This window comes from Triticum aestivum, chromosome 3A (genome assembly GCF_018294505.1).
Source record: "Triticum aestivum cultivar Chinese Spring chromosome 3A, IWGSC CS RefSeq v2.1, whole genome shotgun sequence".
In the NCBI taxonomy this organism is placed as follows: Eukaryota; Viridiplantae; Streptophyta; class Magnoliopsida; order Poales; family Poaceae; genus Triticum; species Triticum aestivum.
In genome coordinates this window covers 432,133,390-432,205,478 of record NC_057800.1, presented here as the reverse complement: position 1 = coordinate 432,205,478, position 72,089 = coordinate 432,133,390, and the positions used below count along the sequence as shown (strand labels likewise).

The 72,089-nt window shown below is 43.3% G+C and overlaps 1 protein-coding gene across 10 annotated transcripts; it reads left to right on the top strand.

Annotated features, from left to right (window-relative positions):
* Positions 1–41,419: 41,419 nt before the first annotated feature.
* On the top strand, positions 41,420–43,270 carry LOC123061523 (uncharacterized). Of its 10 annotated transcripts, none has more exons than XM_044484651.1 (5): positions 41,420–42,034; positions 42,215–42,256; positions 42,342–42,560; positions 42,640–42,692; positions 42,879–43,270. In XM_044484651.1, exons 1-5 carry the CDS (start codon positions 42,012–42,014, stop codon positions 42,887–42,889), a joined length of 348 nt encoding a protein of 115 aa, XP_044340586.1. In that variant the 5' UTR covers positions 41,420–42,011; the 3' UTR covers positions 42,890–43,270. The 10 variants fall into 10 exon arrangements, 3 of the variants coding, with proteins under 3 accessions (XP_044340586.1, XP_044340587.1, XP_044340588.1); XM_044484653.1 differs by lacking the exon at positions 42,640–42,692 and having other exon boundaries at positions 41,423–41,834; positions 41,906–42,034; positions 42,342–42,419; XR_006429101.1 differs by adding an exon at positions 42,035–42,119 and having other exon boundaries at positions 41,420–41,834; positions 42,342–43,270.
* The last annotated feature ends 28,819 nt before the right edge of the window (positions 43,271–72,089 follow it).

Here is a 72,089-nt window from a genome sequence, read left to right as displayed (position 1 = left end):
CGAATAAAACGGCAAGGGGAAAAAGAGGAGGGCGAATAAAACGGCAAGGGTGAAGTGGGGGAGAGGAAAACGAGAGGCAAATGGCAAATAATGTAATGCGAGAGATAGAGATTGTGATGGGTACTTGGTATGTTGACTTTTGCGTAGGCTTCCCCGGCAACGGCGCCAGAAATGGCTCATTGACGGGAGAGTAAATCTTGACTTGACTTGGCGTAGGCCTCCCCGGCAATGGCGCCAAAAATGGCTCATTGACGGGAGAGTAAATCTTGACTTGACTTGGCGTAGGCCTCCCCGGCAACGGCGCCAGAAATCCTTCTTGCTACGTCTCGAGCTAGCGTTGGTTTTCCCCGAAGAGGAGGGGGTGATGCAGCACAGTAGCGTAAGTATTTCCCTCAGTTTTTGAGAACCAAGGTATCAATCCAGTAGGAGGTCACGCGCAAGTCCCTTGTACCTGCACAAAACGGTAGCAACTCGCAACCAACGCTTAGGGGTTGTCAATCCCTTCACGGTCACTTACGAGAGTGAGATCTGATAGAGATAATATTTTTGGTATTTTTGGTATAAAGATGCAAAGTGAAAAGTAAAAGAAAAACAAGTAAAATAAAGTAATGGAGATTGATATGATGAGAATAGACCCGGGGGCCATAGGTTTCACTAGTGGCTTCTCTCAAGAGCATAGATATTCTACGGTGGGTGAACAAATTACTGTTGAGCAATTGATAGAATTTAGCATAGTTATGAGGTTATCTAGCTATGATCATGTATATAGGCATCACGTCCATGACAAGTAGACCGACTCCTGCCTGCATCTACTACTATTACTCCACTCATCGACCGCTATCCAGCATGCATCTAGAGTATTAAGTTAAAAACAGAGTAACGCCTTAAGCAAGATGACATGATGTAGAGGAATAAATTCATGCAATATGATAAATACCCCATCTTGTTACCCTCGATGGCAACAATACAATACGTGCCTTGCAACTCTTTCTGTCACTGAGTAAGGACACCGCAAGATTGAACCCAAAGCTAAGCACTTCTCCCATTGCAAGAACTACCAATCTAGTTGGCCAAACCAAACGGATAATTTGAAGAGACTTGCAAAGATAACTCAATCATACATAAAAGAATTCAGAGAAGATTCAAATATTATTCATAGATAAGTTGGATCATAAACCCACAATTCATCGGTCTCAACAAACACACCGCAAAAAGAAGATTACATCGAATAGATCTCCACGAGAGAGGGGGAGAACATTGTATTGAGATCCAAAAAGAGAGAAGAAGCCATCTAGCTACTAGCTATGGACCCGAAGGTCTGAAGTAAACTATTCACACTTCATCGGAAGGGCTATGGTGTTGATGTAGAAGCCCTCCATGATGGATGCCCTCTTTGGCGGAGCTCTGGAACAGGCCCCAAGATGGGATCTCATGGATACAGGAAGTTGCAGCGGTGGAATTAGGTTTTTGGCTCCGTCTTTGGTCTATTGGGGGTACGTAGGTATATATAGGAGGAAGGAGCACATCGGTGGAGCTCCGAGGGGCCCACGAGGCAGGGGGCGCGCCCAGGGGGGCGCGCCCTCCACCCTCGTGACCTCCCCGGAAACTTCTTGGAGTAGGGTCCAAGTCTCCTGGATCACGTTCGGTGAGAAGATCACATTCCTGAAGGTTTCATTCTGTTTGGACTCCGTTTGATATTCTGTTTCCTCAAAATACTGAAAAGGCAAAAAAACAGCAATTCTGGGCTGGGCCTCCGGTTAATAGGTTAGTCCCAAAAATAATATAAAAGTGGAAAATAAAGCCCAATATAGTCCAAAATAGTAGATAAAGTAGCATGGAGCAATCAAAAATTATAGATACGTTGGAGACGTATCAGGTAAGCATGCCCTAAAGTGCATGTCCGGACTGCGATAAGAAACGCAGAAAAAGCATCTGGGGGCAGATATGGACAATAAATAAAAATCATATTTTGTTCACCGACCGAATATTCTCTTAAGAACGCTAGCTTTCAGCTTCACCCAGTCTGAGGTACACATCCGGTTGACCCAGCAGTAACAATCGCAGAGGTGCTCCCCTTATGCCCTAGACGAATTAACGGGAACGTAGGGCATAAATACAAGAGCCAGGCAACCCAGCTTGGCCAAAACTTAAGTCATATCGATGCATATAATGGTGAAAAAAGTTACATGCGGAAGTAGAACACAATATTTGGGCATGAAGCCCGGATAAATAATTTAAGCTTTTGTGAAGGAAGCCCCCAGGTATAAAGAGTGCGGCTAGCGCATCTGTAGTGTGCAAACAGGGCACAAGGTGACCCGTGAAGGCCTAGAGAAATAAGAAAAGAAAGAAAGGAAGGAAAACAAGACAGATAATGTATTTTTGAAAAAATGGACAAAGGGAGGTGACTAACATAGAGTCCGGTGCTAGGCGTAGAATCTTCGGAGCCTGGCCGCGTTCCATGGGTTCGACTCGAGTCGACTAGTCGATGCATCACACAGTCGGTACGCTCCACCGGTCAGAACTTGGTCAATAATGAAGGGACCTTCCCATTTGGGCTCGAGCTTATTCTTTTTCTTATACGGCAGGCGTAGAACTAGTTCGCCAACGTTATAAGTTTTGGCCCGTACTTCTCTACTTTGGTATCTGCGAGCCTGTTGCTGGTAAAATGTGGAATGGGCTTTGGCTATGTCGCGCTTCTCCTCCAAGGTGTCTAGACTGTCCTGCCGATCGAGCTCGGCTTCTCTTTCTTCGTACATGCGCACTCTAGGTGAGTCATGAATTATGTCACAGGGCAAGACTGCCTCTGCGCCGTACACCATAAAGAAGGGTGTATATCCGGTACTACGATTCGGCGTGGTTCGCGGCCCCCAGAGTACGGAGTCGAGCTCCTCTACCCAGTGCGTGCTAGACTCCATTAAGGAATGCACTAATCTAGGTTTAATGCCGCTCATTATAAGACCGTTTGCTCGCTCGACTTGACCGTTGGTTTGTGGGTGATAGACTGAGGCATAATCGAGCTTGATGCCCATTTTGCTGCACCAGAGTTTTACCTCGTCGGCCGTGAAGTTCGTGCCATTATCAGTGATGATGTTATGGGGGACGCCATAACGGTGTACAACCCCGGATATGAAATCTATCACCGGTCTGGATTCAGCTGTTTTAACCGGTTTGGCCTCTATCCATTTGGTGAATTTATCCACCATGACCAATAAGTATTTTTTCTTGTGGGTTCCCCCTTTAAGGGGTCCAACCATGTCAAGCCCCCAGACTGCAAAGGGCCATGTAATGGGGATTGTTTGGAGGGCGGTGGGTGGCATGTGGCTTTGATTTGCAAAAAGCTGGCAACCGGCGCAACGTTGGACCAAGTCATGTGCATCTGCCCGGGCCGTTGGCCAATAGAATCCTGTACGGAAGGCCTTGCTTACAAGAGCCCGGGCTGCGGCCTGATGACCGCCGAGTCCGGTGTGAATTTCTGCCAAAAGATTCCGCCCTTCCTCTTCGGAGATGCACCTTTGAAGGACTCCGGTAGTGCTTTTCTTGTACAATTCTCCCTCATGGACCCTGTAGGCCTTGGATCGCCGCACTATGCAGCGTGCCTCATTTTGGTCCTCCGGAAGTTCTTGTCTAGTTAGGTAGGCCAGGAATGGTTCTGTCCACGGGGCAATAATGGCCATTATTTCGTGGGCTGAAGGTGTTATTTCGGTGACGGAGCCTCCGATTGTGTCAGAGAGTTCGATATCGGGTAGTTTGGCCGGGTCCGGACTGTTGTTACCGGTGTCCCCTTCCCATGCTAAGGATGGCTTGAAGAGCCTCTCCAAAAATATGTTGGGGGGACCGCGTCGCGTTTTGCGCCGATGCGGGCGAGGATATCCGCCGCCTGATTGTTTTCCCGAGCCACATGATGAAATTCGAGTCCCTCGAACCGAGCTGACATTTTTAGGACGACATTTCTATAGGCCGCCATTTTCGGATCCTTGGCGTCGAAATCTCCGTTTATTTGGGATATTGCAAGGTTTGAATCCCCACGCACCTCTAGGCATTGAATGCCCATGGAGACTGCCATCCGAAGACCATGCAACAGAGCTTCATATTCGGCTGCATTGTTGGAATTTGTATACAATATTTGCAGTATGTACCGAATGGTATATCCGGTTGGGGACGTCAGGACGACGCCAGCCCCTAGACCGGCCAGCATTTTAGAACCGTCGAAGTGCATGGTCCAATTGGAGTATGCGTCATACTCTTTAGGGAGTTCGGCCTCCGTCCATTCGGCGACGAAGTCGGACAGTACTTGCGATTTAATGGCTCGACGAGGTTTGTATGTTATGTCGAATGGGAGGAGCTCAATGGCCCATTTGGCAATCCGGCCTGTAGCATCGCGGTTGTTGATAATATCATTAAGTGGCACTTCCGAGGCTACTATAATCGAACACTCTTGAAAGTAGTGTCGCGGTTTCCGCGATGCCATGAATACCGCATATGCTATTTTTTGGTAATGCGGGTACCGTGATTTGCATGGAGTGAGGACAGTGGATACATAGTATACCAGCTTTGAAGGGGGGATTTGTGTCCATCCGCTTCCCGTTCGACAACGAGCACCGCGCTTACAACTTGATGAGTTGCCGCAATGTACAACATCATTGGTTCACCGATGTTTGGTGCGACCAGGATCGGGTTGGTTGCCAGAATGGCCTTTATTTCTTCCAATTCGGCTGTGGCCGCGTCCGTCCACTCGAAGTGTTCGGTGCGCCGAAGGAGGCGATAAAGGGGTAAAGCCTTTACTCCCAAGCGGGAGATAAAGCGGCTTAGAGCCGCCACGCATCCAGTTAGCTTCTGGATTTGTTTGAGGTATGTTGGGGTAGCCAACTGTGACAACGCTCGGATTTTGGTCGGATTAGCTTCAATACCTCTACTGGAGACAATGAACCCCAGGAGCTTTCCGGCTGGTACACCGAACACGCATTTTTCCAGATTGAGCTTGATGTCATATGTTCGGAGGTTGTCAAATGTGAGCCTCAAGTCGTCTATCAAAGAGTCGGTGTGTTTGGTTTTGACGACCACATCGTCTATGTATGCCTTTACTATTTTGCCGATTTGTTTCTCCAGACATGTCTGGATCATGCGCTGATATGTTGCGCCGGCGTTTTTGAGCCCAAAAGGCATTGTGTTAAAACAGAAGGGACCGTATGGTGTGATGAATGCTGTTGCGGCTTTGTCGGACTCCTCCATCTTGATTTGGTGGTAACCGTAGTATGCGTCGAGAAAACACAATGACTCGTGTCCTGCAGTAGCATCAATGATTTGATCGATGCATGGGAGGGGGAAGGGATCCTTTGGGCAAGCTTTATTGAGGTCTTTGAAGTCGACACAAAGGTGCCAGGATTTGTCCTTCTTTGGTACCATCACCAGGTCTGCTAGCCAGTCCGGGTATTTTATTTCTTTGATGAATCCGGCCTCCAATAACTTGGCTAGTTCCTCTCCCATGGTCTATCTCTTAGGTTCAGAGAAACGCCGAAGAGCTTGCTTGACCGGCTTGAATCCCTTTAGGATATTGAGGCTATGCTCGGCCAGCCTGCATGGGATTCCTGGCATGTCTGAGGGATGCCAGGCGAATATGTCCCAGTTCTCGCGCAGGAACTCTCGTAGTGCGGCGTCCACAGCGGGGCTTAGTTGTGCCCCGATGGAGGCTGTTTTTGCAGGGTCCGTTGGGTGGGCTTGGAATTTGACTATTTCATCTGCTGGTTTAAAAGAGGTGGACTTGGATCTCTTGTCGAGTATCACGTCGTCCCTGTCCACTGTGGAGCGTAGCGTAGTTAATTCCTCGGCCGAGAGGGCTTCAGATAGTGCCTCGAGGGCCAATGCGGCTGTTTTATTTTTGGCGCACAGTGTTGTGTCCGGATTGCTGGCGAGAGTGATGATCCGTTGGGCCCGGGCATTTTGAGCTTCATGTACCCGTAATGGGGTACGGCTTGGAAGATTGTGAATGCCTCCCGTCCTAAAAGAGCGTGATAACCACTGCTAAACGGGGCCACTTGGAATGTAATTTCTTCAGACCTGTAATTATCCGGCGTGCCGAATACCACATCTAGTGTGATTTTCCCAGCACAGCGTGTTTCCCGACTGGGGATAATTCCTCTAAAGGTTGTGCTACTTTGCTCGATGCGGTTCCAGTCTATTTCCATCTTTTGAAGGGTTTCCTCATAGATGAGGTTTAGTCCACTGCCGCCGTCCATGAGTACTTTGGTGAGTCGAAAGCCGTCCATGATTGGACTGAGGACCAGTGCGGCTGGTGCTCGGGCTGTTCAGAATTTGGGTTCATCACTAGCATTGAAGGTAATAGCCGTGTCACTCCATGGATTTGTTGCTGCTATGTGGCAGATTTCGGCCATGCTGCGGAGTGTTCGCTTGCGCCTGCTATTTGACGCAAAAGTCTCGAACACTGTTAACACCGTATTGTTATCCACTGGATGGTGCTCCGTGGTATGTGGGATAAGAAGATCCTCACCACCTTTGGCCACCTGCCGGAGTATCCAACATGCTCTAAGGCTGTGCGTTGGAATTGTATCCATTGTACTATGAATTTTGCAGGGTCCGTTGAGCCATCCTTCCAGTACAGTTCCATACTCTGTAGAGGGTTTTTGCTTTTTGGTAGTTGACCCGGGTGTATTGTGATAATGCACCCTTTTGTTTCGGACTAGGTTTGTATTCAGGGACGGATTATCCCAAAAGTTTACTTCGGTTTTCCAGGCACTTTCCATCGCACAGTACTTTCGTACTATGGACGCCAAGTTAGCGAAGCGTGTTATCTCACGGCGATTTATGGCGTTAAGGATTCCCTTGTCCGTGCAATTATTGCAGAAAAATAGGATTGCGTCTTCCTCGTGACAGTCCTTAACCTTGGTCAGAATCTGGCCCAATAGTGATGTACTATTTCCTGGGGCTCTTGCCTGATGTGGGAAAGATCGCTTATGTTTGGGTGGGTGGGTGGAATCGAATCCGAACCCTCACCCGATTTGGGATCCAGGGGCCGAGGAATTTCCAATTTTGAAAGTTTCGGTTCCGGGGTGTGATCCGATAATCCTGGCTTGCTGCCTGACTCTAAGTTCAGGGATTGGGTGTTGTCCTCCCGCGAACGGGCGTCGGGCTCGGAGAGCTCGGGAATCCGGATATATTTGGTCCTCAGGATAGAGGAAAGGTCGCGGCATTGTTCCTCCACCACTGCAATATGATGGGTGACCGGTGGAGAGTTAATCTCCCTTTGATCGGGTTTAAGCCCAATACGATCATAGTTCGTAGCGACTCCCAAGGCGGTGATGCAATCCAAGAGCACGTTTAAGGAGGAGAGCTACATTGGATCCATCTATTCGGCGAGTGCCGATATGACGTGGAGGCTGTTCTCGATGACCCGAGAATTCATCGTCGGCGCGGTGGCCGAACAGGCGGTCATGATGAACCCGCCTAGCCGGAGAGTTTGGTCGATAGCCAAAGCTCCCCCAACAGCAGTGTCGTCTTTAAAGACGAGACGAGACATCCTTCCTTCTGGCGACGGCACAGAGGAACTCTCAATGAAAGCACCAATGTCGGTGTCAAAGCCGGCGGATCTCGGATAGGGGGTCCCGAACTGTGCATCTAAGGCGGATGATAACATGAGGCAAGGAACACGATGTTTTACCCAGGTTCGGGCCCTCCTGATGGAGGTAAAACCCTACGTCCTGCTTGATTAATATTGATGATATGGATAGTGCAAGAGTAGATCTACCACGAGATCAGAGAGGCTAAACCCTAGAAGCTAGCCTATGGTATGATTGTATGTTGTCCTACGGACTAAAACCCTCTGGTTTATATAGACACCGGAGAGGGCTAGGGTTACACAAGGTCGGTTACAAAGGAGGAGATATACATATCCGTATTGCCTAGCTTGCCTTCCACGCCAAGTAGAGTCCCATCCGGACACGAGACGAAGTCTTCAATCTTGTATCTTCATAGTCCAACAGTCCGGCCAAAGGATATAATCCGGTTGTCCGGATACCTCCTAATCCAGGACTCCCTCAGTTACCATCGAGGATAACAAGATGGGGTTTATATCATATTGCATGAGTTTATCCCTCTACATCATGTCATCTTACTTAAAGCGTTACTCTGTTCTTTTGAACTTAATACTCTAGATGCATGCTGGATAGCGGTCGATGTGTGGATTAATAGTAGTAGATGCAGGCAGGAGTCGGTCTACTTGTCTCGGACATGATGCCTATATACATGATCATACCTAGATATTTTCATAACTATGCTCAATTCTGTCAATTGCTTAACAGTAATATGTTTACCCACCGTAATACTTATGCTCTCGAGAGAAGCCACTAGTGAAACCTATGGCCCCCGGGTCTATTTTCCATCATATTAATCTCCCATCAACAAGCTATTTCTGGTGCCGTTTTTATTTCGCTTTATTTACTTTGCATCTTTATCATAAAAATACCAAAAATATTATCTTATCGTATCTATCAGATCTCACTTTCGTAAGTGACCGTGAAGGGATTGACAACCCCTTTATTGCGTTGGTTGCGAGGATTTTATTTGTTTGTGTAGGTGCAAGGGACTCGTGTGTGGCCTCCTACTGGATTGACCTTGGTTCTCAAAAACTGAGGGAAATACTTACGCTACTTTGCTGCATCACCCTTTCCTCTTCAAGGGAAAACCAACGCAGTGCTCAAGAGTTAGCAAGAAGGATTTCTGGCGCCGTTGCCAGGTAGTCTACGCAGAAGTCAACATACCAAGTACCCATCACAAACCCTTATCTCCCGTGTTACATTATTTGCCATTTGCCTCTCATTTTCCTCTCCCCCACTTCACCCTTGCCGTTTTATTCGCCCTCTTTTTTCCGCTCCCCTCTTTTTCGCTTGCTTCTTGTTTGCTCGTGTGTTGGATTGCTTCCTTGTCATTATGGCTAGTCCACTATCTTCTCCGTTGTCTCCCGAAAATGAAGTTCTTAATTTTAAGCAAAGGGAAGGAGAAAATCTAAAAGACACTTGGTACAGAATTTGCAATGTTCAAAATAGATCTACCAGGAAGCAATCTACTTCTGTTCTTCTCCGCAATTTTTATGTAGGTGCTACTCCTTGGTATAGATATATCCTTGATACCATTACCGGAGGGAATTTCTTGGGTAGCCATACTTTTGATTCTTATAATGCTATGATAGATTTGTTTGGCTCACCCCCTCTTTTGGTTAATGGAACTATGTTAACTTTGGAGCATGTAATGCAAAGACTTGAAATTATTGAAAATAAAGTTGCTACCGTAGAGTTAATTGAAAATTTGGATAAAAATATCCACAACCAAATTACCCAATATGGATCTAAAGTAGGAGTCACTTTGAAAAATATTAAGGAGAAGGAACCCATAGTTAATGAAAGAATAAATCAGGATTCCACTAGAATCGATAAAATCGAGGGTATCATTGCCAACTTGGGAACCCCTTTTTCTTCCATAAAGAATACTCCAAGTCCTCCAACTAAAATTGCCAAGCTTATGTATGTTCCTAAAAATAAGGGTGAATCCTCTAGCAAAGAAACTGCGGATCTCAAATCTATAAGTATTCATCCCAATCTTTTTGCTATCACTAAGGAACCATTTGCTACAAATGAATTTTTAGATTTTGTGCCTAGAAGTTTGATAATTAATAAAAAGAAAGAAACTCCTAAGGGTGATAGATGTCTCATTAAAGAATTGCCAACTAAAGATGGCAATACCTAGATCTATCCTTCGCTTTTATGCCTAGCTAGGGGCGTTAAACGATAGTGCTTGTTGGGAGGCAACCCAATTTTATTTTTATTCCTTGCTTTTTGCTCCTGTTTAGTAATAAATAATTTATCTGGCCTCTGTTTTGTTTGTGTTTTTTGTGTTTAATTAGTTTTTGTGCCAAGTAGAACCATTGGGAAGACTTGGGGAAAGTCTTTTTGATCATGCTGTAAAAAACAGAAACTTTAGCGCTCACGATAATTGCTGCCATTTTTATTTGGATAGTGATATTTAGTTAATTATTTTTGCAGATGATTAATAGATAAATTCCTCACGTCCAGAAATTTATTATAGAATTTTTGGGGTTCCATAAGTTTGCGTTAGCTACAGATTACTACAGACTGTTCTGTTTTTGACAGATTCTATTTTTCGTGTGTTGTTTGCTTATTTTGATGAATCTATGGCCAGTAAAAGAGTTTATAAACCATAGAGAAGTTGGAATAAAGTAGGTTTAACACCAATATAAAAAATAATGAGTTCATTACAGTACCTTGAAGTGGTGTTTTGTTTTCTTTCGCTAACGGTGCTCACGAGATTTTCTGTTAAGTTTTGTGTTGTGAAGTTTTCAAGTTTTGGGTAAAAGATTTGATGGATTATGGAACAAGGAGTGGAAAGAGCCTAATATTGGGGATTCCCATGGCACCCCAATATAATCTAAGGACACCTAAAAGCCAAAGCTTGGGGATGCCCCGGAAGGCATCCCCTCTTTCGTCTACTTCCATCGGTAACTTTACTTGGAGCTATATTTTTATTCACCACATGATATGTGTTTTGCTTGGAGCGTCTTGTATTATTTGAGTCTTTATTTTTTAGTTTACCACAATAATATTTGCTGTACACACCTTTTGATAGAAACACACATGATTCGGAATTTATTAGAATACTCTATGCGCTTCACTTATATCTTTTGATCTATATAGTTTTTGCTCTAGTGCTTCACTTATATCTTTTAGAGCACGGTGGTGGATTTGTTTTATAGAAACTATTATTCTCTCATGCTTCACTTATATTATTTTGAGAGTCTTAAACAGCATGGTAATTTGCTTAAATTGGGAAATTAATCTTAATATGCTAAGTATTCGAGACTAGTAAAAAACTTTCTTATGAGTGTGTTGAATACTAAGAGAAGTTTGATGATTGATGATTGTTTTGAGATATGGAGGTAGTGATATTAAAGTTGTGCTAGTTGAGTAGTTGTGAAATTTAGAAATACTTGTGTTGAAATTTGCAAGTCCCGTAGCATGCACGTACGGTAAACGTTATGTAACAAATTTGAAACATGAGGTGCTCTTTGATTGTCTTACTTATGAGTGGCGGTCGGGGACGAGCGATGGTATTTTCCTACCAATCTATCCCCCTAGGAGCATGTGTGTAGTGCTTGGTTTTTGATGACTTGTAGATTTTTGCAATAAGTATATGAGTTCTTTATGACTAATGTTGAGTCCATGGATTATACGCACTCTTCCCCTTCCATCATTGCTAGCCTCTTCGGTACCGTGCATTGACCTTTCTCACATTGAGAGTTGGTGCAAAATTTGCCGGTGCATCCAAACCCCATGGTATGATACGCTCTTTCACACATAAACCTCCTTATATCTTCCTCAAAACAGCCACCATATCTACCTATTATGGCATTTCCATAGCCATTCCGAGATATATTGCCATGCAACTTTCCACCGTTCTGTTTATCATGACACGTTCATAATTGTCATATTGCTTTGCATAATCATGTAGTTGACATCGTATTTGTGGCAAAGCCACCGTTCATAATTTTTCATACATGTCACTCTTGATTCATTGCTATCTCGGTATACCATCGGAGGCATTCGTATAGAGTCATACTTTGTTCTAGTATCGAGTTGTAATCATTGAGTTGTAAATAAATAGAAGTGTGATGATCATCATTCATAGAGTATTGTCCCAAAAAAGACCAAAAAAAGGAAGGCCCAAAAAAAGGGACAATGCTACTATCCTTTTTTCCCACACTTGTGCTTCAAAGTAGCACCATGATTTTCATGATAGAGAGTCTCTTGTTTTGTCACTTTCATATACTAGTGGGAATTTTTCATTATATAACTTGGCTTGTATATTCCAACAATGGGCTTCCTCAAATGCCCTAGGTCTTCGTGAGCAAGCAAGTTGGATGCGCACCCACTTAGTTTCTTTTGTTGAGGTTTCATGGATTTATAGCTCTAGTGCATCCATTGCATGGCAATGCCTACTCATTACATTAACATCAATCGATGGGCATCTCCATAGCCCATTGATTAGCCGCGTTGATGTGAGACTTTCTCCTTTTTTGTCTTCTCCACATAACCCCCATCATTATATTCTATTCCACCCATAGTGCTATATCCATGGCTCGCGCTCATGTATTGCGTGAAGATTGAAAAAGTTTGAGATTACTAAAGTATGAAACAATTGCTTGGCTTGTCATCGGGGTTGTGCATGATGAGAGCATTCTTGTGTGACGAAAATGGAGCATGACTAAACTATATGATTTTGTAGGGATGAACTTTCTTTGGCCATGTTATTTTGAGAAGACATAATTGCTTATTAGTATGCTTGAAGTATTATAGCTTTTATGTCAATATTAAACTTTTATCTTGAATCTTTCGGATCTGAATATTCATACCACAATTAAGAGAGTTACATTAAAAAAATTATACCAAGTAGCATTCTGCATCAAAAATTCTGTTTTTATCATTTACCTACTCGAGAACGAGCATGAATTAAGCTTGGGGATGCTTGATGCATCTCCAACATATCTATAATTTTTGATTGCTTCATGCTATATTATATTCTGTTATGGATGATAAATGGGCTTTGTTATACACTTTTATATTATTTTTGGGACTAACCTATTAACCGGAGGCCCAGCCCAAAATTGTTGTTTTTTTGCCTATTTCAGTGTTTCGCAGAAAACAGTATCAAACGGAGTCCAAGCGGAATGAAACCTTCGGGAATGTGATTTTTGGAACGAACATGATCCAGAGGACTTGGACCTTACGTCAAGAAAGCTACTAGGAAGGCACGAGGTAGGGGGCGCGCCTACCCCCTCCAGGCGTGCCCTCCACCCTCATGGGGCCCATGTTGCTCCACCGACGTACTTTTTCCTCCTATATATACCTACGTACCCCCAAACTACCAGATACGGAGCCAAAAACCTAATTCCACCGACGCAACCTTCTGTACCCGTGAGATCCCATCTTGGGGCCTTTTCCGGAGCTCCGCCGGAGGGGGCATCGATCATGGAAGGCTTCTACATCAACACCATAGCCTCTCCGATGATGTGTGAGTAGTTTACCTCAGACCTTCGGGTCCATAGTTATTAGCTAGATGGCTTCTTCTCTCTTTTTGGATCTCAATACAAAGTTCTCCATGATTCTCGTGGAGATCTATTCGATGTAATCTTCTTTTAAGGTGTGTTTGCTGAGACCGATGAATTGTTGGTTTATGATCAAGTTTATCTATGAACAATATTTGAATCTTCTCTGAATTCTTTTATGTATGATTGGTTATCTTTGCAAGTCTCTTCGAATTATCAGTTTGGTTTGGCCTACTAGATTGATCTTTCTTGTAATGGGAGAAGTGCTTAGCTTCGGGTTCAATCTTGCGGTGTCCTTTCCCAGTGACAGTAGGGGCAGCAAGGCATATATTGTATTGTTTCCATCGAGGATAACAAGATGGGGTTTATATCATATTGCATGAGTTTATCCCTCTACATCATGTCATCTAACTTAAAGCGTTACTCTGTTCTTTTGAACTTAATACTCTAGATGCATGCTGGATAGCAGTCGGTGTGTGGAGTAATAGTAGTAGATGCAGGCAGGAGTCGGTCTACTTGTCTCGGACGTGATGCCTATATACATGATCATACTTAGATATTCTCATAACTATGCTCAATTCTGTCAATTGCTCAACAGTAATTTGTTTACCCACTGTAATACTTATGCTCTCGAGAGAAGCCACTAGTGAAACCTATGGCCCCCGGGTCTATTTTCCATCATATTAATCTCCCATCAACAAGCTATTTTTGGTGCTGTTTTTATTTCGCTTTATTTACTTTGCATCTTTATCATAAAAATACCAAAAAGTATTATCTTATCATATCTATCAGATCTCACTTTCGTAAGTGACCGTGAAGGGATTGACAACCCCTTTATTGCGTTGGTTGCGAGAATTTTATTTGTTTGTGTAGGTGCGAGGGACTCGTGCGTGGCCTCCTACTGGATTGCTACCTTGGTTCTCAAAAACTGAGGTAAATACTTACGCTACTTTGCTGCATGACCCTTTCCTCTTCAAGGGAAAACCAACGCAGTGCTCAAGAGGTAGCAACTAGCTACTTGCGTGATTATTTGTGAGCTAGCCCATCTCCGGGGTCGCATGGACGGCCATCACTTTGACCAACAACAAGAGAGAGGTTGTACGACCAAGGTGGATTTTCTTGGTCCATTTTACGATCCATCTTGGTGAGATATATGTCTCTCTGGCCCGCCGACTGAAAGTGTGTGTGTGGGGGGGGGGGTTGCTAATTCGCACTTTGCTAGGTGAACCTCGGTTGGGGGTCATGCATTCATAGCTTAGGATTCCCTTCGTGGCGACACGAGGGGGGTGGGGGCCGCTAGCTACTTCGCACTTTTCTAGGTGAACCTCGGTTGGGGGGAGGGGCATGCATTCATAGCTTAGGATTCCCTTCGTGCCGACACGAGGGGGCTGCTAGCTATTTCGCACTTTGCTAGGTGAACCTCGGCTGGGGGGCATGCCTTCATAGCTTAGGATTCCCTTCGTGCCGACACGAGGGAGGGGTGGCTGCTAGCTACTTCGCACTTTGCTAGGGTGAACCTCGGTTGGGGGGCATGCATTCATAGCTTAGGATTCCCTTCGTGCCGACACGAGGGAGGGGGGCTGCTAGCTGCTTCGCACTTTGCTAGGTGAACCTCGGTTGGGGGGCATGCATTCATAGCTTAGGAATCCCTTCGTGTCGACATGAGGGAGGGGGGCGGCTAGCTACTTCGCACTTTGCTAGGTGAACCTCGGTTGGGGGGGAATGCATTCATAGCTTAGGATTCCCTTCGTGCCGACACGAGGGAGGGGGGCTGCTAGCTACTTCACACTTTGCTAGTGTGAGCTTCGGTTGGGGGGCATGCGTTCATAGCTTAGGATTCCCTTCGTGCCGACACGAGGGAGGGAGGGCTACTAGCTACTTCGTACTTTGCTAGGGTGAACCTCGGTTGGGGGGCATGCATTCATAGCTTAGGATTCCCTTCGTGCCAACACGAGGGAGGGGGAGGGGGCTGCTAGCTACTTCGCACTTTGCTAGGTGAATGAACCTCGGTTGGGGGGATGCATTCATAGCTTAGTATTCCCTTCGTGCTGACACGAGGGAGGAGGGGGCTGCTAGCTACTTCGCACTTTGCTAGGTGAACCTCGGTTGGGGGGAGGGGGCATGCATTCATAGCTTAGGATTCCCTTTGCACCGACACAAGAGGGGGGTGGGGGCAAGCAATACAGTGCGCTTTGCGAGAGAGGTGCCACATCGAAGTTGCATTTGGTATTTGAAAATCAAACCACCCTTTTAATACATAAATTTGGTCCACATGTAAGTGTGTTCATGTTCTGACCCTCTCCCGCAACATTTTTCGCCAAATTTATGAACATTAGATAAGTCGGATGACGCAACAGACACAGTTCACTCAAACTAACCGTGTGCCACACCGGTGCACCATCACGCACACATCTGCACAGTACATTGTGCTCCACGAGGCTCCCCCTCTCAAAAATATCTCCCCGCCTCGAGGGTTTTTCTGTTTCATAACACACGGTTGTTATCTGCGGACCGTGTGCGATATTTCTTGTTCCCAATCCTGCCTGCATCCCAAGAAAATATCTGCCCACCTCGAGGATTTTTCTGTTTCATAACACACGGTTGTTATCTCCGGACCATGTGCGACGCACTATCATCAAAATTTTCAATAGCCCGGCATTTCAATCCCGCGTTTGACTCCCGCGTAATAAAATTTTCAGTACCAGCGTCATTTCCTCAACCCCCCCCCCTCCACACACACACCAAAACCTCCTCGGGCGTGCACGCGCACACACACACACACACCCTCCCTCGCTCAAAACCCTAGCAAGGTCCTCGCCACCGCTGCCGCCGTCGCAAGGCCTCCATTGTCAACATCTGCCGGTTTGCCCATGCAGCTTACCCACCGATCTCCATACCTAGACCACCCTGAGTTTCTTAGATGATGCCTGCCAAACACCCCCTTTTCCACAGATCCCCATCCCCCACTCTAGAGCGTCGCAGCCTAAGCCCGGTTACACTTCCCGTGGAGCTCGAGGAGCGACTGGCCCAAAAGAGGTGTATAGCGGTCTCTTCGCTCGACGTCGCCGAGGAAGCTGACGACCATTACTGGCGGCAGGCACTGAAGCAGCGGGCTAGAATATGCAGGCATATCTCATATGTCGGCTACGACATCGAGGTCATCGATAGCGATGGCCTGAGGCGAGCTATGTCACAGATTAAGTGGCCCACCCCAACCCCTCGGGTTCAACCGCCGGCGATCTCATCCATGGCCCCGCCGCTGATATCCTCTCGCTCATTGTCAATAATTTGCCATTCTACATCGCCACCGAGCCCCTTTTGTCATTTCTGAAGGACACGTTCTATGACGCTGGCTTGGGATCCACATCTTCAAAGTCAGACCTCATGGACGGCGACCACGAGGAGGGCACCCTCTCCGGCTCTTCCAAGGGAAAGAGCCCATCTACTCGTCAACGGGCAAAGCGCCCGTCTGCGAGAACCCTACAGTTGTGCTCTTCCAAGGGGAAGGAGCCCATCTGCGACAACATGGAGCGCATCCAGGGTCTGTGCTCTTCCCACGGGAACGAGCCCATCTGTGACAAGTGAGGAAACCCATGATTTGTTTTGTCGTGCCTCTTCACAGGGGGGGAACCCAAGATTTGTTTTGTCGAGTCTCTTTTTTAGTGTAGTGAGAATATGTCCAGTTTTAATTGCTATATCTGGTTGTTTGCAGTATGCCTTATTTATTTCAGTTGTTCACAATGTGATGCTCTATATGTGCAACTATTTACTATGCAGTACATTTCATCAATCTAGTTTTAAACATACCGATATGAATGCATACATTTGCTTGTGTTAAGCCTGTTATAGCTAGCATATGCCTCTTTTAAAGTTTTTTGATTGTTCGGTTGTTTGTAGTTAGCATATGTCCAGTTTCAAATGCTATCTTTTGTTGTTCGTACTATGCCTTGTTTATTCCAGTTATTCACAACGTGATGTTCTATATGTGCAAGTATGAACTGTTGTGCTTAACATGCTTCTCAATGTACCTACATAGGACAATTTTGGGAACGACTGTTGTTTTCCATTGAGGTTAGTTTCATCCCATGGCTTATATCTGCTCACTGTTCAGAATTCGGTAGCTGGTACCATATAGGTCGGCGGCTGATAAGGGACTAATCAATGAATCGAACTTTTAACTGAATATATTTGCAACCCATTTATCGTTAGGTTAACTAGGGCCATATGTAATATATCTGAGGCTACATAGCAACATGCACTGTACTTAATGTCTAAATATGCAATCCTAGGCTACATAGCAACAAGGAAGAGTGTTACATTAATGTTCTAATTATGTCTAGATATACGTAGAAGAGCAGCAGCAACAACAACAACACAACCCTTTTTGGATACTCAACTTAGCTAGAGGTTAGAGTTAGTTTCTAGCTCATTACTAACCCTGAACTAACTCCATCCAAAGAGTTGTTTGGATGGCAGGGTTAGACTGACAATAAATGCACTAGGAGAACTAGCTCCAATTAGCACCTCTTGGTTTGGATAGTTTTTTTGGGTGGGTTATAGATGCAACTAGATCAAACTAGCCCTCATGTTTAGATATACTTTAGGGCTATTAGCCCGAACTAGCTCAAACTAACTGTAACCCCTGGATACAGCAGCAGATAATCAGCCGATAATTTGTAAGAATGCAGTAAACTCCTTCCGGCCCATACTATAAGATGTTAATTCATCTAATATGTGAGTATATTGGATGTTGTAAGATACTCCCTCCATTCCTAAATAGTCTTTCTAGCGATTTCAAATGGACTACCACATACAGATGTATATAGACATATTATAAAAGAGTGTTGTGCTACATCATTGTGCAATTGTTGTTTAGCTTCTAATATTAACTTGGTGATTTTAGGTACATATGTCATTGGTAAAGATCCGCGCTTCCACCCTTTCTGCGTATGGGGCAATGAGATATCGATGAACCAGCATCAAGTGAGGAAGTTGATAAAGATTGTTAGTAAAATGGGTCCAAAGATGACAATTAAACTATTTTTTTACACTTTATCCAAGAAACAGCGAACTACATGATGGTAAGTAAGAACTTTGCAGCCTTCTTTTTACTGCCCATAATGAGTTGTGTTAGATGACAATGTCTGAATCTTTTTCCTTTGCAGTGGTTGCCAAAGTAGTTTACTCAAGATTACCTCTCAAACTACATGATTGGTGGGCATGCAAAGGTCAAAGTATTTCTACAAGAACATGATGATTATCTAGATGTTTTCATGAAGACCGTGAAGGATGGGCGGTCGGCCATCACAAGGGGTTGGACTAGAGTCGTGTGTGCCTTCTGCATGGAGGAGGGCACAATATGAGCATTCCGCTTCACCTTGTTCAGCAACCAGAATATATTTCGCCTCTTTCTTTACCGTCTTTAATAGTACAAGTATACAACTGTGGTTCATCATTATTTATTTGGTTCTTATGTAATTCTTGAACATATGTACCTATGAATCGAATAATGCATTGGTTGTTTGAACCTGATGGATATGAATAAAGTTGTAGCATACATTCAAATTCAAAATCAAAATCAAATCCAAATCCGGTACAATTTGGAAAAGCAGCAATTAAATTAGGGTGAAATTACGCTCTCCAGGTTGTTACGACACACACGGTCAGTAAAACACAAACGTTTGCGATATGAACCATAATCCGAGACGGTTCACAGAGAGGAAACGTGTGCAAGCATGCACACAGTTGCCTGCCGTTTGCAAACCGTGTGCGATGTTAGACAATATCACAAAACGGTGCAGGCAAACTAAACGTTTGTGTTAGTTGCCTTATCGTACATGATTCGCAACCATGAACTATTTCTGACAAAGTACGCATCGTAAATGTTGCACCACAGGATAGCGTGTGTGATAGTTGTCGTGTACGACGATGTTACGACGGTCCGACATTTTGTAATCATGTCTGACACTCATATGATGATTAGCTAATCTTCTTAATGGTGAACCGTTTGTGATGGGACGCGCATCATACATGTTCTATAATAGTGAACCATTTGTGATGGACCGTGCTTCGTAAACATAGCACCACAGAATACCGACTGCGATGGCAATGCGAGCAGAAACGAGTAGGAGTACTGTAGGGGCCCTATCCCCGACGGTTTCTTGGTAGTGTGGGAAGGACCCTCCCCCCTATCGCCCACACTCACTTGGCAACGGTTCCAAATGCCGTCGCAGAAAGGGGTTAAAAACTGTTTGTTTAGGACCGACGCGCACCGGTGTAGAACTTGTTGAAGTTCTTCACCATTAGGCTCAATTCCTCATTGAAGACTTGTTTCTCACTTGATGATGTAGGGGTATCACATGAGGCTTTGTAAGCACCACTTGACTTGTTGTGAAGCTCTTCTTTATCCTTGAGTGACATCTCATGAGCAACAATTCTTCCAATGACTTTGGTTGGCTTGAGATCTTTGTAACTGGGCATCATTTCGATCAATGTGCACACAGTATCATATTTTCCATCCAAGGATCTTCGAATCTTCTTGATGATGAATATGTCGGTCATCTCTTCACTTCCTAAGCCGGCAATATCATTAGTGATGAGAGCAAGCCTAGAGTACATTTCAGCGACACCTTCACCATCCTTCATTTTGAACTTGTTGAGCTGACTTTGAAGCACATCCAATTTGGATTCCTTGACGGAGTCGGTACCTTCGTGCATATCATTCAAAGTATCCCAAGTTTCCTTTGCATTCTCAAGACGGCTGATTTTGTTGAATTCTTCGGGGCACAATCTGTTGAAGAGGATATCGCAAGCTTGAGCAATGTATTGCAGCATCTTCAATTCTGCCGTGGTAGCTTCACGATTTGGTTCTTCCCATCGAAGAATTCACCTTGCAAGACTATACATACAATAGCCCAAACGGCGGGGCTATGTCCAAGAATATGCATTTTCATCTTATGCTTCCAACTAGCAAAATTGGTATCATCAAAGTAAGGACCTCTACGGTGGTAATTTCCCTCGTTGGACGCCATACTCTCCTAGGTTGTGAAACCAAGGCTATGATCACCAAAGCTATGGAAATTAAGACAAATGGTGACCAAAGCTCTGATACCACTTGTAGGATCGAAAGTATGTCTAGAGGGGGTGATTAGACTACTTGACCAAATAAAAATCTAGTCTTTCCCCAATTTTAAGTCTTGGCAGATTTAGCAACTTATCACAAGTCAAGCAATCAACCTACACATGCAATTCTAAGAATATAGCAGCGGAATGTAAATCATTGCATATGAAGGTAAAGAGGAGGAGTTTGGAGGGAGCAAACACAATGTAGACACGAAGATTTTTGGCGTGGTTCCGATAGGTGGTGCTATCGTACATCCACGTTGATGGAGACTTCAACCCACGAAGGGTAACGGCTGCCCGAGTCCACGGAGGGCTCCACCCACGAAGGGTCCACGAAGAAGCAACCTTGTCTATCCCACCATGGCCATCGCCCACGAAGGACTTGCCTCACTTGGGTAGATCTTCACGAAGTAGGCGATCTCCTTGCCCTTACAAACTCATTGGTTCAACTCCACAATCTTGACAGAGGCTCCCAAGTGACACCTAACCAATCTAGGAGACACCACTCTCTAAAAGGTAATAGATGGTGTGTTGATGATGAACTCCTTGCTCTTGTGCTTGAAATGATAGTCTCCCCAACACTCAACTCTCTCTCACACATATTTGGATATGGTGGAAAGAAGATTTGAGTGGAAAGCAACTTGGGGAAGGCTAGAGATCAAGATTCTTGTGGTTGGATTGGAATATCTTGGTCTCAACACATGAGTAGGTGGTTCTCTCTCAGAAAATGAATGCTGGAAGTGTAGGCACGTTCTGATGGCTCTCTCCATGAATGGAGGATGGGTGGAGGAGTATATATAGCCTCCACACAAAATCTAATTGTTACACATAATTCACCAAACTCGGTGGGACCGAATACTGAAACTCGGTCAGATCGATTTAGTTCAAAATGTGAACGTTAGGCTTTTCGGTGGGACCGACATGATCAACTCGGTGGGACTGATTGTGTTAGGGTTAGGGCATAACGTAATCTCGGTGAGAACGATCACATGAACTCGGTGAGACCGATTTATGTAATAGGCAAACAGAGAGTTGGTCAGGAAAACTCAGTGGGACCGATCGCTCATTTCGGTGAGACCAAAATGTTACGAAAAGGAAACAGAGAGTTTGCATTGCAAACTCGGTGGGACCGATCGATCATCTCGGTTAGACCGAAACGTTACAAAGTGAAACAGAGAGTTTGCAATCCCATCTCGGTGAGACCGAGATCCCTATCGGTGAGACCGAACTGATTAGGGTTTCTGGCTATGGCTATGTCAAATGAACCCGGTGGCACCGGATAGATCAAATCGGTGGGGCCGAGTTTGAGTTTTGCTTTGGGACATATGTGGATATGAGAAAGTGGTTGAGGGCTTTTGGAGCATATCACTAAGCATTTTGAGCAAGCAAGCCATAAAGCAACACCTCATCCCCTTTTAATAGTATTGGCTTTTCCTATGGACTCAATGTGATCTTGGATCACTAAAATGAAAATGTAGAGTCTTGAGCTTGTGCCAATATGTGTCCTTAGTATTTTTAGGGGTCCACATCTCTAGTCCATGCCATGCCAGTCATTGAACTTTCTGAAATGATTATCTTGAATGGATATTAGTTCAATGAGCTATATGTTGTTAATAATTACCAAAACCACCCAGGATTAGTTGCACTTTCTCCTCCTTAGCACTGATGACCCACAAGTGTAGGGGATCTATCGTAGTCCTTTCGGTAAGTAAGAGTGTCAAACCCAATGAGGATCAGAAGGAAATGATAAGCAGTTTTCAGTAAGCTATTCTTTGCACCGAGCGATCCGGGGACAAGCTCAGATGATTCGGGCCCTAGTCCGGATGATCTGGCTATGAAGAGAGTGAAGAGAAAAAGGTGGTAGGTTTTGGCTAAGGGGTTTTGCTAGGGATTTTGGTATTTTGTGAAAAACTACTTGTGAGGTATAATATGAGCAAGCCTTGAACCTACACCTCGGATCCCCTCTTAATAGTGCGGGATCCCTATTACTCAAGAAACATGATGCTTCGTCTTTGTTTGCTCCTTTCCTCATTGATTAATTGCTTGAGTAGTATCTCATATGATATGATCATGATGCACTATACAAAACCAGAGGACTGATGACTTGTGTATATACTTAGCAAACAAGGTTAGTCCCCTATATGTAAATTTGTCATCAAAATCAAAAATATTCTTAATAGCAAGATTGCACTTTCAATCTCCCCCTTTTTTGGTAGTTGATGACAAACTACATATAGCTCTCAACAAGTGAAATGTGATGTGAATATTTTTAGGAGAGTTGTCCGGTATGTGTTTTAGGAAGAGCTCCCCCTTAATGTATGCATAGGAATGTGTTAAACTACAAAATGATGCACATATGAAGTGGATACCCACATTCAGAATATAATGATAGACATACATCACTAAAAGCAACATACGCAACGAATGAAGATAACATACTTAAGCTCTTACAAGGTAGCATAACACATGACCAAAGGTTCCATAACAATAATAGTAATGAGTCCAATAACTAGATATCAATAAACATAGCTGACACACACTCATACTCCTAAGAATTACATCTGCCCCTTGGTAGCAAGTACCGAAAAGGGGAAAACAGCAAAGAAAGTAGGAGTCAGTCAGCATCCTGATACGTCTCCAACGTATCTATAATTTTTGATTGTTCCATGCTATTATATTATCTATTTTGGAAGTTAATGGGCCTTATTTTACACTTTTATATGATTTTTGGGACTAACCTATTAACCTAGAGCCCAGTGCCGGTTTCTGTTTTTTCGTTGTTTTTGAGTATCGTGGAAAAGGAAAACCAAACGGAGTCCAATTGACCTGAAACTTGACGGAGCTTATTTTTGGACCAGAAGAAGGCCAGGAAGTAAAAGAACTGGGCCAGAAGAGTCTCGGGCTGCCTCGTGGACAGCCCAGAGACCCCCCCTGGCTTGTTCCCGACTCCAACACCTCTTATATAACCCCAAACTTCCAAAAAGAAGCCTAGATCGGGAGTTCCACCGTCAGAAGCCTCCGTAGCCACCGAAAACCAATCTAGACCCGTTTCGGCACCATGCCGGAGGGGGTAATCCCTCTCCGGTGGCCATCTTCATCATCCCGGTGCTCTCCATGACGAGGAGGGAGTAGTTCACCCTCGGGGCTGGGGGTATGTACCAGTAGCTATGTGTTTGATCTCTCTCTCTCTCTCATGTTCTTGATTCGGAACGATCTTGATGTATCGCGAGCTTTGATATTATAGTTGGATCTTATGATGTTTCTCCCCCTCTACTCTCTTGTAATGGATTGAGTTTTCTCTTTGAAATTATCTTATCGGATTGAGTCTTTAAGGATTTAAGAACACTTGATGTATGTCTTGCATGTGCTTATCTGTGGTGACAATGGGATATCACGTGATCCACTTGATGTATGTTTCGGTGATCAACTTGCGAGTTCCGTGACCTTGTAAACTTATGCATAGAGGTTGGCACACATTTTCATCTTGACTCTCCGGTAGAAACTTTGGGGCACTCTTTGAAGTTCTTTGTGTTGGTTGAATAGATGAATCTGAGATTATGTGATGCATATTGTATAATCATACCCACGGATACTTGAGGTGACATTGGAGTATCTAGGTGACATTAGGGTTTTGGTTGATTTGTGTCTTAAGGTGTTATTCTAGTACGAACTCTTGAATAGATCGATCAGAAAGGATAACTTTGAGGTGGTTTCGTACCCTACAATAATCTCTTCATTTGTTCTCCGCTATTAGTGACTTTGGAGTGACTCTTTGTTGCATGTTGAGGGATGGTTATATGATCCAATTATGTTATTATTGTTGAGAGAACTTGCACTAGTGAAAGTATGAACCATAGGCCTTGTTTCCACGCATTGCAATACCGTTTTCGCTTACTTTTATCATCAATTACCTTGCTGTTTTTATATTTTCAGATTACAAAAACCTATATCTACTATCCATATTGCACTTGTATCACCATCTCTTCACTGAACTAGTGCGCCTATACAATTTACCATTGTATTGGGTGTGTTGGGGACACAAGAGACTCTTTGTTATTTGGTTGCAGGGTTGTTTGAGAGAGACCATCTTCATCCTACGCCTCCCACGGATTGATAAACCTTAGGTCATCCACTTGATCGAAATTTGCTACTGTCCTACAAACCTCTGCACTTGGAGGCCCAACAACATCTACACGAAGAAGGTTGTGTGGTAGACATCAAGCTCTTTTCTGGCGTCGTTGCCAGGGAGGTTAGCGCTTGAAGGTATATCTTTAGGTCTTGCAATTGAATCTTTGTGTTTCTTGTTTTATCACTAGTTTAGTTTATAAAAGAAAACTAAAAATGGAATTAAGGGTACCTCATATGCTTCATCTTTTTAATGTCTTTCATGAAAATAAGGATTCCGATAATTGTGCCAAAATGCTAGAAGAAGAATGCATTAGAATGTTTGGCACTAAATCTTTGAATGATGAGCATGATTGCAATGTTATTAGTATGAACTCTTTGAATATCCATAGTACTAATGATGATTGCACTAGTCATGATGAGAATGTCTTTTATAAGCATGTCAACTTTTGTGGAATACATAGAGCTTGCAAGCACACACCAAATAGGGAAGATAGATTTTGCAAGAGGCATAAGTATTTGGAAACTAAATGGTTGCAAGAAAGGCTAGATGATTGTGCTAAAAGATTCAATATTTATCGCCATCCTTGTGAACTTTGCAATGAACATGGTCATTTAAAGCTCCAATGCTATTTGTTTCATGATCAAATCATGTCCAAAAATTGTGATAACTTGATTACCCTTGAGCATCATAAAGAGCTTAGTCTTCTTTTGGGGTATGAAGAAATGAAACGTATAACTGAGGGTATTCCAAAATTTAATCATGATAGATTTCTTGATTTTGATATAGAAGAAATTTTTATGTATTGTGCGGTGAATTGCATTGAAAATCCTTATATTGACAATTACATAAAGACAAGAAAACAAATAGAAGATGAAGAGAATACTAATGAAAGGGAAGATACTTCCCAATATTCTCCTATTATTTCTTATGATGAATTAGGTAACGAGGAGGAGCCTCCTATTCAACCAATCTCGTTAATAAGGAGCTCTGAAAAGAGGATTAAACCCACAGATGATGTGAAGAAGAAAAAGAAAAGATGGAGGAGCAAAGGTGAAAAGGTATCCCTCCCAAATGATGTTGCTCCTATTACTCATTGTGAGGATGATAATTGCTATACTAATGGTGCTATCCATACTATTAATGATGAGAGTGATTATGCTTATGATATGAAAAGGCTCGAGCTTGGGGATGCTATGTTTGATGAGAATGACAAGTTTGAGAATATATTTGCTGCAATTAATTTTTGTCCCAAGCTTGGGGATGCTATGTTTAATGAAGATGATATTTTTAGTCTCCCAAGTTTTGATATGCAAATTTATTATGATGATAGCATGCCTCCTACTTATGATGATTATATTGATGAAAGTGGGTTTGGAAGAGTGTCAACTTTAGGAAGTAATGATCCCACTATTTTGGAGGGTGTTGAATGTTATTGTGACAATTATGAAAGTGGATTAGGAGAGGTCATGACTTTATTTAGTAATGATTCCACTATCTTGGAAGAGGTTTCAATTGATTATGATGAGAACAAAGTTGCTACTTATGATGATTATTGTGATGACACGTATGCTATAAAGTAGTGATGATTATATTAAAACTTGTCATGATTATGATTACCCTTTTTCTGAACATTACTCTTTTAATGTGGAAACAATTTATAGTATTCGAGTTTCTTATGATGCTCCCACTATTCTGAATGAGAAGAATTTTGCTTATGTGGAGAGTAGTAAATTTTCTATGCTTGTAGATCATGAAAAGAATGCTCTATGTGATGGTTATATTGTTGAATTCATTCATGATGCTACTGAAAATTATTATGAAGGAGGAATATATGCTTGTAGGAGTTGCAATAATATCAAGTTTCCTCTATGTGTTGAAAATTTTGAAGTTATCTTTGTTATACCTTCCTATGCAAGTTGATTCTTGTTCCCATAAGTTGTTTGCTCACAAAATCCCTATGCATAGGAAGTGGGTTATACTTAAATGTGCTAGCCATATTCTTCATGATGCTCTCTTTATGTTACAATTCTTATCTTTTATGTGAGCATCATTGAAATCATCATGCCTAGCTAGGGGCGTTAAATGATAGCGCTTGTTGGGAGGCAACCCAATTTTTATTTTTGTCCCTTGATTTTTGTTACTGTTTGGTAATAAACAATTCATTTAGCCTCTGTTTAGATGTGGTTTTATGCTTTTAATTAGTGTTTGTGCCAAGTAGAACCTTTGGGAAGACTTGGGTGAAGTCTTTGTGATCTTGCTTTAAAAAACAGAAACTTTAGCGCTCACGAGATTAGCTGCCATTTTTTACTAGAGAGTGAAATTAAGATGATTCCTTTTGAAGATGATTAATAGACAAATTCCTCACGTCCACCAATTTATTTCAGAATTTTATGAGTTCCATAAGTATACGTTTGATACAGATTACTACAGACTGTTCTGTTTTTGACAGATTCTGTTTTCTATGTGTTGTTTGCTTATTTTGATGAATCTATGAGTAGTATAGGAGGGTATGAACCATAGAGAAGTTGGAATACAGTAGATATTACACCAATATAAATAAATAATGAGTTCACAACAGTACCTAAGTGGTGATTTATTTTCTTATACTAACGGAGCTTACGAGTTTTCTGTTAAGTTTTGTGTTGTGAAGTTTTCAAGTTTGGGGTAAAGATTCGATGGACTACGGAATAAGGAGTGGAAAGAGACTAAGCTTGGGGATTACCAAGGTAATATTCAAGGACAACTAAGGGCCTAAGATTGGGGATGCCCCGGATGGCATCCCCTCTTTCGTCTTCGTTCATTGGTAACTTTACTTGGAGCTATATTTTTATTCACCACAGGATATGTGTTTTGCTTGGAGCGTCATTTTATTTTCTTTTGTTTTGCTTGCTGTTTGAATAAAATACCAAGATCTGAAATTATTAAATGTTAGAGAGTCTTCACATAGTTGCATAATTATTCGACTACTCATTGATCTTCACTTATATCTTTCGGAGTAGTTTGTCATTTGCTCTAGTGCTTCACTTATATCTTTTTAGAGCACGGCGGTGGTTTTATTTTGAAGAAATAGATGAACTCTCATACTTCACTTATATTATTTTGAGAGTCCTAAACAGGATGGTGATTTGCTTTGGTTATGAAACTAGTCCTAATATGATGGGCATCCAAGATGGGTATAATAAAAACTTTCATATAAAGTGCATTGAATACTATGAGAAGTTTGATACTTGATGATTGTTTTGAGATATGAAGATGGTGATATTAGACTCATGCTAGTTGAGTAGTTGTGAATTTCAGAGATACTTATGATAAAGTTTGTGATTCCCGTAGCATGCACGTATGGTGAACCGTTATGTGATCAAGTCGGAGCATGATTTATTTATTGATTGTCTTCCTTATGAGTGGTGCTCGGGTACGAGCGATGGTATTTTCTTACAAATCTATCGCCCTAGGAGCATGCGCGTAGTACTTTGTTTATATAACTAATAGATTTTTGCTATAAGTATGTGACTTCTTTATGACTAATGTTGAGTTCATGGAATATATGCACTCTCACCCTTCCACCATTGGTAGCCTCTCTAGTACCGCGCAACTTTCACCGGTACCATAAACCCACCATCACCTTCCTCAAAACAGCCACCATACCAACCTATTATGGCATTTCCATAGCCATTCTGAGATATATAGCCATGCAACTTTCCACCGTTCCATTTATTATGACACGCTACATCATTGTCATATTGCTTTGCATGATCATGTAGTTGACATCGTATTTGTGGCAAAGCCACCGTTCATAATTCTTTCATACATGTCAATCATGAGTCATTGCACATCCGGTACACCGCCGGAGGCATTCACATAGATTCATATTTTATTCTAAGTATCGAGTTGTAATTCTTGAGTTATAACTAAATAAAAGTGTGATGATCATCATTATTAGAGCATTGTCCCATGTGAGGTAAGGATGATGGAGAATATGATTCCCCCACAAGTCGGGATGAGACTCCGGACGAAAAAAGAGAAAAAAGAGGCCATAAAAAAAGAGAAGGCCCAAAAAACAAAAAAAACAAAAAAAATGAGAGAAAAAGAGAGAAGGGGCAATGCTACTATCCTTTTACCACACTTGTGCTTCAAAGTAGCACCATGATCTTCATCATAGAGAGTCTCCTATGTTGTCACTTTCATTTACTAGTGGGATTCTTTCATTATAGAACTTGACTTGTATATTCCAATGATGGGCTTCCTCAAAATGCCCTAGGTCTTCGTGAGCAAGCAAGTTGGATGCACACCCACTTAGTTTCTTTTTGAGCTTTCATACACTTATATCTCTAGTGCATCCGTTGCATGGCAATCCCTACTCACTCACATTGATATCCGTTGATGGGCATCTCCATAGCCTGTTGATACGCCTAGTTGATGTGAGACTATCTTCTCCTTTTTGTCTTCTCCACAACCACCATTCTATTCTACCTATAGTGCTATGTCCATGGCTCACGCTCATGTATTGCGTAAAGATTGAAAAAGTTTGAGAACATCAAAAGTATGAAACAATTGCTTGGCTTGTCATCGGGGTTGTGCATGATTTAAATATTTTGTGAGATGAAGATAGAGCATAGCCAAACTATATGATTTTGTAGGGATAAGCTTTCTTTGGCCATGTTATTTTGAGAAGACATAATTGCTTACTTAGTACGCTTGAAGTACTATTATTTTTATGTCAATATTAAACTTTCGTCTTGAATCTTATGGATCTGAATATTCTTGCCACAATAAAAAGAATTACATGGATAAATATGTTAGGTAGCATTCCACATCAAAAATTCTGTTTTTATCATTTACCTACTCGAGCACGAGCAGGAATTAAGGTTGGTGATGCTTGATATGTCTCCAACGTATCTACAATTTTTTTATTGTTCCATGATATTATATTATCTGTTTTGGATGTTAATGGGCTTTATTTTACACTTTTATATGATTTTTTGGACTGACCTATTAACCTAGAGCCCAGTGCCAGTTTCTGTTTTTTCGATGTTTTTGAGTATCGCAGAAAAGGAAAACCAAACGGAGTCCAATTGACCTGAAACTTGACGGAGCTTATTTTTTGACCAGAAGAAGGCCAGGAAGTAAAAGAACTGGGCCAGAAGAGATCGGGATGCCCACGAGGGTGGGGGCCGCGCCCACCCCCCTGACTTGTCCCGACTCCAACACCTCTTATATAACCCCAAACTTACAGAAAGAAACCTAGATCGGGAGTTCCGTCGCCGGAAGCCTCCATAGCCACCGAAAACCAATCTAGACCCGTTCCGGCACCCTGCTGGAGGGGGGAATCCCTCTCCGGTGGCCATCTTCATCATCCCGGCGCACTCCATGACGAGGAGGGAGTAGTTCACCCTCAGGGCTGAGGGTATGTACCAGTAGCTATGTGTTTGATCTCTCTCTCTCATGTTCTTGATTCAGAATGATCTTGATGTATCGCGAGCTTTGCTATTATAGTTGGATCTTATGATGTTTCTCCCCCTCTACTCTCTTGTAATGGATTGAGTTTTCCCTTTGAAGTTATCTTATCAGATTGAGTCTTTAAGGATTTGAGAACACTTGATGTATGTCTTGCATGTGCTTATCTGTGGTGACAATGGGATATCACGTGATCCACTTGATGTATGCTTTGTTGATCAACTTGCGAGTTCCGTGACCTTGTGAACTTATGCATAGGGGTTGGCACATGTTTTCGTCTTGACTCTCTAGTAGAAACTTTGGGGCACTCTTTGAAGTTCTTTGTGTTGTTTGAATAGATGAATCTGAGATTGTGTGATGCATATCGTATAATCATACCCACGGATACTTGAGATGACATTGGAGTATCTAGGTGACATTAGGGTTTTGGTTGATTTGTGTCTTAAGGTGTTATTCTAGTATGAACTCTTGAATAGATCGATCAGAAAGGATAATTTTGAGGTGGTTTCGTACCCTACAATAATCTCTTTATTTGTTCTCCGCTATTGGTGACTTTGGAGTGACTCTTTGTTGCATCTTGAGGGATGGTTATATGATCCAATTATGTTATTATTGTTGAGATAACTTGCACTAGTGAAAGTATGAACCCTAGGCCTTGTTTCCACGCATTGCAATACCATTTTTGCTCACTTTTATCATTAGTTACCTTGCTGTTTTTATATTTTCAGATTACAAAAACCTATATCTACTATCCATATTGCACTTGTATCACCATCTCTTCGCCGAACTAGTGCGCCTATACAATTTACCGTTGTATTGGGTGTGTGGGGACACACGAGACTCTATGTTATTTGGTTGCAGGGTTGTTTGAGAGAGACCATCTTCATCCTACGCCTCCCACGGATTGATAAACCTTAGGCCATCCACTTGAGGGAAATTTGCTACTGTCCTACAAACCTCTGCACTTGGAGGCCCAACAACGTCTATAAGAAGAAGGTTGTGTAGTAGACATCACATCCTCATCATCATCCCCATCACCATCACTCAAATCTGCAGGGTTAAGGAAGAACTCGGGGAAGTCAGCGGAAGAAGGAAAATCGACCTCTGGAAGAAGAAGACGGTCTGGAATAGGCTCATCTGGCTCGACGGGACTCCCAGGGCGCGCACGGAGGCGAGCCCGAAGTGCATTTGACTCAGAGATATGGCGAACCTCCTCGGTAGCAATGTAAGTAGAAGTGTAGCGGCAAGTGTCAAATATAGCCTTGTGGGACTTGCCAATGAAGCGAGCCAGGCGGTCAAAAGGCTTGATGAAAGGTTTAGTGTGGCGAGAGGAGCTCTCGGCACACGGAGGAGCAGGGGCCTTCTCTCTGGAAGACTCATCACGCGGAGTCCACATGGAGTGCGTGGATGTCTTGACAATGGAACACGGATAAACCGAGTCGATGACTCTCTGAATGAAGGGGCATGGGGAAGTGTACGAACCTTCAGACCACTAGCCATGTGAATCTCATGCCATAGGAAATCTGCCATGTTAATGGGACAATCGGGAGCCTTCCTCGAGTAGTACATCAAGTCAATGCTATAGGCCCGAACCATTCCATGATCCCCTTTCTTGGGATCAATGGAGTTGAGGATACACTGAAAAAGCCACCGATATTTGAGACGGAAGATGGAGATATCATTAAGCTCCTTGCTTTGCTGCATTGTGGATAACTAAGGGGTAGGCATGATGAGGCAACCACATGCACTGATGGGCATGGCCTCAAACTTGGGGTTCACCTCATGGATTCGGAAAAGAGAGGCCTCAGATCCGGGCATGCCCAAGGCAGCAGCAAATTCCTCAAAGGAGATGGTGAACTGAGAATGGTGAGTCATCCAAGTGATAGAGTGATCTGGATGGAAGAAACACATGGCATAGAATTGCCGAATGGCAGCCTCATTCCAATCACAGTGAAGAGACATAGCATGACGCAGCCCCATGCCATCAATCTTCTCCAACACACCTTCGAACTTGGTTGGATTTTTCTCAATGTAATCCAAGTTCACATAATGCTGTGGAGAAAAACCTAGATGAGCAATGACGGATTGATAGATGTCTTGTTGAACCAAGGTGCGAAAACGAGGATCAGTTGCATTGGCCGGGGAGGCAAATCGATTGACATCACTCCTTAAAGCAGCATATTCATAGGGGTCCATGGGCTAATAGTTGACAGCATGACGGCCACGGTTGGTGGGGTTGGCCATGGACAAGGCAAGGCCAGTAGGTGCCATAGACTGGGAGCTTGAGGCACTGGCTGCTTTCTTATTCTTGGACTTGGTCATGGAATGAACAGGCACGAGCTCCTCGTATCAGGGTCATCCTGCCCAGCATAGGACGGACAGGCACGACCCAGCGCCTTCTTGAGTGGACGAGCATCATCCTCAGAGTTTGTTGATGCTTGACGACACGCGTCTGCGTACACGCATAGGAGAGAGATCCAACTCGATGAATGACTAACCTAGATGGGTAAACGGAGTTAATTGAAGGGAGGAGCATATGGAGTACCACGAGAGGGACCCTTCAGCGTCGACTTGAAGCTCCGGCCACCGCCTCCACGTCCGACCACCATGGCGGATTTTGGGGACAGAGGGCGCGACATTGGGGATCTAATCGGCCCCGGGGGAAAACGACGCGAGGAGGGGTGGATCGAGGCGACGGCAGCGCGTGGCGGCGAGATCCAGTCAAATGGCCGGCAGGACTGGAGGGGCAGCGCACGAGCATCCGGCGGCAGCGGGGGTGAGTGGATGGGGTTGTGGGGGAGGAGAATGGAGGAATAACCCTCTGCTCCCACACGGCCCGATATTTTACTGCTTAGGGCGAGGACTCACTCGGATGTCCGGGCATAGCCCCGGATGATCTGGATAGGTACAGATGACCGGATAGGAGCCCGGATATCTGGGCATATAGGGAGAGCTACCCGGACGTCCGGATGGACATCCGGACGATCCAGCCATCCAGAGTGTTGATATTTGAAATGGTGACGATGTGTCCTGGACTTTGTTAATATAGTCGGATCATATGGTGTTTTCCCCTCTCTATCTTGTTGTGAATTGAGTTTTCCCTTTGAGATTTCATTTTATCGGATTGAGTACTTTTATGGATTTGAGAGCACTTGATATATGTCTTGCAAATGAATACTCGTGGTGACAATGGGGTATCATATTGATTCACTTGATGTATATTTTGGCACACAACTCCCGGATTCCCGAGGGGACATTGGGGTAATCTATGCATAGGGGTTGATGCACGTTCTTGTCTTTGTTTCTTCGGTAGAAATCTTGGGGCACTCTTAGAGGTTCTTTGTGTTGGATTGAGTATTATGAATCTGAAATTATTTGGTGTTATTTTAGTACGAACTCTTGGATAGATCGATCGGAAAGAATAGCTTCGAGGTGGTTTCATACCCTACAAACGATTTCTTCTTATGTTCTCCACTAGATAGAAACTTTGGAGTGATTCTTCATCGAACATTGAGGGATGGTTATATGATCCAATTATATTAGCATTGTTGAGAGATTGCACTAGCGAAAGTACGGACCAAGCATTGCAATACTGTTTTTGTGCCCGTTTACTATTTTCTACCTTGCTGTTTTTGTTTATTCAGATTATAAAAATATATTTCTACCATCCATATTACACTTGTATCACCATCTCTTCGCACACTAGTGCACCTATACAAATTACCATTATATTTGGTGTGTTGAGGACACAAGAGACTTTTTATTATTTGGTTGCAGGGTTGTTTGAGAGAGACCATCTTCATCCTACGCCTCCCATGGATTGATAAACCTTAGGTCATCCACTTGAGGGAAAATTGCTACTGTCCTACAAAACTCTGCGCTTGGAGGCCCAACACGTGTCTACAAGAATAAAGTTGCATAGTAGACATCACTGTGCCGCTCGATTGCATCAATACCAGTTTGAATATATTTGGTTCCAGTTATGCCTGGTGTAGTTAACACATGCCCTTTATTTCAGTTTTACATATTTATCTGGTGTGATGTTTAAGCATTATCTACGTTCAATTCATTTTCAACAATAGCAGTTTGAATTGCAATATTTGATGGTTGTTAAGCCTGTTGTAGGTAACATTGCCTTCCATTTTATATCTGCTTTAACAACATGCTGAAACCAACACATTCAAGCTATCATTTGGAGATGATGTTGTTTACCTTTGCTATACTTGTTTGATGTTAAGGTTGTTGTACTTATCATGCCTTTCCACTACTTATGTAGGACAACAACGGGAGTGGCCACCATTTTCCGCTGAGGTTAGTTTCATCCCTCGGCTTGTACTCCCCCGTCGTTCCATAATGTAGTGCATATAGATCCAGGATTGGACACTTGTTAGCTTCTAATATTGACTTGTTGCTTGTAGGTACATATGCCCTTGGCAAGGATCCACGCATCGACCCTTTTTACATATGGGGCAACGAGATATTCACGAACAAGCATCAAGTGAGGAAACTGATAAGGATTATTAGCAAAAATATATGAACGGTGGCAAGCAAATTATTTGTTTACGCTATATCCAACACAACAGTGAGTTGTAGGATGGTAACTACAAACTCTGCAGCCTTCTCTTTTTACTGCCCATAATGAGTTGTTAGACAACAATGTCTGAATCTTTTTCGTTCATAGTGCTTCTCAAAGAAGTTCACTCAAGATTACCTTGCAAAGTACATGATTGGTGGACACACAATGAAGGTTAGAGTATTTCATCCAGACTACAATGAGCATCGAGAAGTCCTAATGAAGACAATGAAGGATGGACGGCAACCATTATAAGGGGTTGGCCTAGAGTCACGTGCGCATTACGCATGGATGAGGGCACAATATGGGCATTTCGCTTCACCTTCTCCAGCAACCAAAATGTCTTTCGTCTCTCTCTTTACAGTCTTTAGTACAACGGTGGTTCATCATTCTTTATTTGGTGCTTCTGTAGTTCTAAAGTATATGTACTTGTGCATTGAATTATGCATTCGTGGTTGAACCTATAGTTGTAATAAACATGGTTCAATATGAAATAAGTGATTTCCTACTTTAAAATTCAAAATATGTGATTTTTAAATTTGGGATTAAATTTGGGATAAATTAGGAATTACACTACACATGGTTCGCGAAAGCAAAACGTCTGTGATAGACATGGAGATCAGACACGTTTCTCGGACCCACTACGTGTGCGACCAATCTCTACTGCACACACGATTAGCCAAGAACAAACGTGTGCGATTAACAACAACATCGCACACAGTTCCTTCTTATTAAATGTTTGCGAAAGTCAACTTATTACACACGCTTGACAATTATGGACTGTTTATGATGTTGTGCGCATCACAAACGATTGGTCATAGAAGAATGTGTGCGATAGGTCATCATCCGATGCGGGTACGACGATGAATCGTGTGGGATGTATTCAAACTTCACATACAGTTTTATAGGGACAACTGTATGCGCTCTTACATCGAACCGCATACAGTCGAGAAAAAGTAAATGTGTGTGATTGTCTGCTTCTATAATTGTCAACTATTTGTCATGGTCCGCGCATCATAAATGTAGCACCACAAAATACGGACTGCGATGGCAATACGGGCACAAATGAGTTGCAAGGATATCAGAAACAGTTTTATAGGGACAATTGTATGCATCAAGGCTCCCTATCCCCGACAGTTTCTGGATCGTGTAGGAAGGACCCCCCTATTGCACACACTCACTTGGCGACGGTTCAAAATGTCGTCGGGGTTAAAACCCGTTTATATAGCACCTCATTGTACCAGTGACATATCATTGCATAGTTATTAACGTATGATTCATATAGAACTTGAAGAATTGCAGAGTTATATTTTCATGATTTCATAAGGTACTTAATTCAAAATTTCGGCTTCTATTTGACGAGCAGATTGTCTTACAAAATCGACAGCTGAAGGTGATTGTTTCAATTCTTATAATCAGCAACTACAAATTTATTCATGCTCTACAATGAGGCAGCTAATGCAACTTATGCCATTAGTGCTATACTGGTTATCTTTCCTTGTTTATCAGCTCTATTGTGCTATACTTTGTTCTCCCATATATATAGTAGCAGATAGTATGATCAGCATCAAGAGAGTAAAATATTTTTGAATTATAGTGTGGGTCTTAAGAAAATCATATGAATGTAATAAAATTTGTATATACATGTACTGATGCAAGTTTTCCCATTTTAAATCTTCCCTTTCACATTTGTTAATCTAGGAAGGATATGTATAGATCTCTTCTATAGCATCGTTCGATCAATTGTCAAAGTTGAATGTGATTTAGAAGATAGCTCTTTATCTTACTATGTGATACTGATCTGATATCTAATGGTTCGGTACTTTAGTGTGCTTGACAATTGGCAGGTTTACCACCTTCTCATTGCTGATAGATGAATATGGTAATGTCACTTCATTTTTTGGTGATGATAGACACAACTTCAAACTTGCCACAAATATTTGCAAGTAGCATTTCCAGGTATGTACACAGGTCACAAAGATTTGATAAATGTTTGATGAACCCCACGTATTATTGTTGTAACTCAATCTTTGTTTTATTGGGAAGTTCTCTCTCAGTCACCAGACAATGGGATAGTGGTGATCACCTGACACTCCGGCTACCTATTAGCTTGAGGAAGTAGACTCTAAAAGCAATACGGTCTGCGATAATGATGATGGGTCGAGGAGATCGTCGTCATGGTGGTCTACTACGCCTCTAGAATCGCTGATGCGCTCGCCACCTTCCCTTGCGGGACACAGTGGTTGCCATGGCACCCTATTCTGGTCAGGCCGAGCGTCGGGCCATCACGCAGGCAGCTTAACCCGCCGGATTCAACTACAACACCAAGGAGTACGAGAAGACGATGTCTATCAACCAGTTCCAGGTAAAAAATCTCACCCCAGCTCCTTTTAGTTGTACAATTCTGATTCTCTCATGTATTACTTATGCTTTCACATGCCTAGATGATGGTTACGGTACATCTCAAAAACCCCATGAAATTTTAGCTGCTATCTTGAATAGATAGCTGCAGAATCTACTGCTAGTGAGGTAATTCCTCTGCACGTTAAGGATGTCTGATGGAAATCCAAACTTGGAGGTCTTGAAATGGAAGTGCATTTGGCAAACCATTTTTCCTATCAATTTAACAAACAGCTTGGTAATGGGGATGGTATCCATCAGTCTCTTCAAGCAGTGGCTAAGTTGAATAAACAAGACAAGCGCACCAAAGAAATTCTCAGCGCTAATACTGCTACTCCGGTCTCAGTTGAATCTCAACAAGCAGCTTGGTAATGGGGATGATATTTGTCAATCTCCTAAAGCCGTGGCTAAGTTGAAGAAGCAAGTCAGGTGAACCAAAGAAATTCTCAATTTTTCTGCTCTGATCTTAGTTAAGTCTCTATATCAGGATATCAATTTCAGGTGCAGCCTTCCATATATGCGTAATCTTTGGATGACCATTTATGAAACTTAAAGATGAACCATATTGTACAAACAGGCTAAACATGTCCTATCCATGTCCTCAATTGGATCGATTCTGAACACATGAACCTATCTCTTGCTTGTAAGCATACATAATCTGGAGTAGCATGGACCTGTTATTTCATATTTGTCACATGTTCTGACCTTTATTGATCAAGTTGATTTCTATTTCTCCTTTAAAGTACGTATATGCAATATCAGTTGAATAAAATTTGTTTTGGTACTGCTTTTGCATAGTTCCTACTACACTGAAGTTTTGCATCCATTTTCATTGCATATTCATGATTATGTAGAACTTGCAAGGTTATGATTCATATTAGCTTGTCATTGTTGGTATTTTCCTTGCGCCCATTTCTGTCCTGGTTCCTTGTTGCTTTGTTCTGTACTGGATGGTCTTTTTCCCCAACTTATGTTGTCAGCTTTCCCTTACTTTTTGTGAATATAAAGTGAACCTGTAATCTTAAATCATGATTGCGATTTTTTTCAATTTATTTTTTACTGTGCATTAATCTATTTTAGGTTGAAAGAAGTTGTAACTTGCAGCATCAGGTGTCAACATTTATGAAGCTCACTGTCTGTAAGTAATGCAAATCTAGATGATCGGCCTCGAGTATGCCTATCACTATTAGGGAAAAGGCTAGCAGCAGCGCGGGTTTTAGGTGTATCAGTAGCGCGGGGACCGGCGCTACTAATAAGGCGCTACAGCTAACACGTAGCAGTAGTGCATGCTCACCAGCGCTACTGCTACACAAGTGTAGCAGCGGCGGGCTTAATCGAAGCTCGCTACTGCTAATAGCTATAGCGTGCTTCTCCTGTGCGCGCTAATGCTACTACCGCGCTGCTGCTAACTTTTCTCCACTCGCTACTACTAATTTTAGTAGTTTTTTGTTTTTTCGGCATATTTGTTTTGTATTTGAATAGGCTTTATAGAAGAATCTTTAGCACATACAAATGTCATCATGATACACATACAAATGCCTGCGAGACCACAAATGTAATCATAGCATATACATACAAATGGTCTCATCATAATCATCATCCAACACAAAGTGGTATCTTGTCATCATCTCAAAAATAGCGATACAAGCAAGTCTCGAATACTTGCAACTACAACGTCATCCATCTAAACAAAGGTATACACGAGAAGAGCTATCACTATGAGTGAGAGCGGAACTATGCAGTACATGAGGTGGCGGTTACGAGTCCTCTCTCGCGCTAGCGTGAACCTCAAGTAACTAGCTTCTCCTTCTTGTCTACTTTTGAAGCCTTTATGGCTGGCGCCCGAGAACCCATTCACTTGCGCCTGACACTCATGCCACTCGTTGTACACCCTCGGAACCTTCCCTTTGTACACGACATAGCACTTTCATCTCACCATCAAGAAACTAGGTACCTGTTAGAGATGCATGTTCATGAAGAGGATGTACAATCATATATATGCAACAAAATATACTAGAGCAACACCGAAAAAGAAAGGGTTAGCAAGTAGATGCAACATACATTATGCAAATTAATTAACTAGAGGTACGCAAGTCATCGTACGCAAACTAACAAAGTAGCGTTACGCAAGTTCGGCAGAGACCATGGACATCACAAAGTTTCATCCCTACAAAAAGTATACAAGTTCAACCGACACATATCATCATCATCGGCATCATAAATCACTAGAAGTTTCATCCTTCCATATCATCGAGGATGGACCCTAGCTTCTTGAATGGCGTGAGGTCTAGACGTTGCATGCCTATGTGAGTTCGGACATCAGCTCGCGATATAGGGCCGTGGTGGAACATCCCCTTCTCATCGATGACTTCTTTCATGATGATCGTCGCAATGTCGCTTTGGATGGGAAAGAAGTCATCTCTAAGTTTATAATCCGCTTCTCCATGAGATTCTAGCCACTTGTGGATATGATCATCCTTTCTGCTTCTCATGCGAAGCTTTTGGTGATCCGTGTTGAACTGAATCATGAGATGGACGATGTAGAATCCATCCTTCTTGCTTGGTTTTGGGACATGGATGCAGGAGAAGTTAGTTTTATGCGCGAAACCCATCTTCTTGTTCCTTTGTTTCCTGATCTACATGTGGCCACCTCTAATGCTGAAGCCTTGGAGAGCATCATCTAGAATATTCATTATGTGGGTGTAGTCTTTTTTCTCGTAGTCTCTGGAAGGGTCAAAATACACGGCGTGGGAGACTTGTGGGTAAAGAACGATAAGGACGACGGGCCCGTTGCTGCGGGGAAAAGACACCTCAAATTATTCCCCATATGAGAGAGAAGGAATGACTGAAATGTACGAAAGGGTTGTCTGGAACTGACTTACTTTGGATGATAAGGCACGAGGACAATTTACCGGTCCTTATTCTGTACCATGAAGTTTTGGAGGTACTCCCTAGCAGTTTCACACTCAAAGTCGTCGAGACTCAAGAAAGACTCGCGCATGTAGTACGGATCCGCCACACAGATTTGCAAGACTTCTTCACTCTTCATGACGGAGCTCATATGTAGCGCAAAAAGGCGGAGGATTGTAAAATCAAGCCGCCTTGTCAGAAACATCTCAAAGATATGGTCAAACCGCAGGAAGAACACCTTCGCGGGCCGTGTCTCGACGTAGCACTTCCTCTCAGGCACACGAGCTGCATATGTAGGATATCCTGGATCCTTTGAGGCTAGTAGGCTTTTCTCAGTCGACAGCACATGGTCGTGCAGTCTCCTGAGATCCCCTGATAGTGCCTCCAGCGGTTTCGGTGGTAGCATCGGCTCGCCCGTGAGATGGAACATGGCCGCACCTTTCACGGGTACACGCTCTTCAGAATGCATCGTCTGGCTGCTTTGTGCTCTGGCTTGTTTGGAGGCAGTTATATTCCTCGATCTCTTCCTCTCCTTTTTCTTGGGCACACCTTCCAGACCCTTCCTTAACCCCTGCCCCAGGGTTCCCGGGCTAAGCACTGTACGACCCCCGGCTAGTTGAGCCTGTGTTGAGGCGACATCTTCAGGCGTGTCCTGTGAGGAATTCATGAAGAGAGACTTTTTGCAATCCTTCCAACGACCTTCCTGCCCGGGCATATCATCCATATCCTCATTAGCATGCTGATAGCCCGATTCGTCACATGGTTGACTCATTATATCTATGTCACAGTCATACGCGTTTGTATTGAGGAAACCCATAGGGTCGACCTCCGTCTGATCATCCATTCTCTGTTCTACAGGACTGATTACATCAGCCAATACTATTGCACCCCCTTCATCACGTCGTCCGCCGCTCTCACTCGGCACTACAGAAGCTGGTAATTGCGTAGGCGGGGTGGTGGTCTCCGCACATGCTTGTTGATGTGTGGTTATTGGTGTGCTCTTAGCCGGCTCCAGACGAATAAGATTCTTCGGCCATAGCAGCACCCAACCCTTGCAGTTTCCAATCCGTGGAGGGGTCTCGTCGTCCTCTCCCACGGGATATACCGGAGGAGGCAAATGGTCGTGCCCTGATTTCACACTAGACAAGCTAACCCTGAAGTGCCCAGCGGGGATCGGCTGGTTGTGGAACGTGGGTTGCATGGGGTTCATTATCATCCCCTTTCCCACGTCCACCTTCTGGCCTTTGATCAAGTAGAGTATGGTGCACGGGGTTTCTTCGCCCTGCAAACACATATGTGTGTGGCATAAAACATCCGAAAGGCAACAAAAATGGAATATTCTCTCTCTCTCTTTATATATATATATATATAGGGAAAAGCAAACCTATGGTGTTTCTTTGTGGAGGTTGTAATAAGGGCCATATGTTTGCATTGGGATATGGTCCGGCTAGTTTCCCTCTTTAGATTTTTTGTATTTTAGGTGACTCTTTCTTATTTCCATATATAGAGCAAAGTGGTCCACGGTCCCCCCTTGTTAGCCCGGTAGGCTCACTAGTAGGGTTGTCAATGCTGGCGTCGTGCAGTCCTCGGCCCACGAGCAAAGGTTCCTGGCCCATGAACGGTTCCGAGTACGTGACGAATGTTTCAGACTTTTTTTAGTAGTATTTTTTTTCCAGCCGTGCTATGCTCATGGTGTGGGCTGGGCTATTTCCACTCGTTTCTCTCTCTCCTCATCCATTCTGTTCTCCCTCCTCCGTCCCGATCTAGATCCCACCGCCCAATCCTCTCCCCTTCCCCTCCATCTCCATGGCGAGCCACCTCCCCCTTTCACATCTGGCCGCGCCTCCCAAACCCTCTCCCACCTCCATCGCGGTGCTTCCCAACGGGCTACCTCCATCTGCACAAATACCAACGAGATCCGGGTTGACGGGACACCGATGATATAGTCATCAACCGCCGCCCCCCGGTGCCTCGTGCGGGGTGAGGGGTGCGGGGTGTGTCATCCACTTCGGATCTGGCCGCGGCACGGGAATGGTCCATCGGATCGGGCGGTGATTGCAAGCTCTGCTCAAATTTGAATCGGAATAAACCTGGCTGAATTTGCAATCTGCACTATGGAGGTACATGCTGCGATTAACTAGGTTTTGAGTTCATAATCAATGTTTTGCGGACAGCTAAATTTTGTTAGCAGACCTCTCGCCAAGCAACTTTTATCCCTGCGACACTGAAGAAACAGAAGCTTGCGATCATCATGAAGCGGCTTTCTCTTTCCACGGTGTGCACATGACCACTCTTACATGTTTGATAGCTCTCAATATAGGTAAGTGCATTTGGAAGAGTGTTCAAACATGAATTGAAGGATGACTATCATATAAGCTTCTTGCTTGAGAATGGCACAGGATATGGTACCATGCAGTCTTGAGTTGAGATATTTTTTGTTTACAAACAAGCATGGTTTATTCAGCCTAGACTAATACTGTACATGTACTGTAATATTCAGGATCAGTACGGGCTGTGGCGAGCCATCAACTCTTCATGCAGAGTTAATGTCTATTTGCACTGTATGCTATTATTCCTTAGTGACCATGATCACTTCCCCTTACTTGGTGTTCTCTCTCGAGTCGCAGAGACGGTGACTACGTTGTTGGTGGTGGTGGTTTGAGAGAAACTGAATTGAAAAGGTTCCTAGACCTATACTCTGTGAGGTATCATATGCAATTGGGATTCAAGTTTTTCATAATTTTCTGTAGCTTGATACTGTGCCAAGCCACGATCCTATCTCCTCTCTGCCGTGGTGTAAGTGATGCGGGGAGGCCAGTGTGGTTGAGGGAGATCTTGCCCGTAAGGTGCCATTTGGCCTACTCCTCTTGTCCTCAGCCCGTTCAAGTGCTGGGATTTGAAAAGCTAGAGATGCATTTTTTCCAGGGAGTCTGACATGGATTTTAAAACTGAGAAGGAAGTGTCAAAACTTATCAAAAGTAAACAATTTGTTCCCTCTTGGCCTTTTGTTTACAAATGCACTATTATTGAGATAGAGAATGCACGTCAACTGCACAACAAATTATCATGACTTTCAATTTTCCAATCTTTCCACATAATTTTGTTTGTATTGTTTAGTTTGCTTTCTCTTTTCCAATCTTGCACGTAATTTTGTTGTCAAACAGATGGGCCGTGAGTTTGGATTTCGGCGTGGCCGCTGCTCATTCTGCCACCTTGCTACATGTCCTCACTGCGGACTGCACCCAGTCCGCCTCCACTGTGTCCTGCGCTGCTTCGGCATCCCATTACTCGTAGGACAATGGCCCCGCGGCGCCGACGTCATCGACCACAGCAATGCCGACGCTGCCTGGGACGTGTACTGGATTGAGGCTCTGTGATACGAGTAGATTACCCAAGAGGGTTCACACTTGCATATCAGTGTTCACAAGTACTACTAGTAGTACTATGTTTTAGGTTGTTGTTGCTGCTCCTTCGAGTTGTGATATTTCTGGCATGATCTCCTCCAGGACCAGGAATGTACATTTGAATTTCTGATTTGAGATGGATCGTGGAATAAGTGTGTCTTGTTAAATTTAGTAAACCCAGAACCAGGTTAGGTGTTGAGAATCAAATGCTTTCGCATTCAAAATGAATGATTGGAAAAGAAATTAAAAAACATGTCACTAATTACTCCTCGAATGCAAAACAAAACCAACAGGACATCCATTTTTCTTGGGCCGGCGTTGCGGCAGTCTCCTGGCGCTGTGGTAAACGAAGCCTTGACTTCTTGTATGAAAGTCTGTAGCTCGGCTGTGCACAGAGCCACGTGACATGTTCAGTCTCCAGTGATCTTCACGTGCTTTTGGTGCATCACCCGTGACAGGGCATTGTAACTGATGGGCACAGTTTTTTACACCCTCGTTTGAATAGAAACGAACATGTACCGAAGGCCCCTTCACCATTCATCTGTGCACTTCAATGCCACGATTCCATCAACAGTTAATACACTGCGAATGCATAGGACATGTTGGACTTCGCGGTGGAGTGAGTCCAGGTGGTGACGATGACAGGCGCTCGGTGGTTGGGAGGCACGGTCGGCGCAAGTCCTGCATATTTCCCGGATGATGCCTGTCGTCAAAGTCGGAGCTGTCAGTTGTTCGTGCACGTGGCCATCTGTTGGCACGTGCCATCGTGGCTTATATTCCATGTCGGTGGTCAGGTTGACCGGTGGTGCCCATGCTCTATTTTCACATCAATATTCTCTATGTGTGTATTACTCCTCACGGTTGGCTAGTATCATCGTATCATCATAATAACACAAAAACTTTGTTTTTCATTGCCCAAACCTTGCACGATCATATGTGTGCATTCTTTTTTATTGGAGCGCACACCCTTCATATCATGAACTCTTGACCTTGCTCTATTTTCACATCAATACTGTGTGTGTGTGTGTGTGTGTTACTCCTCACGGTTGGCTAGTATCCCCATATCATTATAATGACACAAGAACCTTTATTTGCCATTGCCCAAACCTTGCATAACCATATATGTGCGCTCTTTTTATAGGAGCGGGCACCTTTTATATAATGAACTCCTGGCCTTTCTCTCCTTTCACGTCAATATCCTCTCTCCGGTGTGTGTGTGTGTGCGCGCGCGCACGCGCGCGTGTGTGTTGTGTTACTCCTCACGGTTGGCTAGTATCCTCGTATCATTATAATGACACAGGAACCTTTATTTGCCATTGCCCAAACCTTGCATAATCATATATGTGCACTCTTTTTATAGGAGCGGGCACCTTTTATATAATGAACTCATGGCCTTTCTCTCCTTTCACGTCAATATCCCCCCCCCCCCCCCTTGTGTGCGTCTATGTGTGTTGGTCTAGGGACAGATGGATTATGATTTAATCTAAGCGTCAACACTTGATGTGGTTAAGGTCACTCAAAATGCAAGTTTATAGAGTTGGCATAATAGGTGCAAGTTATACACAATAGTCTAGTATCCTCGTATTGTTGTAATGAGACGACAACCTTTATTTGTCATTGTACAAACCTTGCATAATCATATATGTGCACTCTTTTTATTGGAGAGGGCAACTTTTATATCATGAGCTCCTGGTCTTGCTCTCCTTTCACATCAATATCTTCTCTCTCTCCCGCCTGTGGATGTTAGTCTAGGGACAGACGGGTTATGATTTAATGTAGGTGCCACCACTTGATGTGTTTAAGGTCACTCAAAATGTAAGTTTATAGAGTTGCCATAATAGCAACTAATTATGAACTAACAAGTGTAAGTGAAACATGCCATTATCCAAATCCTGCACAATCATATGTGTGCACTCTTTTTATTGGAGCGGGAACCTTTTACTCCTAACCTTGCTCTCTTACCACGTCAATTCCCCCCACCCCCCTCTCTCTCGTCACTTTTCTTTATGCATGTGCTGGTCTAGAATAGAAATATTAAGATTTAATCTATGTGCCAGCAGCTCCCTCCTCCTGACCCCTCCTCCCAGTAGGGTTTCCCCTGCCGGCGGCGGCGTTCCAGCCCCTTCCCGCCGCCGCCGGCCGTCTGGCGCGCTCTCCTCTCCTCACATTTAAAATAACAAATATATATGATGTGAAAGTCTATTCAATAATGAATCTAATGGTGTTGATTTGTTATTTTTATCTATAAACTTTGTCAAATTTTATAAAATTTGACTTTGATCAAAGCTAATATACAGAGTAAATAAAAACTAAGGGAGTAATAATTGTGACATTTGATCCATAATGCTCGGTGTGACCAGAAACATAATAGACTAAGTATAAAAAGGTGGTCAATTTTTTTTCTCAAATACGCACGAGTGGTGGTGGTGTGTATCATTCATTAAATAAGAAGAGGGATGGGGAGCCCCAAACCACCGTTACAACAAGATATCTATTTACATGCGGATTTTATCCGACCTACCCACTACTCACTTAAGACGGAACTACTCATGCCCTACCCGCTCCACGAGAGCCAACTCCTCTCCTGTCACCGCTACATTGAGCAGACTTGCCTTCACCCAAAGCGCTCCCTCCTCCTGTAGTCTATGCAATACACCTGGAAGTGACGGTGTGATGCCATTGAACACTATATCATTCCTATGCTTCCACAGCATCCACATTGTCAGCAAGCATAGTGACCGCGTGGACTTACGGTGCTCCATGCTTTCATCCTGTCTTGCGCACCATCCGCCCAAGGTCTCATCTGACAGGGGTAGGTACTCCGCCCTCCCAGCCAAAGTGGTACACCATTGCCAAACTTGCCTTGCGAAAACACAGCCGATGAGTGAGTGTTGAATGGTCTCATCATGTTGGTCAATTATTGCTTGAGAGCAGCATGTGTACGACTAATCAAAGACGGGAGAGTGAGTGAGTTGTATAGAGATATACTCCCTCCGGTCCTTTTTACCCTGCATATAAGAATTGCCCGAAGTCAAACTTCGTAAACTTTAATCATATTTATATGAGAAACTACTAACCTCTACAATGCTAAAGTTATACGGTATGAAAATTAAAGTTATGACACATGTAATGATATCAATTTCATGTTGTGAATGTTGGTATTTTTTTCTATAAGGTTGGCTAAACTTTACAAGATTTGACTTCAGACAAATCTTATATGCAAACTAAAAATGACCGGTAATATTCACCGTACTAGTACCACAGTGTAATACGCTAGTACATCATTTTCCTTATTAAAATGCTAGACACATGTGCATCAAAGGCCAAACTTCCTGGAATCCTGGGATCAGAAATTGTCTGGTGTATACTGGCAGCGCCCCTTTCCACGTTCAAAGCGGTACATGAGTGTCCCCCGAGCAACTACAGACGGGCGGTTATCTCTCCCTTTCCCTCCTTTAACCGTTCCTTCTCTCTCTCTCTCCAACTACAGAACTACAGAGCAGGCCGCCGCTAGCTCGACCTGACACTTCCGGTCATCTCCGGCGACGGTGCGGACACCTACGGAAACTTCTCATCTCCCTCTTCCTATTTCTCGCACTCACATGTTCCATCGCCTCCACCATCAAATCCTTGTGCCACCTGATTCGGGTCAGGTGGGCACGCCACTGGTCACATCGTCCATGGCGTCTGCCTGCCTGCATCCTCCCCCAGCGCAGTCACACGCACGAGGAGTGCAACCATGGCTGTGGGGGCGCAGCTCTGGCAACATGGGCGCTATGGTCGCCGCGAAACGTAAGTAGGCCTCCTGACTACTGTCTGCTCCTACTACTGTAAAGTGCTACACAAGTCCATGAATATTGTTGCTGCACCAAACAAAAAATGAACATGCCTGCTGCACCCGTATGTGCACTTGGTGCCTTCGAGGAATACTGCACTGGTAACCTGGCTGTGCAGCTGCTCCACTTCCACAAAACAAACTAGCAGCTCAAAATCATCGAGATCGTCGTCGAGCACACACCCATCATCGACGTGTAGATGTGCAACACACGGTATGAGGCCAGGGTGCTCAACATCCGCGTGCAGGACAAAGAAGGACATGTCCCTTTTGTGTACGTACGAGCTCGATGGAGATGATGCGGGACATAGGGAGGAGCCTCTTAGCCGTCCTTTGAGAGTTGAGACCACGCCTTAGGCGGGACGCACTCAAGAAGGATGCCCACACGGTATCATGGCCGCACGATACCCTGACGCGGTATGGAGTGGCCTGGTGGTCGTGGAACACGATCACCGCTACAACTTGATCGCACTATCCCCATTCAACAAGGAGTGCGCGGAGAGGAGGGACATGTTGACGCGTGCTCTTGGAATGATGTTGATCTCAGTGAGGACGTGCACGCGGCCGTCATCACCAATGCAGTGGCTTGGAGGTGATTCTACTTGTCCAACCCAATCCACGATGTCCTGGGTGCGCTCAAAGACATGAGCGGACGGCGGGTTGCATCGGCAGTAAACTACATCAAGCAATACACGTACTCCATCGATGGTGTAGTTTTGCATTACAGTATAACAACGTTTTGTTGATGTACATGGTTGTTTTTTTGGTAGCAATCTATTGACGTATGGGGCTGCATACTTAATATACAAGCCACAGTAAAACAATGTGAAACCAACGGTTCCTGCTGCTACGCTGCCGTGCAACGCCCATGGATTAATAAAGACCGTGAATCAAGGGCACGCCAGCTTTCAGGCGCTAAATCCCCGTCCGTGAACATGGCGCCAACAGGGCCAGTAAGAACAGGTGCTATTATCGATGAGATGATCTAAAAAGTGCCGAACCATTAACAGGTTTTGCAGCCAATGAATGTTCAAACTTGCTAAAAACAGCTAGGCATAGATGGAACCTTTCAACCTTAACAATGCAACAAAACCTACCTCATAGGCTTGCCCAAAAGAGATGATGCTCAAAGATCAATGCTAGAAAGGAGCTGTGTTCTTTCTCTGATTACTGCTGCCAACACAGGGCCTAGGTTGCCCTTTTGGTCCACTGCTACGAAAAGGTCCTCCACATGGCTTCCGCTTGAGTAAATGCGATCAACCATAAATCAACAAATAGGAACCTTATCCACACAAAAGTTCGGATCTCGACGCAAACTAACGGTTCCGATATATATACGGCGTCGAGCTCAGCCAAAGACGAAGGCCCACCTAGCGCGCCAGAGACTGAGGACGGGCTGCTATGAGCGGGAGCGACCGCGAGAGGAGGCCCGGTTGCGTGAGCAAGTGATGGTGTGGTGCTGTTGTTATTCATGGAGTTGCTCCCGACGAAACTGGGCATCGGGAAATCATGTACCGTCTTGTCTGGATTTTCCTTCGTCTAGTTGATGATAGCTGGAACCAAGTTAGTAGCGAAATCATTTCTGCAGGCAGTTACAGCTGCATTGACTGCCTGCTGTAGCAACTCATTTTTCTCCTCGGCTATTTTTTCCGCGTCCTCAGCTGTTTTTTTCTCGACTGCAAGCTTCACCTTTGCGTCGATGTCCGCCTGACTAAACTTCTTTTTCTACTTCTTGGCCTCCGGGACCTCGTTGTAAAACACCTTCCACGTGGCGCCGTCTCCAGCGCCGTGCACACGACCATATTGCGGTCGCTGGCCCAAAGGGAGTCCCTTAAGTTCGTTCAAGGCTCGGTTGAGAGGGGTGTCCCACTTGGGCCTCATCGGAGAAGTAGGGCTTTCGGCTGCAAGCTGGTGATGCTTCTCCAGTAGTCTAATCAATTTCCTCGTGATCTGGTCCGTGTAAAAAACCTTTTTCTCCTTGTCCCACTTGTAGCGGGCCCTGATGAAGTCACGCTCCAAGGGGTTGGTGAACTTCACGAAGGGGTCTGGGAGACCCGCGGCTTCACGTTTCGCGTCCTCCTTATCCCATATGGGCCTTTTACCGAGGTAGCCACGGCTTCCGAGGCGATGGTTCCCCGTGTTCCTTTGCTGAAGGCTCTTGAATTTCGCAACCTTAGCCTTGGCTGCCTCGGTAGCGCAAGTGTCCTTGAACTTTTCGAACTCCTCTTCCGTAAGTGTCGGATTTTCCTCCAGAATCTTGGACAGGGGTTCGTCAGCCTCAATAGCTCGTTTCACCCTCCCTTTCCAGGAGGCCAAATCATTGCTAAACATGCCCATGGCGTGATTGTTAATCTTTTTCATCTTCGGATCATCCCACGGTTGTTCTATGTTATCATCCCGGCCGGGGAACTTGAATCTCCTTAAGTCATCGTCGTTGATGCTCGCGCATTCCCGTAGGATGCATCCTAATTGGTTCCCATAGCACTTGCGAGGTTCTTCCTGCTCTAATGGCTCAAACTTGCCAGGTGCCATCTTTGTGACCACAAGTCGTCCAATCCCTAGTTTGTTAGGTTTTCGTATCCTCTGCTTCTTATGCTTCCTCTTTTCAGTAGCGGCATCGGCGCCGGTACCATGAATGATCATAGTCATAAATATAAATATTGTAATTTATTCGCCGCCCAACAGTAATTTGTTCACCACAGTACACTTGTACCCTAGAGAGATGCCACTAGGGAACCTATGGCCCCGGGTCTATTTTGCTTTACTGAAAACTTTACCAAATTTAGTATTTCTTTGTTGTAAGTTTTTATTTATTTTATCTATCTATCAGTTCCTACCATACCGGGCAATTTAATCTTGTAACTAGCAGGACAAGAAGCTTGTCAACCTTCTTCACGTGCCGGGGACAAGTTTGTGTTGTGTTTTGTGTCTAGGTACCCATGACTTTGTTTGATAGAAGAATTCCTTCTAATTCGATAAACCTTGGTTCTCTACCAATGGAAATACTTATTGCTAGGTTACTTCACCCTTATACTTGCGGGTTACCCAACTACTCTTATGAGAGAGCAAACAAGATTTTTGGCGCTATGACGAGGAGCTTCTTCTCAAACAAACATGGCCTACACACTACCACATTACTTCCTTTACTGGCAGAACTACGTGCTAGGAAAATGGGCCACGACCCGTCCAGCCCATACCAAACACAGTGGCCCAGGGACGGCCCACATGCCAGTGGCCCAGGGCCGGTCAACATGTTGTGGCGCTCACGAGCGGGTCCAGGGCGCGGAGGGTGCTCGCCCGGGCACAGCCGGGCACAGAGGAGGACGCGCGTTGGGCTGCAGCGGCGTGCGCAAGCGAGGTTGCGACCAGGGGCGTATGTGGCCATGGTGCAGGAGGCCAGCCGAGCTCGCGACTGATACGTCTCCAACGTATCTATAATTTTTGGTATCTATAATTTTTGATTGTTCCATGTTATTATATTATCTGTTTTGGATGTTTATGGGCTTTATTAAACACTTTTATATTATTTTTGGGACTAACCTATTAACCCAGAGCCCAGTGCCAGTTTCTGTTTTTCCCTTGTTTCAGTGTTCCGCGGAAAAGGAATATCAAACGGAGTCCAAACGGAATGAAACCTTCGGGGGAGTTATTTTTTGAACGGAAGCAATCCAGAAGACTTGGAGTGTACGTAAGGGAAGCAACAAGGAAGGCACGAGGCAGGGGGCGCGCCCTCCACCCTCGTGGGCCCCTTGTGGCTCCCCTGGCGTATTTCTTCCTCCTATATATACCAATATACCCTAAAACCATCGAGGATCACAATAGATTGGGAGTTCTGCCGCCAGAAGCCTCTGTAGCCACCGAAAACCAATCTAGACCCGTTCCGGCACCCTGCCGGAGGGGGGAATCCCTCTCCGGTGGCCATCTTCATCATCCCGGTGCTCTCCATGATGAGGAGGGAGTAGTTCTCCCTCGGGGCTGAGGGTATGTACCAGTAGCTATGTGTTTGATCTCTCTCTCTCTCGTGTTCTTGAGGTGGTACGATCTTGATGTATCGCGAGCTTTGCTATTATAGTTGGATCTTATGATGTTTCTCCCCCTCTACTCTCTTGTCATGGATCGAGTTTTCCCTTTGAAGTTATCTTATCGGATTGAGTCTTTAAGGATTTGAGAACACTTGACGTATGTCTTGCGTGGGATACCCATGGTGACAATGGGGTATTCTATTAATCCACTTGATGTATGTTTTGGTGATCAACTTGCCGGTTCCGCCCATGAACCTATGCATAGGGGTTGGCATAGGTTTTCGTCTTGACTCTCCGGTAGAATCTTTGGGGGACTCTTTGAAGTTCTTTGTGTTGGTTGAATAGATGAATCTGAGATTGTGTGATGCATATCGTATAATCAAACCCACAGATACTTAAGGTGACATTGGAATATCTAGGTGACATTGGGGTTTTGGTTGATTTGTGTCTTAAGGTGTTATTCTAGTACGAACTCTATGATAGATTGAACAGAAACAATAGCTTCACGTTATTTTACTACGGACTCTTGAATAGATCGATCAGAAAGGATAACTTTGAGGTGGTTTCGTACCCTACCATAATCTCTTCGTTTGTTCTCCGCTATTAGTGACTTTGGAGTGACTCTTTGTTGCATGTTGAGGGGTAGTTATATGATCCAATTATGTTATTATTGTTGAGAGAACTTGCACTAGTGAAAGTATGAACCCTAGGCCTTGTTTCAACGCATTGCAATACCGTTTACGCTCACTTTTATCATTAGTTACCTTCTGTTTTCATATTTTCAGATTACAAAAGCCTATATCTACCATCCATATTGCACTTGTATCATCATCTCTTCGCCGAACTAGTGCACCTATACAATTTACCATTGTATTGGGTGTGTTGGGGTCACAAGAGACTCTTTGTTATTTGGTTGCAGGGTTGCTTGAGAGAGACCATCTTCATCCTATGCCTCCCACGGATTGATAAACCTTAGGTCATCCACTTGAGGGAAATTTGCTACTGTCCTACAAACCTCTGCACTTGGAGGCCCAACAACGTCTACAAGAAGAAGGTTGTGTAGTAGACATCAAGCTCTTTTCTGGCGTCATTGCCGGGGAGGTCAGCGCTTGAAGGTATATCTTTAGATCTTGCGATCGAATCTTTTAGTTTCTTGTTTTATCACTAGTTTAGTTTATAAAAGAAAATTACAAAAAAGTGGAATTGAGATTGCCTGATACGCTTCGTCTTTTTAATATCTTTCGTGAGTATGATGGAAAGGAAAATTGTGCCAAAGTGCTAGAATAAGAATGCATTAGAATGTTTGGCACTAAATATTTGTATGATGAGCATGATTGCAATGTTGTTAGTATGAATTCTTTGAATATCCATGATGCTAATGATATGCAAAGCCACAAGCTTGGGGATGCTATGTTTGATGAAGATGATATTTTTTGTCCCCAAAGTTTTGATGAGCAAATTTATTTTGATGATAGCATGCCTCCTATTTATGATGATTATATTTATGAAAGTGGGTTTGGAGAGGTCATGACTTTATTTAGTGATGAATCCACTATTTCGGAAGAGGTTCCAATTGATTATGAGAACAAAGTTGCTATCTATGATGATTATTGTGATGACTCGTATGCTATTAAGAGTAATGATAACCATGAAACTTGTCATCATGATTTTAGTTTTCAATTGGATTATGCCTCACATGATAATTATTTTATTGAGTTTACTCCCACTATTCCGAACGAGAAGAATTTTGCCTATGTGGAGAGTAGTAAATTTTCTATGCTTGTAGATCATGAAAAGAATGCTCTATGTGCTGGTTATATTGTTGAATTCATTCATGATGCTACTGAAAATTATTATGAGGGAGGAATATATGCTTGTAGGAATTGCAATAATATCAAGTTTCCTCTCTATATGCTTAAAGTTTTGAAGTTATGCTTGTTTTGCCTTCCTATGCTAGTTGATTATTGTTACCATAAGTTGTTTGATCAGAAAATCCCTATGCATAGGAAGAGGGTTAGACTTAAATGTGTTAGTCATATTCTTCATGATGCTCTCTTTATGTCTCAATTCTTATCCTTTATGTGAGCATCATTGAAATCATCATGCCTAGCTAGGGGCGTTAAACGATACCGCTTGTTGGGAGGCAACCCAATTTTTATTTTTGTTCCTTGCTTTTTTTCTCCTATTTAGTAATAAATAATTCATCTAGCCTCTGATTAGATGTGATTTTATGTTTTAATTGGTGTTTGTGTCAAGTAGAACCTTTGGGAAGACTTGGGGAAAGTCTTTGCGATCTTGCTGTAAGAAACGGAAACTTTAGCGCTCACGAGATTTGCTGCCATTTTTTAATGGAGAGTGCTATTTAGTTAATTATTTTTGAATATGATTAATAGAAAAATTCCTCAGGTCCACAAATTTATTTGAGAATTTTATGAGTTGCAGAAGTATACGTTTGATACCGATTACCACAGACTGTTCTATTTTTGACAGATTCTGTTTTCTATGTGTTGTTTGCTTATTTTGATGAATCTATGGCTAGTAAAATAGTTTATAAACCATAGAGAAGTTGGAATACAGTAGATTTAACACCAATACAAATAAAGAATGAGTTCATTACATTACCTTGAAGTGGTGCTTTGTTTTCTTTCGCTAACGGAGCTTACGAGTTTTCTGTTGAGTTTTGTGTTGTGAAGTTTACAGGTTTTGGGTAAAGATTCGATGGACTATGGAATAAGGAGTGGAAAGAGCCTAAGATTAGGGATTCCCAAGGCACCCCAAGGTAATATTCAAGTACAACCAAAAGCCTAAGCTTGGGGATGCCCCGGAAGGCATCCCCTCTTTCGTCTTCGTTCATCGGTAACTTTATTTGGAGCTATATTTTTATTCACCACATGATATGTGTTTTGCTTGGAGCGTCAATTTATTTTGTTAGGATTTGCTTGCTGTTATTTAGAACAATGTTTTGCATCTTTTATTTCAATAAAAGTGGCATTGATAGCCTTTACTATGCCTATTTTACTAGTCCACATGTTGCTGTTTGAAAACAGAAAGTTTACCGTTGTTGCAAAAATTCCCTAGAAAAGTCAGAATGTGATAAAATGTTCAAACATTTTGCATAATAAGATCTGATAAATTTAATACAGTGGGAATTTTCTTTCATATTTTTTGGAGGTAGGGAAGTATGGATCTTGCTGCACTCTTTACAGATTGTCCTGTTTAAGCAGATTGCTGTTATGTTTGCATTGTTTGCATATGTTTGCTTCTTTAATGATTCTATTTGAGGATAGGACTATTAAATATGCAGAGGCATTTAGTATGCAATGTTGAATAATAATTTTAGTGATTTGCTACAGTAGAGTATGATAAGGTTTTTGCATTGGTTTATACTAACTTATCTCACGAGTCCTTGTTGAGTTTTGTGTGGATGAAGCTTTTGAGATTTAGGGAGACCGTGATATGAGAGGAATTAAGGAGACACAAAAGCTCAAGCTTGGGGATGCCCAAGGCATATAAAGATAATATTTCAATAAGTCTCAAGCGTCTAAGCTTGGGGATGCCCCGGTTGACATCCCACCTTTCTTCTTCAACAACTATCAGTTAGTTTTGGTTGATCCTAAGTTTTTGCTTCTTCACATGATGTTTGCCATTCTTAGAATGTCATTTTACTTTGTTTTGCTTGCTGTTTGAATAAAATACCAAGATCTTAAATTCTTAAATGTTAGAGAGTCTTCATATAGTTGCATAATTATTCGACTACTCATTGATCTTCACTTATATCTTTCGGAGTAGTTTGTTATTGCTCTAGTGCTTCACTTATATCTTTTTAGAGCACGGTGGTGGTTTTATTTTATAGAAATTAATGAACTCTCATGCTTCACTTATATCATTTTGAGAGTCTTTAGAACAGCATGGTAGTTTTCTTTGGTTATTAATTTAGTCCTAATATAATGGGCATCCAAGAAGGATATAATAAAAACTTTCATGTAAGTGCATTGAATACTAAGAGAAGTTTGTTACTTGATAATTGTTTTGAGATATGAAGATGGTGATATTAGAGTCATGCTAGTTGAGTAGTTGTGAATTTGAGAAATACTTGTTCTAAAGTTTGTGATTCCCGTAGCATGCACGTATGGTGAACCGTTATGTGATGAAGTCGGAGCATGATTTATTTATTGATTGTCTTCCTTATGAGTGGCGGTCGGGGACGAGCAATGGTCTTTTCCTACCAATCTATCCCCCTAGGAGCATGTGTGTAATACTTTGTTTCGATAACTAATAGATTTTTGCAATAGGTATGTGAGTTCTTTATGACTAATGATGAGTCCATGGATTATACGCACTCTCATCCTTCCACCATTGCTAGCCTCTCTAGTACCGCGCAACTTTTGTCGGTACCACAAAACCACCATATACCTTCCTCAAAACAGCCACCATACCTACCTATTATGGCATTTCCATAGTCATTCCGAGATATATTGCCATGCAACTTTCCATCGTTCCGTTTATTATGACATGCTTCATCATTGTCATATTGCTTTGCATGATCATGTAGTTGACATTGTATTTGTGGCAAAGCCATCATTCATAATTCTTTCATACATGTCACTCATGAGTCATTGCACATCCCGGTACACCGCCGGAGGCATTCATATAGAGTCATATTTTGTTCTAAGTATCGAGTTGTAATTCTTGAGTTGTAAGTAAATAAAAGTGTGATGATCATCATTTAGAGCATTATCCCAAGTGAGGAAAGGATGATGGAGACTATGATTCCCCCACAAGTTGTGATGAGACTCCGGACTAAAAAAAGAGGCCATAAAAAGGCCCAAATAAAAAAATGAGAGAAAAAGAGAGAAGGGACAATGCTACTATCCTTTTACCACATTTGTGCTTCAAAGTAGCACCATGATCTTCATGATAGATAGTCTCCTATGATATCACTTTCGTATACTAGTGGGAATATTTCATTATAAAACTTGGCTTGTATATTCCAATGATGGGCTTCCTCAAAATGCCCTAGGTCTTCGTGAGCAAGCGAATTGGATGCACACCCACTTAGTTCCTTTTGTTGAGCTTTCATATACTTATAGCTCTAGTGCATCCGTTGCATGGCAATCCCTACTTACTCACATTGATATCTATTAATGGGCATCTCCATAACCCGTTGATACGCCTAGTTGATGTGAGACTATCTTCTCCTTTTTTGTCTTCTCCACAACCACCATTCTATTCCACATATAGTGCTATGTCCATGGCTCACGCTCATGTATTGCGTGAAGATTGAAAAAGTTTGAGAACATCAAAAGTATGAAACAATTGCTTGGCTTGTCATCGAGGTTGTGCATGATTTAAATATTTTGTGTGGTGAAGATGGAGCTTAGCCAGACTATATGATTTTGTAGGGATAGCTTACTTTGGCCATGTTATTTTGAGAAGACATGATTGATTTCTTAGTATGCTTGAAGTATTATTGTTTTCATGTCAATATTAAACTTTTATCTTGAATCTTATGGATCTGAACATTCATGCCACAATAAAGAAGATTACATTGATAAATATGTTAGGTAGCATTCCACATCAAAAATTCTATTTTTATCATTTACCTACTCGAGGACGAGTAGGAAGTAAACTTGGGGATGCTGATACGTCTCCAACGTATCTATAATTTTTTATTGTTCCATGCTATTATATTATCTGTTTTGGATGTTTATGGACCTTATTAAACACTTTTATATTATTTTTGGGACTAACCTATTAACCCAGAGCCTAGTGCCAGTTTCTGTTTTTCCCTTGTTTCAGTGTTTCGCAGAAAAGGAATATCAAACGGAGTCCAAACGGAATGAAACCTTCGGGAGAGTTATTTTTGGAACGGAAGCAATCCAGAAGACTTGGAGTGTACGTAAGGGAAGCAACGAGGAAGGCATGAGGCAGGGGGGCGCGCCCACCCCCCTTGGGCGCACCCTCCACCCTCGTGGGCCCCTCGTGGCTCCCCTGGCGTATTTCTTCCTCCTATATATACCAATATACCCTAAAACCATCGAGGAGCATAATAGATCGGGAGTTCCGCCGCCAGAAGCCTCCGTAGCCACCGAAAACCAATCTAGACCCGTTCCGGCACCCTGCCGGAGGAGGGAATCCCTCTCCGGTGTCCATCTTCATCATCTCGGTGCTCTCCAAGACGAGGAGGGAGTAGTTCTCCCTCGGGGCTGAGGGTATGTACCAGTAGCTATGTGTTTGATCTCTCTCTCTCTCGTGTTCTTGAGATGGTACGATCTTGATGTATCGCGAGCTTTGCTATTATAGTTGGATCTTATGATGTTTCTCCCCCTCTACTCTCTTATAATGGATTGAGTTTTCCCTTTGAAGTTATCTTATCGGATTGAGTCTTTAAGGATTTGAGAACACTTGATGTATGTCTTGCGTGGGATACCCGTGGTGACAATGGGGTATTCTATTGATCCACTTGATGTATGTTTTGGTGATCAACTTGCGGGTTCCGCCCATGAACCTGTGCATAGGGGTTGGCACACGTTTTCGTATTGACTCTCCGGTAGAATCCTTGGGGCACTCTTTGAAGTTCTTTTTGTTGGTTGAATAGATGAATCTGAGATTGTGTGATGCATATCGTATAATCATACCCACAGATACTTCAAGTGACATTGGAGTATCTAGGTGACATTAGGGTTTTGGTTGATTTATGTCTTAAGGTGTTATTCTAGTACGAACTCTATGATAGATTGAATGGAAAGAATAGCTTCACGTTATTTTACTACGGACTCTTGAATAGATCGATCAGAAAGGATAACTTTGAGGTGGTTCCGTACCCTATCATAATCTCTTCGTTTGTTCTCCGCTACTAGTGACTTTGGAGTGACTCTTTGTTGCATGTTGAGGGATAGTTATATGATCCAATTATGTTATTATTGTTGAGAGAACTTGCACTAGTGAAAGTATGAACCCTAGGCCTTGTCTCAACGCATTGCAATACCGTTTACGCTCACTTTTATCATTAGTTACCTTGCTGTTTTTATATTTTCAGATTATAAAAACCTGTATCTACCATCCATATTGCACTTGTATCACCATCTCTTCGCCGAACTAGTGCACCTATATAATTTACCATTGTATTGGGTGTGTTGGGGACACAAGAGACTCTTTGTTATTTGGTTGCAGGGTTGCTTGAGAGAGACCATCTTCATCGTACGCCTCCCACGGATTGATAAACCTTAGGTCATCCACTTGAGGGAAATTTGCTACTGTCCTACAAACCTCTGCACTTGGAGGCCCAACAACGTCTACAAGAAGAAGGTTGTGTAGTAGACATCAGCGACCATGGCGCACAATGGCGTCAGCACGATGGGAAAGGGGCTAGGCGCCATGGACGCCTCCATCCTCCTGAGCTTCCTGCACGCCATGGACGCGGGGGATCTACGAGGTCACTAAATCAAAACGGGAGAGCCTCAATCGTTGGCGCCCTTGTCATCTTCTTCGCCTCCGGTGACCCGCTGTAGCGCCCGGCTCTCCTCCACCGTGCCTACTTGACCTCTCCGGCTCTACCTCGAGCCCCCGGTGTGCTACTCATCATCATCCCATAACAAACCATCACCGAGTGTCCCCCGATGTTGTTGCCCCTGCTCACCGTTGCCCACTCTCTGTCCGCCCGACGCTGCCACCACATAGCCTGCTCCGCTGCCGCCTCACTCCTTATGCCCGCAGGCTCGTGCAGGTGATCCGGGTTGTCGGCTGGAGCTCCAAGCGAGTGGGCTCAGCCGCATGCTCCAAGGAGGGGAGGAAGGAGAGATGGGAATGCAGGGGGGCAATGGGCGACCACGCAGGGAAGCTGCAGCCGTGGCCATCCAAGCGTCTGCCCACCATGCACATCAGTACCGACATGGCCACCTTCCGCCTCACTATGCAGTGCGTCACCAGCGCCAAGTCTGAGCCGCAGGTTAGCGATGACGCCGGCCTCGGTTTCCTCCTGTTGCCCTTCGACTTCGACTCTTCGAGCACTTGCTAGTACCGACTATCGTCAGACCCTGCGGAAGGTGCGACCAAGTCGCCGTGTACGCCCTTCTGCACCCGCTGGCGGCGATGGCGGAGTAGCCGTGCTTCCCGACGCTGGACTCCTCGAATGTCATGTATGGTAAGAACTAGGTGACCTGGATCGCAACTGAAGCTGCATGACCCTACGCTATACTGCCCTTCATTCTCTTCCACGGGAGGTCTTTTAGTCACTTAACTGACGTGGTGGTCAAACCCAGGCCGCGTGGCCGGTATTAGTCAAAACCGGTGCACATGTCAGATTAAAACAGCCTGAAGCGTTATCAAGGACGAAAAATATCCGGTCTGAATAGTTGAGGGACCGAGTTTGGTGGTTTTGAAGTTGAGGGATGATTTGTAAACTTCTGCATGAGTTTAGGCTGTGCTTGATAGTAACGTACTAAAAAACCAAAGTATTTAAAAACTACATCATTTTAGTATGTAGGTAGAATATACCACAGTTTTGACATACTACAGTATTTTAAAGCATTGGGAATACTTTGAGTTGTTTGGCTAATGCTATATATCCCAACGTATGTAATAGCTAGCTAGCGTTTTCTCCTTAGCTTACCCAGCCGTTGCAGACCCAACGGCCATGCAAAAAGGCCACCCACATGCACAAAGGAGCTGTTTGGTTGTCGTCCTGGGCGAGTGCCTAAATAATTCAAGCGTCTGGCTCGGGCCTGGGAAACAACAGCTTTATGCCTGGCCACGCAAGCCCTGTTTGGTTCGCCTTCACACCTGGTGATGTGTTATAGTGTTGGGGAACACAGTAATTTCAAAAAAAACATATGCACACGCAAGATCATGGTGATGCATAGCAAGGAGAGGGGAGAGTGTTGTCTACGTATCCTCGTAGACCATAAGCGTAAGCGTTATGACAACGCGGTTGATATAGTCGTACGTCTTTACGATCGACCGATCCTAGTATCGAAATTATGACACCTCCGCGATCTGCACACGTTCGGCTCGGTGACGTCCCACGAACTCACCATCCAGCAGAGTGTCGAGGGAGAGCTTCGTTAGCACGACGGCGTGATGACGGTGATGATGATGCTACCGGAACAGGGCTTCGCCTAAGCACCGCTACTATATGACCGAGGTGGATTATGGTGGAGGGGGGCACCGCACACGGCTAAGATATCAATGATCAACTTGTGTGTCTATGGGGTGCCCCCTGGCCACGTATATAAAGGATGGAGGGAGGAGGAGGCCGGTCCTCATAGGGCGCGCCCAAAGTGTGGAGTCCTACTAGGACTCCCTGGTCCTAGTAGGATTCCACCTCTCACATGGAATAGGAGAAAGGGAAGGGAGAAGGAGAAGGAAGGAAGGGGGCGTCCCCTTTCCCTAGTACAATTCGGACTAGTCCATGGGGAAGGGGCGCGGCCACCCTTGAGGCCTTTCTCTCCTTTCTCGTATGGCCCATTAAGGCCCATTACAAATTCTCGTAACTCTCCGGTACTCTGAAAAATATGTGAATCACTCGAAACCTTTCCGATGTCCGAATATAGCCTTCCAATATATCGATCTTTACGTCTCGACCATTTCGAGACTCCTCATCATGTCCCCAATCTCATCCGGGACTCCGAACAAACTTCGATCATCAAATCACATAACTCATCATACAAATCGTCACAGAATGTTAAGCGTGCGGGCTCTACGAGTTCGAGAACGATGTAGACATGACCGAGACTCATCTTCGACTAATAACCAATAGCGGAACCTGGATGCTCATATTGGTTCCTACATATTCTACGAAGATCTTCATCGGTCAAACCGCATAACAACATACGTTGTTCCCTTTGTCATCCGTATGTTACATGCCCGAGATTCAATCGTCGGTATCTCAATACCTAGTTCAATCTCGTTACCGGCAAGTCTCTTTACTCGTTCCATAATGCATCATCCTGCAACTAACACATTAGTCACATTGCTTGCAAGGCTTATAGTGATGTGCATTACCGAGAGGGCCCAGAGATACCTCTCCGATAGACGGAGTGACAAATCCTAATCTCGATCTATGCCAACTCAACAAACACCATTGGAGACACCAGTAGAGCATCTTTATAATCACCCAGTTACGTTGTGACATTTGATAGCACACAAGGTGTTCCTCTGGTATTCGGGAGTTGCATAATCTCATAGTCAGAGGAACATGTATAAGTCATGAAGAAAGCAGTATCAATAAACTGAACGATCATTATGCTAAGCTAACGGATGGGTCTTGTCCATCACATCATTCTTTAATGATATGATCCCGTTCATCAAATGACAACACATGTCCATGGCTAGGAAACTTAACCATCTTTGATTAACGAGCTAGTCAAGTAGAGGCATACTAGGGACACTCTGTTTGTCTATGTATTCACACATGTACTAAGTTTCCGGTTAATACAATTCTAGCACGAATAATAAACATTTATCATGATATAAGGAAATATAAATAACAACTTTATTATTGCCTCTAGGGCATATTTCCTTCAGTCTCCCACTTGCACTAGAGTCAATAATCTAGTTCACATCGTCGTGTGATTTAATATCAATAGTTCACATCTTTATGTGATTAGTTCACATCTCCATGTGACTAACACCCAAAGGTTTTACTAGAGTCAATAATCTAGTTCACATCGCTATGTGATTAACACCCAAAGAGTGATCATGTTTTGCTTGTGAGATAAATTTAGTCAACGGGTCTGCCACATTCAGAGCTGTATGTATTTTGCAAATTTTCTATGTCTACAATGCTTTGCACGGAGCTACTCTAGCTAATTGCTCCCACTTTCAATATGTATCTAGATCGAGACTTAGAGTCATCCAAATCGGTGCCAAATCTTGGATCGACCTAACTCTTTATGACGAACTCTTTGTCACCTCCATAACCGAGAAACATTTCCTTATTTCACTAAGGATATTTTTTACCGCTGTCCAGTGATCCACTCCTGGATCACTATTGTACCCTCTTGCCAAACTTATGGTGAGGTACATAATAGGTTTGGTACACAGCATAGCATACTTTGTAGAACCTATGACTGAGGCATAGAGAATGACTTTTCATTCTCTTTCTATTTTCTGTCGTGGTCGGGTTTCGAGTCTTTACTCAACTTCACACCTTGCAACACAGGCAAGAACTCCTTCTTTGACTGTTCCATTTTGAACTACTTCAAAATATTGTCAAGGTATGTACTCATTGAAAATATATCAAGCGTCTTGATCTATCTCTATAGATCTTGATGCTCAATATGTAAGTAGCTTCACCGAGGTCTTTCTTTGAAAAACTCCTTTCAAACACTCCTTTATGCTTTCCAGAAAATTCTACATTATTTCCGATCAAAAATATGTCATTCACATATACTTATCAGAAATGTTGTAGTGATCCCACTCACTTTCTTCGAAATACAGGCTTCACCGCAAGTCTATATAAAACCATATGCTTTGATCACTTTATCAAAGCATATATTCCAACTCCGAGATGCTTGCACCAGTCCATAGATGGATCGTTGGAGCTTGCTCACTTTGTTAGCATCTTTAGGATTGACAAAAGCTTCTGGTTGCATCATATACAACTTTTCTTTAAAAAGTCCATAAAGGAATGCAGTTTTGACATCCATTTGCCAGATTTCATAAAATACGACAACTGCTAACATGATTCGGACAGACTTTTAAGCATCGATACGAGTGAGAAAATCTCATCGTAGTCAACACCTTGATCTTGTCGAAAATGTTTTGCGATAATTCGAGCTTTGTAGATAGTAACACTACTATCATCGTCCGTCTTCCTCTTGAAGATCCATTTATTCTCAATGACTCACCGATCACCGGGCAAGTCAATCAAAGTCCATACTTTGTTCTCATACATGGATCCTATCTCAGATTTCATGGCCTCAAGCCATTTTGCGGAATCTGGACTCATCATCGCTTCCTCATAGTTCGTAGGTTCGTCATGGTCTAGTAACATGACTTCCAGAATAGGATTACTGTACCACTCTGGTGCAGACCGTACTCTGGTTGACCTACGAGGTTTAGTAGTAACTTGATCTGAAGTTTCATGATCATCATCATTAGCTTCCTCACTAATTGGTATAGGAATCACTGGAACTGATTTCTATGATGAACTACTTTCCAATTCGGGAGAAGATACAATTACCTCATCAAGTTCTACTTTCCTCCCACTCGCTTCTTTCAAGAGAAACTCCTTCTCTAGAAAGGATCCATTCTTAGCAACAAAATATCTTGCCTTCGGATCTGTGATAAGGTGTACCCAACAGTTTCTTTTGGGTATCCTATGAAGATGCGCTACTCCGATTTGTGTTCGAGCTTATCAGTTTGAAACTTTTTCACATAAGCATCGTAACCCCAAACTTTAAGAAATGACAGCTTTGGTTTCTTGCCAAACCATAGTTCATACGGTGTCATCTCAATGGATTTAGATGGGGCCCTATTTAAAATGAAGCTGTCACTAATGCATATCCAACAAAGTACGGTTATGACGTTCAGACACACCATTATGTTGTGGTGTTCCAGGTGTCATGGATTTGTGAAACTATTCCATATTGTTTTAATTGAAGACCAAACTCGTAACTCAAATATTCGTCTCCGCGATCAGATCGTAGAAACTTTATTTTCTTGTCACGATGATTTTCCACTTCCCTCTGAAATTCTTTGAACTTTTTAAATGTTTCGGACTTATATTTCATCAAGTAGATATATCCTTATATGCTCAAATCATCTATGAAGGTCAGAAAATAACGATACCCACCGCGAGCCTCAACACTCATCGGACCGCAGACATCAGTATGTATTATTTCCAATAAGTCAGTTGCTCGCTCCATTGTTCCGGAGAAGGGAGTCTTAGTCATCTTGCCCATGAGGCATGGTTCGCAAGCATCAAGTGATTCATAATCATGTGATTCCAAAAACCCATCAGCATGGAGTTTCTTCATGCGCTTTACACCAATATGACTTAAACGACAGTGCCACAAATAAGTTGCACTATCATTATTAACTTTGCATCTTTTGGCTTCAATATTATGAATATGTGTATCACTATGATCGAGATTCAATAAACCATTTATATTGAGTGTATGACCATAGAAGGTTTTATTCATGTAAATAGAACAATAGTTATTCTTTGACATAAATGAATAACCGTATTGCAATAAACATGATCCAATCATATTCATGCTCAACGCAAACACCAAATGATATTTATTTTAGGTTCAACACTAATCCCGAAGGTAAAGGGAGTGTGCGATGGTGATCTTATCAACCTTAGAATTGCTTCCAACACATATCATCACCTCGCCCTTAACTAGTCTCTGTTTATTTTGCAACTCCCGTTTCGAGTTACTACTCTTAGCAACTGAACCAGTATCAAATACCAAGGGGTTGCTATAAACACTAGTAAAGTACACATCAATAACATGTATATCCAATATACCTTTGTTAGCTATGCCATCCTTCTTATCCGCCAAGTATCTAGGGCAGTTCCACTTCTAGTGATCATTTCCTTTGTAGTAAAAGCACTCAGTTTCAGGCTTTGGTCTAGTTTTGGGCTTCTTCACGGGAGTGACAACTTGTTTGTCATTCTTCTTGAAGTTCCCTTTCTATCCCTTTGCCCTTTTCTTGAAACTAGTGGTCTTGTTAACCATCAACACTTGATGCTTTTCTTGATTTCTACCTTCGCCGATTTTAGCATCGCGAAGAGCTTGGGAATTACTTTAGTTATCCCTTGCATATTATAGTTCATCACGAAGTTTTAGTAACTTGGTGATAGTGACTAGAGAACTTTATCAATTACTATCTTATCTGGAAGATTAACTCCCACTTGATTCAAGCAATTGTAGTACCCAGACAATCTGGGCACATGCTCACTGGTTGAGCTATTCTCCTCCATCTTGTAGGCAAAGTATTGTCAGAGGTCTCATACCTCTCGACACGAGCATGAGTATAAAATACTAATTTCAACTCTTGGAACATCTCATATGCTCCATGTTGTTCAAAACATTTTTGAAGTCCCGATTCTAAGCCGTAAAGCATGGTGCACTAAACTATCAAGTAGTCATCATACTGAGCATTGTCAAACGTTCATAACGTCTGCATCTGCTCCTGCAACAGGTCTATCACCTAGCGGTGCATCAAGGACATAATACTTCTGTGCAGCAATGAGGATAATCCTCAGATCACGGAGCTAGTCCGCATCATTGCTACTAACATTTTTCAACTTATTTTTTCTCTAGGAACATATCGCGAGCTATTGATCTACAACATAGTTATGCAAATACTATCAGGACTAAGTTCATGATAAATTAAAGTTTAATTAATCATATACTTAAGAACTCCCACTTAGATAGACATCCCTCTAGTCATTTAAATGACCACGTGATCCAAATCGACTAAACCATGTTCGAGCATCACGTGAGATGGAGTAGTTTTCAATGGTGAACATCACTATGTTGATCATATCTACTATATGATTCACACTCGACCTTTCGGTCTCCAGTGTTCCGATGCCATATCTGCATATGCTAGGCTCGTCAAGTTTAACCCGAGTATTCCGCGTGTGCAAAACTGGCTTGCACCCGTTGTATGTGAACGTAGAGCTTATCACACCCGATCATCACGTGGTGTCTCGACACGACGAACTGTCGCAACGGTGCATACTCAGGGAGAACACTTATACCTTAAAATTTAGTGAGAGGTCATCTTATAATGCTACCGCCGAACTAAGCAAAATAAGATGCATAAAGGATAAACATCACATGCAGTCAAAATATGTGACATGATATGGCCATGATCATCTTGCGCCTTTGATCTCCATCTCCAAAGTACTGTCATGATCTCTATCGTCCGACATGATGATACGTCTCCAACGTATCTATAATTTTTGATTGCTCCATGCTATATTATCTACTGTTTTGGGCAATATTGGGATCTATTTTCCACTTTTATATTATTTTCGGGACTAACCTATTAACCGGAGGCCCAACCCAGATTTGTTGTTTTATGCCTATTTCAGTGTTTTGAATAAAAGGAATATCAGACGGAGTCGAAACGGAACGAAATCAACTAGAGAAGTTATTTTTGGAACGAAAGACACCCGATGGACTTGGACCCCACGTCAAGGAAGGAAGGAGGAGCTCACGAGGGTAGGGGCGCGCCCACCCCCCTGGGGCGCGCCCCCTGCCTCGTGGGGCCCTCGTGGCTCCCCTGACGTGCTTCTTCTGCCTATATAACTCCATATACCCAAAAACTTCCAGAAAACAGATTAGATCGGGAGTTCCGCCGCCAGAAGCCTCCGTAGCCATCGAAAACCAATCTAGACCCGTTCCGGCACCCTGCCGGAGGGGGAATCCTTCTCCGGTGGCCATCTTCATCTTCCCGGTGCTCTCCATGACGAGGAGGGAGTAGTTCTCCCTCGGGGCTGAGGGTATGTACCAGTAGCTATGTGTTTGATCTCTCTCTCTCTCTCTCGTGTTCTTGATTTGGCACGATCTTGATGTATCGCGAGCTTTGCTATTACAGTTGGATCCTATGTTTCTCCTCCCCCTCTTCTCTCTTGTAATGAATTGAGTTTCCCCTTTGAAGTAATCTTATCGGATTGAGTCTTTAAAGATTTGAGAACACTTGATGTATATCTTGCCGTGGATATCTGTGGTGATAATGGGATACCACGTGCCACTTGATGTATGTTTTGGTGACCAACTTGCGGGTTCCGCCCATGAACCTATGCATAGGGGTTGGCACACGTTTTCATCGTGATTCTCCGGTAGAAACTTTGGGGCACTCTTTGAGGTTCTATGTGTTGGTTGAATAGATGAATTGAGATTGTGTGATGCATATCGTATAATCATGCCCACTGATACTTGAGGTGACAATGGAGTATCTAGGTGACATTAGGGTTTTGGTTGATTTGTGTCTTAAGGTGTTATTCTAGTACGAACTCTAGGGCTGTTTGTGACACTTATAGGAATAGCCCAACGGATTGATTGGAAAGAATAACTTTGAGGTGGTTTCGTACCCTACCATAATCTCTTCGTTCGTTCTCCGCTATTAGTGACTTTGAAGTGACTCTTTGTTGCATGTTGAGGGATAGTTATGTGATCCAATTATGTTAGTATTGTTGAGGGAACTTGCACTAGCGAAATTATGAACCCTAGGCCTTGTTTCCTAGCATTGCAATACCGTTTACGCTCACTTTTATCATTCGTTACCTTGCCGTTTTTATAATTTCAGATTACAAATACTATTATCTACTATCCATATTGCACTTGTATCATCATCTCTTTGCTGAATTAGTGCACCTATACAATTTACCATTCTATTGGGTGTGCTGGGGACACAAGAGACTCTTTGTTATTTGGTTGCAGGGTTGCTTGAGAGAGACCATCTTCATCCTACGCCTCCTACGGATTGATAAACCTTAGGTCATCCACTTGAGGGAAATTTGCTACTATCCTACAAACCTCTGCACTTGGAGGCCCAACAACGTCTACAAGAAAAAGGTTGTGTAGTAGACATCACATGACACCATGATCTCCATTATCTTGATCTCTATCAATGTGTCATCACATGGTCGTCTCGCCAACTATTGCTATCGCATAGCGATAAAGTAAAGCAATTATTTGGTGCTTGCATCTTATGCAATAAAGAGACAACCATAAAGGCTTCTGCCAGTTGCCGATAACTTCAACAAAACATGATCATCTCACACAAAAATTTATATCTCATCATGTCTTGACCATATCACATCACAAAAAGCACTACAAAAACAAGTTAGACGTCCTCTACTTTGTTGTTGCAAGTTTTACATGGCTGCTACGGGCTGAGCAAGAACCGTTCTTACCTACGCATCAAAAAGCACAATGCGGTATAGTGATTGCTTTTTGATCTTCAGAAAGAACTCTATTCATTGAATCCGATTCAACTAAAGTTGGAGAAACTGACACCCACCAGCCACCTGTGTGCGAAGCACGTCAGTAGAACCAGTCTCGCGTAAGTGTACGCGCAATGTCGGTCTGAGCCGCTTCATCCAACAATGCCGCTGAATCAAGAATCAACTACTGACGGCAAGCAATATGTATATACCCATGCCCACAACTCCTTTGTGTTCTACTCGTGTATATAACATCTACGCATAGACCTGGCTCGGATGCCACTGTTGGGGAACGCAGTAATTTCAAAAAAATTCCTACGCACACGCAAGATCATGGTGATGCATAGCAACGAGAGGGGAGAGTGTTGTCTACGTACCCTCGTAGACCGTAAGCGGAAGCGTTATGACAACGTGGTTGATGTAGTCGCACGTCTTCATGATCGACCGATCCTAGTACCAAAAGTATGGCACCTCCGCGATCTGCACACGTTCGGCTCGGTGACGTCCCACGAACTCACGATCCAGTAGAGTGTCAAGGGAGAGCTTCGTTAGCACGACGGCGTGATGACGGTGATGATGATGCTACCAAAACAGGGCTTCGCCTAAGCACCGCTATGATACGACCGAGGTGGATTATGGTGGCACACGACTAAGAGATCAATGACCAACTTGTGTGTCTATGGGGTGCCCCCTGGCCACGTATATAAAGGATGGAGGGAGGAGGAGGTCGGCCCTCATAGGGCGCACCCAAAGTGTGGAGTCCTACTAGGACTCCCTAGTCCTAGTAGGATTCCACCTCCCACATGGAATAGAAAAAAGGGAAGGGGGAAGGAGAAGGAAGGAAGGGGGTGCACCCTTTCCCTAGTACAATTCGGACCAGTCCATGGGGAAGGGGCGTGGCCACTCTTGAGGCCTTTCTCTCCTTTCCCGTATGGCCCATTAAGGCCCAATACGAATTCCCGTAACTCTCCGGTACTCCAAAAAATATCCGAATCACTCGAAACCTTTCCGATGTCCGAATATAGCCTTCCAATATATCGATCTTTACGTCTCGACCATTTCGAGACTCCTCGTCATGTCCCCAATCTCATCCGGGACTCCGAACAAACTTCGATCATCAAATCACATAACTCATCATACAAATCGTCACAGAATGTTAAGCGTGCGGGCTCTACGAGTTCGAGAACGATGTAGACATGACCGAGACTCATCTTCGACTAATAACCAATAGCGGAACCTGGATGCTCATATTGGTTCCTACATATTCTACGAAGATCTTCATCGGTCAAACCGCATAACAACATACGTTGTTCCCTTTGTCATCCGTATGTTACATGCCCGAGATTCAATCGTCGGTATCTCAATACCTAGTTCAATCTCGTTACCGGCAAGTCTCTTTACTCGTTCCATAATGCATCATCCTGCAACTAACACATTAGTCACATTGCTTGCAAGGCTTATAGTGATGTGCATTACCGAGAGGGCCCAGAGATACCTCTCCGATAGACGGAGTGACAAATCCTAATCTCGATCTATGCCAACTCAACAAACACCATTGGAGACACCAGTAGAGCATCTTTATAATCACCCAGTTACGTTGTGACATTTGATAGCACACAAGGTGTTCCTCTGGTATTCGGGAGTTGCATAATCTCATAGTCAGAGGAACATGTATAAGTCATGAAGAAAGCAGTATCAATAAAACTGAACGATCATTATGCTAAGCTAACGGATGGGTCTTGTCCATCACATCATTCTTTAATGATATGATCTCGTTCATCAAATGACAACACATGTCCATGGCTAGGAAACTTAACCATCTTTGATTAACGAGCTAGTCAAGTAGAGGCATACTAGGGACACTCTGTTTGTCTATGTATTCACACATGTACTAAGTTTCCGGTTAATACAATTCTAGCACGAATAATAAACATTTATCATGATATAAGGAAATATAAATAACAACTTTATTATTGCCTCTAGGGCATATTTTCTTCAGTCTCCCACTTGCACTAGAGTCAATAATCTAGTTCACATCGTCGTGTGATTTAATATCAATAGTTCACATCTTTATGTGATTAGTTCACATCTCCATGTGACTAACACCCAAAGGTTTTACTAGAGTCAATAATCTAGTTCACATCGCTATGTGATTAACACCCAAAGAGTGATCATGTTTTGCTTGTGAGATAAATTTAGTCAACGGGTCTGCCACATTCAGAGCTGTATGTATTTTGCAAATTTTCTATGTCTACAATGCTTTGCACGGAGCTACTCTAGCTAACTGCTCCCACTTTCAATATGTATCTAGATCGAGACTTAGAGTCATCCAAATCGGTGTCAAAGCTTGCATCGACGTAACTCTTTATGACGAACTCTTTGTCACCTCCATAACCGAGAAACATTTCCTTATTTCACTAAGGATATTTTTTACCGCTGTCCAGTGATCCACTCTTGGATCACTATTGTACCCTCTTGCCAAACTTATGGTGAGGTACACAATAGGTCTGATACACAACATAGCATACTTTGTAGAACCAATGACTGAGGCATAGGGAATGACTTTTCATTCTCTTTTTATTTTCTGCCGTGGTCGGGTTTTGAGTCTTTACTCAACTTCACACCTTGCAACACAGGCAAGAACTCCTTCTTTGACTGTTTCATTTTGAACTACTTCAAAATCTTGTCAAGGTATGTACTCATTGAAAATATATCAAGCGTCTTGATCTATCTCTATATATCTTGATGCTCAATATGTAAGTAGCTTCACCGAGGTCTTTCTTTGAAAAACTCCTTTCAAGCACTCCTTTATGCTTTCCAGAAAATTCTACATTATTTCTCATCAACAATATGTCATTCACATATACTTATCAGAAATGTTGTAGCTAACGGATGGGTCTTATCCATCACATCATTCTTTAATGATCTCGTTCATCAAATGACAACACATGTCCATGGCTAGGAAACTTAACCATGTTTGATTAACGAGGTAGTCAAGTAGAGGCATACTAGGGACACTCTGTTTGTCTATGTATTCACACATGTACTAAGTTTTCGGTTAATACAATTCTAGCATGAATAATAAACATTTATCATGATATAAGGAAATATAAATAACAACTTTATTATTGCCTCTAGGGCATATTTCCTTCATACACATGTCACATCAGCCTATTAATTTACTTTTGATTCTCTCATGCATGATTAGTACTCCCAGGCAGACCCAGACAGCAACCAAGCGTCCTTTCTCGGTAGCCTGAGCCAGGCTAATGGTGCTGGGATATTCCCAAGACAGGCTAATGGTGTATTTTCGTTTCAGGCCAGGCTAGCTTCAGGTACTCAGGCACGAACCAAACAGTGTCCAGGCCGATCTCAGGGAGGTCTCAGGCCAAGGAAATTTGGTCCAGGACACGAACCAAACACTCCCAAAGTCCACTGCCAAACAATCAACGACCACGCCCAAAGTTCGGCCTGCAGCTTACAAAAGATGAGGAACACCGTGCACTGTGCTAGTCACCAACTCCTTCCTCTCAGTTACGGCGAGCACAAAGAGAAGTAGGAGCGGCAGTGATTGCAATCTTCATCAGGCGGCAGGAGCTGTCTTCCTCTGCGAGCAAGTCTACTGGCTTCATGCCACGGTCCTCCTTAAGAAGAGAAGGCAACAGAGCATAGTCGATGTTTTTCCATGGTGGTCTTTTTGTTGTCCACGACAACTGAGAAAGATGATTTCCAGTGACGATAGAGCGGCGGCGGCTTGGGGGTGAACGAGGAGTCGAGAACGAAGTAACAAGCTCATTTTCTTCTCCTGCTCCGTTTAAAAAAAAGAGGTTCGAGGTTCTTTTTATTTGACAGAGAAAGTACTGCGTTTTAAGGAATACTGTAGTACAAATACCACAATTTTTTAGGCCAAACAGCTCAAAGTAATTAAAACCATAGTATTTAAAATTTTTGTACTCCCTACATTCTATAATGTAGTGCTTCCTCTACCTACGTGCTTCAACTTTGACCGTAAATTTAACTATCAAGACCGATTGCGACGGGAGCAAAAGTTATATCAGTGATTTTGTATTCGAAAGAAGTTTTTAATTATGTAACTTTTCTCCCGCCGCAGTCGGTCTCGTTCGTTAAATTTATGATCAAAGTTCGACCTCGAAAAGCACGGACGCACTATATTTTAGAATGGAGGGAGTAGTATTCTCAAA

Coding starts and splice junctions, on each gene's coding strand:
- LOC123061523 (XM_044484651.1), top strand. CDS start 42,012: ATGTTTGATAGCTCTCAATATAG. Junction 42,035..42,214: donor TTTGATAGCTCTCAATATAG/GTAAGTGCATTT, acceptor TGTAATATTCAG/GATCAGTACGGGCTGTGGCG. Junction 42,561..42,639: donor AGGGAGATCTTGCCCGTAAG/GTGCCATTTGGC, acceptor CATTTTTTCCAG/GGAGTCTGACATGGATTTTA.